Source organism: Benincasa hispida, chromosome 1 (genome assembly GCF_009727055.1).
Source record: "Benincasa hispida cultivar B227 chromosome 1, ASM972705v1, whole genome shotgun sequence".
Classification (NCBI taxonomy): Eukaryota; Viridiplantae; Streptophyta; class Magnoliopsida; order Cucurbitales; family Cucurbitaceae; genus Benincasa; species Benincasa hispida.
Window position 1 is genome coordinate 71,586,928 of NC_052349.1, and position 72,089 is coordinate 71,659,016.

Here is a 72,089-nt window from a genome sequence, read left to right on the forward strand (position 1 = left end):
GGTCCAACCTATAACTGAACCCCTCTCGGGCCAAGAAGAAGGTGGGACTCCTTGTTCAAGACCTGGATTCAGTACTAAAGGGAACAACCTATCTACTATCCCTATAACGGGTAGGAGTGAATTCCGTCTTGCATCTTATGTTCCCAGCTATCCACCTGATCTTACCCCTGAAATGGGAGGCTTATTGGGCTAGCAATAATGAGCTGCCCTCACCTATACAGATCTAAGGATAATTCCGAGTGAACAAGAGTTCATAGTTAGCTCAATATTAAGATTAAGTTACCTAGATCATCAATTAATGAAATAATCAGTTTTATACATAAAACGGTGTTTAGAACGTCAAAAGTGACTATTTCATGGTTCAGTCTTAGTTAACGAATGTTGATTAGCTCCGTCTAAAAGGGTTTAGCCAACTAATCTCGGATCGTTGGAGCCCATGATCTATAGGTTCATTAGGTTTCCCTACTAGCTCATATGGAATAAACTTATAACAGTATGATGGAATGATTCGAATTAGTAGAATTAGGTGAAGAGAGAGAAACCGACAAGTATATGTGATATAGTGGTCGATTTTCAGTTTAGAGATACAGCTTTAATGATTAAATGTGATTTAAATATCAAGAATATGAATACGATCATATTTAGAAGCTCGGAAATAATGGAAATGGTCAAAGATGTAAAAAGTCAAAAAATTGACTTTTGACTTTGAAAAGTCAAGCTTTGACCGGCCTTATATTCAAATGTGACTTGAATTTCGAGAAAATGAATATGGATTCATGCTCGGAGGTCAAAATTAGTCAACTCGAAAAAAATCATAAAAAATCAAAATGTTGAGTTTTCGGTCAAATTTGACTTTGACAAAATGACCATTTTGCCCTTTGACTAAAGTTAGTGGGAAAATCCAAAATTTTTGTTAGATAATTCCACTAACAAGATAGTGGGCAAGGTGTTGGCTTAGAGTGGAGACATCAAGCCTACTTAGATAGTGGATTTTGATGTGTTTGGTTTTTATGAATTTGTTTCATGCAATTTTTGCATGGTTTTTTCTATAAATTTTGGCTTTACATTTGGATAGAGGACTTTTTTGACAATTTTGGCAAAATTAATTTCTAAATTGTGTTGGAAAAAATCACCATTTTTTAGAAATATCAAAACCCAAACCCAACCCAAAAAAAAAAAAAAAAAGAAATCCATCTCCTATTTCCATCTCTTTCTCTCTGTCAATTTCTTCATCCATCGGGTCCCAAGACCCGGTTCTGAGTCCAGAGGATAGTAGGTCAGCTCTAGTGGTTATCCGGTTCATGTTCGGGCGGAGATAGAAGCGTTTCGGGAGCTTCAAAGGTAATATTTCAAAAAATCCTAATTAATTTATTTAGGGTTTTATGTTATTTTTGTGCTATTAGAGTAAAATTGGTCCTCATTTCCGCTGCGCATGCCTATTTTTCCATCAGCATGTTAAATGCATTGACAGTATGTTATAATTGTTATAATATATAGTATGCATGTTAGGGTTATGCTTAATATAATGTTATATTAGATACCTTTGTTGAATGTTGTGGATGTTAAGCATGTCTAAATTTTGTAAGTTGTTATAAACTTGGTTAGATGTTTAAAATCCATAACAAAGAACAGTTGCATGCTCACTTAGGTTAATAACTAATTTTAAACGTTAAAATAGATTGTTGCCTTATAAAATACGGTTACAAACTCATATCGGTTCATAAACCTGTCAAGGCTGGGGGTACTTAGGTGATGGTTTACGGAACATCTCCTACCTGGGGATTATGACCGAACTATTGAGAGTTGTTAACTAATTTCATGAGCTTGCATGAGCAATGTAAGGTAATAAAATGGTTTATCACCTAGAAGTTATAGGTTAAATCCAATTACAAGAGTTATATTTGGATAAACCACTTAGACTTAGGTTGTATGAAATTAGCCGTCATGCCCAAGTAAACTATCCAAACATTTAGAACACTTCATCGGGAGATTAACAATATATTTGATATATAGTTATTAGCTCTCACGTCCTCAAGAGTTCACACCGTGAGATCCATGCTCAACTTCTTGTCGATTTTACCTCGACTGCTCCATACGGAAAGTGTTTACATGGGTCAATAACAAGGTGAATGAGGGAAGTGGTTCATAGTAAGTGAGTGAAGGAAATGTGTCAACATTGTCCTACGGCCTCCTCCATTATTTTGAACTGTGAGATTCCTATGGAAGGTTGTAACATAAGATTTGGAACAACCCAGGCTTCAGTAAAATGAATAGGGTCTTATAGTTCCGTCTTGGATATTGTCTTCTCTCTCAGAGGCATATTCATACCGTTCTATAAGATCTGAAAATGGCGGGTCACACTTACAAGAATTACTAAGTGTTAGTAAAGATCTTGACCGAAAACGATAACCAAAAGAACTATTGGGATATAAGTTATTCTTCTGTAAATGAATTCTTGACTGCCCACGATAGCACTTGTTCTAAATCACTTAAGTATTGTTGCAAATAAATAAAGATTTATTGGGTACTCTATTAGTTTTTCTAAAATGGATTTAGATGTATATTTAATAGAATTTGTTTAAGATGTTTCAGCAATGTCAAACTCGATTATACAACTACTTTCTTCTGACAAATTTAAGGAAGAGGGTTACTCGAATTGGAAATCAAATATCAACACAATATTAGTAGTAGATGACTTGAGGTTTATGTTAACAGAGGAGTGTCCTCCAGTTCCCAGTTCAACGGCGACCCAAAATGTTCGGGATGTTTATGATAGATGGGTAAGGGTAAACGAAGAGGCTCGGGCCTATATCTTGGCGAGTATATCTGATGTGCTCAACAAGAAACATTAGGTCATGCCCACAGCTCGTGAGATCATGGCATCATTCCAGGAGATGTTCGGGCAACCGTTATCGTCTATTAGACATGAAGCCATCGAATATATGTATGTGACACGTATGAAGGATGGGACCAACGTAAGAGAACACGTTCTCGATATGATGGTTCATTTTAACATCGCAGAGGCTCACGGGACTATGATAGACAAAACAAGTCAAGTGAGCATGATATTAGAATATCTTCCTAAGAGCTATCTGTCGTTTAGGACAAATGTTGTCATGAACAAAATCACTTATAACTTAACAACATTGTTGACTAAATTGCAAACTTATCAATCGATGATGAAACTCAAGGAAAAGAAAATAAATGTTATTTCTAAACCGAAAAAGTTTTACAAAGGATCTACGTCTGGTACGAAACTCGTTGATGATAAAAAAGCTGGTCCTTCATCTTCTTCTAAAGATAAAACCGTACAGATGAAAAAAAAAAGGAAAGGGAAAAAGGAAACTGCTGCAAAGAAAAACAAAGACAAAACTCCCAAGAGAAAATATTTCCATTGTGGAAAGGTTGGGCATTGGAAGCGTTGTTGCCCAAAATATCTGGCTGAAAAGAAAGTAGAAAAGAATAAACAAGGTAAATATGATTTACTAGTTGTTGAAACATGTATAGTGGAAAATTCTCATCTTACCTGGATATTAGATTCAGGCGCCACTAATTATGTTTGTACTTTTCAACCTTGTTATTTTTATAAACTTCAATTTTAAAAAAAAAAAATTATATAACGTTGAGATCGGATCCTACTCATAGTTGGATGCCCGCATGACATCTGTGAGGGCAAGCCAAAACGAAGGTGGAAATCTGATCAATGCAGAAACCAAGTGATCGCAACTCCGCTGCCAAATAGAGAGATGGGCAAGAGTTTTGACTGAAAAAGAGTGTCTTGCTCGTAGTTGGATGTCCGCATGACACCTGTGGGGACAAACCAAAACAAAGGTTGGGCATTCGGATCAGCGCAAGATCACAAAATGAATATCTAAATCATGCGATGGTTAAAATCATTTGAACACCCCAATTTCATAAAGTTTGAAATAAATCATGCGATGCCCTAGAAATGAGTAAAGATTTTTTTGAAGATTAAGATCGCGGTCCTAAAGATTAGAAATATTTTAGGAAGAGATTAGGATAGAAATTAAGAAGACATTAGTTCAGCAATTTTAATAAGGCACCTTAGGAAGCCTAGGTCAGGTGAAGGAGATTGAAATTTTAAAGAAAACCTTTAGTATATGCTTGAGGACTAGTATTGTTTTAAATTTGGTGATGTGATAACTGGTAGAAATACAAGTTATTGTAGCTCAAATTACTAAAACAATGAGAGAAAACGATGGTAAAAGAGGTGATATTATGTTTGAAAGCACCAAACTAAAAGGAATTGCGATCGCCGATGCTCATCGCATAAAACCAGTTAATTTGCCTATTCTATGTAGGTACAATGCGATGGCGCATATGAAATTGTGATCCAATGGCATAATATGACAACGCGCTTAAATTTGTGATCGTGAGAAGTTTCTCAAAAGCGATCGCATAAAGACATTGCATCAAGGCGATAGCTATAAATCATGATGGGACGTAAAGTTGATAACGGTCAATTTCGAAATTCAAGTGATAGCCATTAAAAACCTTATTGTTGCAAGTACATTGAACTTTCGGTGACTTTCAGACGGCACAACAGAGTAGGGAAATTAATGCTACCCATCATTGCAATCATTAGTAAGAAGAGCTACTTCACCTTAAAATCTATAAATACCCAATGCTACCAAAGAGACAGAGGGTCAATGAAGAGAGAGAAAGGAGACGAGGCGAAGTCGCAAGATCGAGAGACTGTCAGAAAACAATACAAAGAAGAGAAGTCCAACCCTTGTGAGAGCAATACTCCGCAAATCAAAATAGAGATGAAGTGATAAAGAGCAGTGTAAAAGGCCACGGAAAGAAAGACATTGCTTACCTGGTTTTTTATTTCTCAATCCATTTGTTGTTTCGTACTCAACACTTTATTTGCAAAAATGAAAACTTCATTTTGATTTATGTTCAGTCTCTCCACACCATGCATGAGTAACTAAATTTGTGAATGGGTTGAGAAGTACTTAGCTAGCATGACTTAAGCTATGCATTTTATGCGATCATCTTGTCTTATATATGCGTCATTCATCATTTGGAAGTACTTGAGAAAGTAGTCTAAAGATGGAATCTAGGCTTGAGAGAGTCGGATTAGATCGCATATGCAAGAGTAGAAACTTAGAAAAAAGTTCTATCTACTGCTTTCCATACACATTGCATGCGTCCTAAAAATAGGAAATGTGGCATTATACATTGAGAAATGTAGTGCTAATATTTATGTATATCATGATCGCATGACTTGTACACAATCTTGAGAAATGTTAGCTAAATCTCTTCTCAACCCCTTCATCGCATACTTGTTATAACACTACGCTTTCATCACTCCGCGCTCAACTCCATCGCATAGAAAAGTCTAAATCAAAACACCATCTACTTCTTTATCACCATCGCAATAGAATCAGAGAGTCTGTCGCATATCTATTTAGTAGTCCCTGTGTTCGACCCTGGACTTACCAAGAACCTAAGAAGACTTATACTTGGGCTTTGTTAAGAAAACTTGTACGATCATCACATCCACACATCATCACATCCACACACCATCGCATGATAAATCAACGCATCAAATTTTTGGCGTCGTTGCCGGGGACTACGGTATAGATTGCGCTAACATTTGTAGCTTTCGACTCTTTGTTGCATTGCCATTCCATCTGTAGAGAAAGAAGCTAACATCGCATGAGCGAAGGATATACTCTTGAGCCCAACTACGACCCATCGATCGAAAGAACCTTTCGCAAAAGATAGAAAAACAGACGTAAATGACAAGGAAGAGTTCACAGAATGGTTGAACAACCTGAAGAACGAGTAGCAAATGAAAACAACATAATGGCAAATCCTATCCTACTGGCAAATGATCGCAATAGACCCATCTAGGACTATGAGTCACCAAACTTGTATGATTTCTCCCAGGAATCATGAGATCAATGGATGGATCAAGGTCCAAGATGAAGTCAGTAATGTTATAAATGATACAAACAGCAGGACAGTTTGGAGAACGACGTGGTGAAGATCCGCACGCCCATCTATGAAGCTTCATTGAAATTTGTAACACTTTTGTGTTCCCTAATATTTCCCCAAAAGAGGTTCGACTCACGTTATTTCCAATTTCACTATGCGATAAAGCAAGAAAATGGGCTTACTCTCTTGAACCAGGAGATATAACTTCATTGGAGCAAGTGGTGGAAAAGTTTATGAAGAAGTATTTCCCTCCTACAGAGAATGCCAGAAGGAGGAAATTGATCACCAAAGTTGAACAAGAAGAAGATGAATCGCTCAGTGACACATGGGCAGATTCAAGAAACTAGTACGCGACTGCCCACACAATGGATTGTTAGATTTTCTCCAAATGGAGATTTTCTATCATGGACTCAATTCTGCATCGCAGACAGCTGCCAATGCGGCAGCAACAGGAGGTCTGCTGGACAAAAATATGATGAGGCAAGGAACATTCTTGATCGCATCTTGAAAAACCATGAAGATTGACAAGAAAGTGATCAAAGAGCAAAACCCAAAGAAGGTAATGCAAGTAATGGTGCCATCACATCATTGCAAAATCAGATGAATGTGATGATAAATTTGTTGCAAGGTATCGCAATAAACAATTCAGGAACTCGAAGTGGGCAAGTTAATGTGATAGATCAAACAAGCACCAGTTGTGTTACATGTGAAGAATCGCATTCTGTTGAGGAGTGTCCACGAAATACTCAATCAATCTACTTTGTCAAAACCAATCCTTTTTCAAACACTTACAACTAGGGGTGACGAAATCTCTGGAAAAACAACCAACAACAAGGCAGTCAGCCTATGGCTTAGAGAAAGGGACCACTAGGATTTTTCCTAAGAACTAACGGACAACAGCAACAGCAAGCTAGCAGCTCTCAAACACCACCATCATCATCCCTGGAAAACTTGTTAAAAAAATACATCAATAAGAATGAAACAGCCCTTCAAAACCAAGCTACATCCATCAGCAATTTGAAAATTCAAATAGGACAAATTGTAGGAAAGCTAAAAAACAGACCCCAAGGGACATTGCCCAGCTCAACTAAGCTTCCACACAATCCAGGGAGTACAGGGAAAGAACATTGCCAAGTCGTCACCCTAAGAAGCGAAAAGGCGGCGGTAAAAGTCAGGAAAGAGCCTAGCAAGACCAATTCAAAGGAGCAACCTGCGATTGAATCAAAGAAACTGTTGTCGCAAACTAAGTTAAAGGAGTCCGTGACTATGGAACCTGAAGATGCGATCACCTCTAAGCCTCCAGACCATGGAATAGTGAAAGTACAGCTACCTTCATTTCCTCAAAGACTGAAAAAGAAACAAAATGATGAAGGTCAATATCATCGCTTCTTGAAAATATTAAAACAACTACACATCAATATTCCATTTATGGAAGCGATAGAGCAGATGCCAGTGTATGCCAAATTTTTGAAGGACATTGTTTCGAAGAAGAGAAGCACGGAAAAATTTGCCACGGTGGCATTAACACAAGAATCAAATACTATAATCCCACCAAAGATGCGCAACCAGGCAGTTTCACAATAACTTGCTCAATAGGAGGGATCCACATTGGTCAAGCATTATGCAATCTTAGGGCAAGCATAAACTTAATGCCCTTTCAATCTTCAAACAATTGAATGTAGGACAGCTAACACCCACAACGGTGACTCTCCAACTTGCAGATAGGTCCCTGGTACCCTGAAGGAAAATAAAAGGATGTCTTGGTAACAATAGACAAATTCATTCTAACTGCAGACTTTATTATCCTAGATTATGAGGCGGATAAAGACGTTCCAATCATATTAGGACGACCATTCTTGTCTACTGGTCATGCTCAAATGGATGTGCATAAGGGAGAAATCACAATGAGCATCAATGAAAAGAAGCTCAGGTTTAATATTATCAAGGCAATGAAGTTCCCAGAAGAGGAAGGCTTATCAGATTTCGACGATGAACACACTTGCGTTGAAGATTGGGAGTCCGAGAAAGAAAATGAAGAAAGAGAGTATGCGACAGCATCCTTATAAACCTGCCATGCAATAACAGAGACGGTGAACAATGAAGAAATGATGAATTTGGATGAAGGAGAAAAGCACAGAAGCCCTCCCTAGAGCAACCACCTACACTGGAACTAAAAACTCTACTAACCCACTTGAAGTACGTTTTCCTTGGCCAGAATGAAATCTTACCAGTCATCATATCCTCTGCGTTACCTGAAGAAAAATAAACTGCGCTGCTCAGTATTCTAAAGAAATATATTAGAGCAATCGGATGGACACTCGCAGACATCAGAGGTATTAGCCCGACATATTGCATGCATCGAATTCAGCTTGAAGAAAACCAGAAAGGCTCGATAGAACATCAACGCAGACTGAACATTACGATGAAAGAGGTTGTTAAAAAAGAAATCATCAAATGGTTAGATGTCGGCATTATCTACACTATCGCAGATAGCACGTGGATTAACCCCGTGCAATGTGTTCCCAAGAAGGGTGGGATGACAGTAGTCCCTAATGCAAACAACGAGTTGATCGCCATGAGGACTTCACAGGTTGGCGGATCTGTATAGATCACAGGAAACTCAATGCGGCGACAAAGAAAGATCATTTCCCCTTACCTTTCATTGATCAAATGCTCGACCGACTAGTAGGGAATGACTATTTTTGTTCCCTTGATGGGTACGCAGGCTATAACCCAATTATGATCGCACCAAAGGATCAAGAAAAGACCACATTCACATGTCCATATGGAATGTTCGCCTTTCGTCGCATGCCTTTTGGACTATGAAATGCGCCTAGTACGTTTCAAATGTGTATGATGGCAATCTTTTTCGAGTACCTTGAAGACTCAGTTAAAATCTTTATGGATGATTTCTCAGTTTATGGGAAAACATATGAAATCTGTCTGCAAAACTTGGAGAGAATACTGAAAATATGTGAAGAGACTAATCTGGTGCTAAATGATGACGTAAAACTAGTGAACGCAATATGCGATGCATGTCTTAAGCTATGCATTTATACTCATGTATCGGTGGTCATGCGTTGGAATGGAATGTATGCGTTGATCTCATATGCAATGACCATGCGTTCCTGCCACAAGTTTTCTTGCGCTCTCGCCAAGTATAATGGGAACGCAAGTTTCTCAAGTGATCCGAGGTCGAACTCAGGGACTTGTAGCTAAATAATATGTGGTGATGTGCTTGCGGTGGATAAATAAAAGAATGATGGGGGTTATAAGCTATAAACCACTCCTACTTCTAACTAACAGACAAAGCAGTGGGAATATAAATGAGAGGTAGAGACACGGAAACTGTTAATGCGTAGTACAATGCATGGAAAAACATATGAAAAGGTGAGGATGTCTTCACTGCAACACTAAGCTTGACCGCAAGAGCAACCCCAGCCAGCGCAAGCTATGCGATTATGCTACATACACTTGTGCCTAATTCTAGGGCGCATGCGATGTATATGCGATGGTGTCGAGAGGCCTAATTTCTAAGTCTCTACTCCTGCTCATGTGCTCCCACACATAAACAAGATTACCACATACCACCGTATCCTACTTCTGGACGCATGCAATATCCTATCCGTAAGGTGCATACGATGTATAATAGCAAACGAAACTTATCTCTAAGTTCCCCATTCTTGCTTATGCAATCTAATCCGCTCTCTCGAGTCTTAGATCTAGTTTTTAGACTACTCTCCGAAGTATGCCTAAATGATGAATGATACGCTCATAAGACAAGGTAATCGCATAAACCTAGCTGACGTAAGATTATTCCTATCTCTAGTGAACACTTGCTTACATTGCTTAATGCGACCAACCACTTACCCTCCCGGGCAGTTAGTTGCTGCTAATTCTACTCATAGACAAGCATTGCGTCCGCCTATAGACAAGCGTTGCTATAGCTTCACACTAAGCAAATAAGATTTTCTCACAACACTCATGCAACACACACCTCCCGGCGGTTTGCTACATGCTTCATATCCTTAATCCGCATGATTAAGTATGTGATAAGTCTCACTAAGTGATGCAATGAAAGTTAAGGATGCTAGTAAATGAAGATGGAGATGGAGTCGAAAGAAAATATAGAAATGTATTGATCATAAAATGTATTAATTTCTTAAGCCAACATGTAATACAATACAAGGAAAGAAGAGAAATGGAAGGACCAGCTAGAAGGAATGTCTTGCTTCCAACAGATGTCTGTCAAGGTTGCCGGTGGTGCCATGGATGGGTGGTGGAGCATATTCTCTCAAGCTCTAACTCCGGTGTAGGCTCTGGTCATCACTCAGAATCGATGAAGGAGATGAAGAACTCTCAAGCTATCTTCTCACGCTTTCGTCTGGATCAAAAGGATCTGCCCTAAGCCAGGGAGCCTCAGGCGAAAAACCTTGGATGATCTGAAATTTCACTTAACGGCTTCTATTTATAGAGCTTGATCGCTGACAGCATTTATAGACCTGCTCTGAATCTGACACTCACGACGTGATGGTCCTTTTCTGAATCTCTACTGCTAACAGCGTGGTAGGTGAAATATCAACATCATCTTTTGATACTCCCGAGGTATGTGTTCATGTTTGCATTCCACCAACCTTGCGGTCATCCCTCTATTATGGTTATTATTATGTAGCCACAACCTCTCTGCGATAACCACATTCGCTTGACAGCCGCAACTTCTATGCGATGGACACATTCGCTCGACAGCCACAACACCCATACGACTAACGTATGTGATCACTGCATGCGATTAATGGACGCAATATTCATGCTTCGAACGTATGCGTTCGCCTCTACGATGGAGAGATTCCCCACATGCAGTCGTCTTTGTGATAGCCTGGCTTCCGCGCATGCGATCGCTTTCTGCGATTGCTACAAAATAGACAATTGAACGCATAATGATGCATAATAGTGGGTTAGCCGAGATTCTTAATGTCGATCGACGCAAACTCATTTTCTGATGAATTCTTAACATAATCGCCGCATATTTTACTTAACAGCCCTCATAATTCTAAATAAAAGGCCTATAATGACGTGCATTTCTGGCCGTCATCACACCCACAAACTTAGAATCATGTTTGTCCTCAAGCATGTGTTATACTCAAGAAATTCAATATTCACCCTCTGCCTTTCCTTTGCGATGACCAGCCTCTCAGAATATAATTTACTCATACCTCTAACCATAACAGCAATGCTCTCCTCCACTTTGGTTGCTTTTTCAAAAAGATCTTTTCTAAGCTTAAATTCGGAAAGCCTTTGCTCAAAAACTTTTTATTCATTCCCCGCAACTATGCGTTTAGCTTTTAAGAATGCATTCGTTCAAAAAAATTCAAAGCTTTGCAATTTCTTATTCGAATGCGGCGTTGAACCTGGTTACGCTCTTCGGTTTGGCTTGTCCCCACGTGTGTCATGCGGACAGCCAACTTCGGTTGTGTACCATATTTAACTCCACTCTTGTCTTGGCTTAATTTGGCTTGCACCAGACAGAGGAGTTGCGCTTATGCGTTGATCCTGGCGACTTACTTTCATTTTGGCTTGCCCCCACGTGTGTCATGCAGACATCCAACTTCGGGTAAGTGCCTTTCACAACTTAACTCTTATCAACATGGGTTTTCCCATTGCATTGATAGTGGAGTTGTTGTTCTCAAATTTTTTTTTTTATATAGAAAATGATCACAATGTAGTGAATGCATTTCTCTGGGATCGCTGCCACCCCCAAACTTAGAGGTTAACAGTGCTCTCGCCACAAAGCTAAAGACAAACTTAACAGGAATGCGGTAACAAATGTTTGAACAGAGGTTTGCTGTAAGATAAAAATGGAATGTTGTTATATTTTGTATGTTTTGTATCGCTTATGCACACTACTGATGGATGAATGATACAAGCTCATGTTGCCATAAACTCGTAACCAATATTTAATATCTATCTTTATCTATTGCGCTGTTTATGAATGAAATTGATGATGTGCTATGCGCTCAAGTGCTTTGCGAGAAAGATATTTTGCGATACTACATTCTAAGTGTATGCGTTGATGATAATATGCTCGTAGTATATGGTGATGTAATGCATGTCACAAGTTTCTTTGCGCTGGAACCAAGTATAATTCTAACGCAAGTTTCTCAGAATGACCTGAGGTCGAACACGGGGATTGTTTGTCGTTTAGATGTGATACTAATGTGGTAAATGCGACCGATTTTCATAAAGAATAAAGAATTTGGTTTGACAGAAATGTAAATTGTGTTGAAAGTAAAATGCGTTGCAAATAAATGTCTAAACCTACTATGATACAAAGTGAGGACTGGCTGTGAAGTTGTACAAAAGAATCTAATGAATGCGGTGGCAAGTCTTGTGAATGAAGCAGAAAGAGAATGAGTAGAGAGAAAGGACATCGCAAGTTTGTCGATCTTGTTAAGGACGCAACTAAGGTTCCGCTTTCTCTTGACATACACCTTTCAGTGATTGGTCACGTTTCCATATGTCTATGGTGAAACAGAGATGAACATAATGAACACAAGGTTGTTTCTATCTCTGGAAATACTTCTCGCTTTAGTTAACACATTCTTAAAACCTTCTCTCGATAGGCGAAATAACATCTTCACTTCCGCTCTCACAGGTGAAGATGTCGTCGAGCATGCTAAACTTAGCCGATTACCTTAACAAAGATTAACTCACTTGCTTAATTCTTCCTTTTTACCTAGGGGATTAAGAACACATGATGGAGAAATGGATGATAAATGTATAGAAAGGAACAGAGAGATGATAATGATGACGATAATAGCATTTAAATCTAAAGATAAGCGTTTGATACATGATTTATGAATGAAAGATTAAAGAAGATGAATACAGTAGATGAAATGAAAGATTAAAGAAGATGAATACAGTAGATGAAATGAAAGAATAGAAACAAATACGGAAAGAGTGTCAACATCTTGACACAGATCCCGATCGGAGACTTGTGCTTGCCGATGTATGGATGAACTGGAGAGGAAAGTTTCCCTTTCAGGTTTGCTTTCCTGGTAGAAGTGACCTCTTGCACAGAGCTTCACCTTCAGGAATCGGAAGAATTCCGTGCTCGGAAACTCACTTTTCTGCCTTGTCTCGTCGTTCTCCCAAATTTTCTCTGTAAAGTCTCTTCAGACAAGCCTCCTTTGTAATAAATTTAAGGAAGCTATTTATAGACAAGACCTTGGCTCTTTGAATTGGTGGTCCCACTGTGTAATTCTGATAATTCCTGCTATGATGTAGTGGAAACGTCTGCTCTGCACCACGATCAATCTATCAGAATCGTACAACAGAAAGCTGTACACTTGTCATAATCGCCCGCGAATGCATTGCTCTTCACATCTTCGATCAATTGCCGCATGCGGTGTTGTTGTTTTGAATACCGCATGCGGTTGAAATGCGTTGATCGCTAGAGTCCATGATCGATCATCGCATGCACCGCCATTGCATTGATCATTTCTTTGTTCTTGATCGATTGGCGCATGCAATGTAGATGCATTGTACATTTTGTCCTCGAGTCATTAACGCATACGGCGACCTATTTCCTGCAAAACAGAGACTTGGACATTCTATTTCGCCATCGTAATGGGTTAATGGGTGTGTTTACGACACTTTATAATTTTCGTATTTCTCAGCCAATTCTTATACTATCGACGCAACTTTTTCTTCTTTTTGCCGCATTATCTAAATAAAACAGCATAAATAACTTGTATTTCAACAAGTTATCATTTGCGCATAATAAAGCTTAGACTGTCAAATTTTGAAGAAGCTATTAAAAGTAAGGTGAGCCTTGCGATGCTTAGTTAGCGGATGTAGTGAATTATATGTACCATCATACATGCATCACAAAGGAAAGCAATCGGACAAGGAGAATTTCAAAAGGATAATGCTTAAAAGATGACAAGAAAAGAACCTTAAGTGGAATAACGCATACGACTGTGCCTTGGAATTCTTGCAGTCGAAGCCAAGGAAGGATTCTTCCATTGGAATTTATACGTTGAATGATGGGGAGGATTCTTCCTTTGTAACTGCGCATCGAGGAGAATTATTGTCGCACCTACAAGAAGCAAACACACCGCAACCAAGGAAGCAGCCGCATATCCAAAATAACAATAAAAATAAACTAAACTAGAAAACAAGGTAAAGATAGAGTAGAAGATATCCCTGGAGAAATTGGAGTATTGTCACCACAAGAAGTCTTCCATGCAGAAGATTGCTCTCAACTACTTAGGTCAAGAGGCTCACCCTGACCATTGCAACTTCAGGCAATTGGTGGGCGCATGCCGGCCATCATGCGCCTAGAGCTACCTTCAGCTCATGCAACTGATTGCCCTTCTTTCTTGGGGCCAATATTAGTTTTCAGTACATCGCCTACACATCAATATTGTTTGCAACTTGGTCGCACAAGCTACAATACTCCCAAGGTAAAAAGGTTGCTTGCAGAAACACAAAACTCAACAAACTATTAGCTGCCAAGTCTCCGGCAACAGCACCAAAAACTTGATGACGTAAAATTAGTGAACGCAATATGCGATATATGTCTTAAGCTATGCGTTTATACTCATGCACCGGTGGTCATGCGTTGGAATGGAATGAATGCGTTGATCTCATATGCAATGACCATGCGTTCCTACCACAAGTTTTCCTGCGCTCTCGCAAAGTATAACGAGAATGTAAGTTTCTCGGGTGACCCGAGGTTGAACTCAGGGACTTGTAGCTAAATGGTATGCGGTGATGTGTTTGCGGCGGATAAATAAAAGAATGATGGTGTTATAAGTTATAAACTACTCCTACTCTTAACTAACAGCCAAAGCAGTGGAAATATGAATGAGAGGTAGAGACACGGAAACTGTTAACGCGTGGTAAAATGCATGGAAAAATAGATGAAATGGTGAGGATGTCTTCACTGCAACACTAAGCTTGACCGCAAGGGCAACCCCAGCCAGCGCAAGCTATGCGATTATGCTACGCACACTTGTGCCTAATTCTAGGACGCATGCGATATATATGTGATAGTGTCGAGAGGCCTTATTTCTAAGTCTTTATTCCTGCTCATGTGCTCCCACACATAAACAAGATTACCACATACCACCGTATCCTACTTCAAGACGCATGCAATATCCTATCCGTAGGGTGCATATGCTATGTAATAAAAAACGGAGCTTAACTCTAAGTTCCCCATTCATGCTTATGCGATCCAATCCGCTCTCTCGAGTCTTAGATCTAGTTTTTAGACTACTCTCTCAAGTATGCCTAAATGATGAATGATACGCTCATAAGACAAGGTAATCGCATAAACCTGGCTGACGTAAGATTATTCCTATCTCTAGTGAACACTTGCTTACATTGCTTAATGCGACCAACCACTTACCCTCCCGGGCAGTTAGTTGCTGCTAATTCTACTCATAGACAAGCATTGTGTCCGCCTATAGACAAGCATTGCTACAACTTCACACTAAGCAAATAAGGTTTTCTCACAACACTCACGCAACGCACACCTCTCGGTGGTTTTCTACATGCTTCATATCCCTAATCCACATGATTAAGTATGCGATACTCTAACAGTCTCACTAAGTGATGCAGGATGCTAGTAAATGAAGATGGAGATGGAGTTGAAGGAAAATATAGAAATGTATTGATCACAAAATGTAATAATTTCTTAAGCCAACATATAATACAATACAAGCAAAGAAGATAAATGGAAGGACCAGCTGGAAGGAATGTCTTACTTCCAGCAAATGTGTGTCAAGGCTACCGGTGGTGCCATGGATGGGCGGTGGAGCATACTCTCTCGAGCTCTAACTCCGGCGAAGGCTTCAGTCATCACTCAGAATGGATGAAGGAAATGAAGAACTATCAAGCTATCTTCTCACACTTTCGTCTGGATCACAAGGATCCGCCCTAAGGCAGAGAGCCTCAGGCGAAAAACCTTGGATGATCTGAAATTTCGCTCAACGGCTTCTATTTATAGAGCTTGATCACCGACAGCATTTATGGACCTACTCTAAATCTGACACTTGTGATGCGATGGTCCTTTTCTGAATCTCTACTGTTAACAGCGTGGTAGGTGAAATGTCAACATCATCATTTGATACTCCCGAGGTATGCGTTCATGTTTGCATTCCATCAACCTTGCAATGACCGCATTCTGTTGACGACCGCAACTTCTATGCGATGGACGCATTCGCTCGACAGCTGCAACACCCATACGACTGACGTATGCGATCACCGCATGCGATTAATGGACGCAATATTCATGTGTTGAATGTATGCATTCGCCTCTACGATGTAGAGATTCCCCGAATGCGGTCGTCTTTGTGATAGCTTGGCTTTCGCGCATGCGATCGCTTTTTGCGGTTGCTACAAAAATAAATAATTGAACGTTAATAACGCATAATAGTGGGTTAGCCGAGATTCTTAATGCAGAACAACACAAACTCGTTTTCTCATGAATTCTTAACATGATCGCCGTATATTTTACTTAATAGCCCTCATAATTCTAAATAAAAGGCCTATAATGACGTGCATTTCTGCACATCATCACTAAACTGGGAAAAATGCCATTTCATGGTTAAAGAAGAAATTGTGCTTAGGCACAAGGTCTCAAAGAATGGGCTAGAGGTGGATAAAGCAAAAATTGAAGCTATAGAAAAAATTACACCTCTCGCAAATGTGAAAGCTTTAAGGAGTTTCTTAGGACACGCAGGGTTTTATAGAAGATTTGTGAAGGACTTCTCCAAAATAGCTCGACCGTTGAATGCGTTGTTGGAAGCTGATAGACCTTTTGACTTTGATCTGCACTACCTCACCGCATTCAAAGCACTAAAGGACGCCTTAATTACAGCGCCAATTCTGATCGCACCCGATTGGGCAAAGCCATTTGAGCTAATGTGCGAAGCCAGCGGATATGCGATGGGAGCAGTCTTGGCACAAAAAGTAAAGACAATGTTACACCCCATCGCATATGGTAGCAGAACATTGAACTCCACGTAGACGAATTACACCACCACAGAGAAGGAACTTTTAGCAGTAATCTTTGCGATTGAAAAATTCAGATCTTACTTGTTGGAATCAAAAGTTGTAGTCCACACTGACCACTCGGCGATAAGATATTTAATGACCAAAAAATATGTGAAGCCTAGATTAATCCGATGGGTTCTCTTACACCAAGAATTTAATATGGAGATAATTGACTGAAAGAGAACAGAGAACCAGGTTGCTGACCATTTATCGAGGTTAGAGAATCCTGGAGTGCATCGCATCCAGTCAGAGGTGAACGCATCATTTCCTGATGAGCAGTTGCTTAAGATTGAAGAACTACCCTGGTATGCAGATATTGTCAACTTCTTGGTCTGCAAACAATTTCCTGAAAACTACACATCCAATCAAAAGAAGCGGCTCATTCATGAATGCAAATTTTACTATTAGGACGAGTCAAATCTCTATAAAAGGGGACCAGACCAGATATTGAGACTCAGTGTTCCAGATACTACTTTCCAGTGCATACTTTTTCAATGTCATGAATCAACCTATGGAGGGCATTTCTAGGGACAGCGCAAGGTGGAAAAAGTTTTGCAATGTGGGTATTACTGGCCCACTCTGTTTAAGGACGCACGAGAATATTCCATGAAATTCGATAAGTGCCAACGCACTAGAAGCATTTCAGGAAAAAAATGTGATGCCAATGAACATCAAATTGGAGGTGGAACTATTCGACGTCTGGGGTATAGATTTCATGGGACCATTTCCATCATCAAATGGTCATAAATACATTCTATTGGCCGTCGACTATGTTTCCAAACGAATTGAAGCTGTTTCATGCATTGCAAACAATGCGGCAACAGTCTCTAAGTTCTTATAGAGAAACATCTTCACTCGTTTTGGCACTTCTCGTGCCATAATAAGTGATGAAGGGACCCATTTTGTGATTCGTATTGTTAATAAACTATTAATCAAATACAATGTCAACCATAAGATCGCCACCGCATATCACCCCCAAACAAACGAACAAGCAGAGGTTTCTAACAGAGAAATCAAGTCAATTTTAGAGAAGATGGAGAATCCATCGTGGAAGGATTAAGCCATGAAGCTTGACGATGCCTTGTGGACATATAGAACTGCTTATAAGACACCCATGTCACCATATGCGTTGGTGTTTGGAAAGGCTTGTCATCTGTCGTTGGAACTAGAGTATAAGGCGATATGGGCAGTTAAGAAGCTTAACTTTGATCTTAAGGCTGCAAGGGAAGAGAGAAAATTTCAGCTACTAGAGCTACACGAATGGAGATTACAGGCATAGGAGAATTCCAAAATTTACAAAGAACGCATGAAGCGATGACATGATAAGCATCTTTGTGAAAAAAAATGTCCAAGCAAGTCAGAAGGTATTACTGTTCAGTTCTAAGTTGCGTCTCTTTCCGAAAAAATTGAAATCGCGTTGGTCCGGGCCTTTCATAATTAAGGAAGTATTCCCGCATGGAGTGGTAAAATTGACAAACGAAGATGGGACCAACGCATTTAAGGTAAATGGACAAAGAGTAAAGATGTATCATGGAGGAGATTTCCAACGCGAGAAAACCTCCGTGGACTTGAGGAAACCAGAATAAAGAAGAAACTCTTAGTCCCTACGATGATAAGTGACACACATTCATCAGGGACAAAGTATATCCTTTTTTAGTATCCTTTTTGTTTTTCTTTCAAGAATCTATCTTAATTTTTTCATGGTTACTACTCTTTATAATTGCCAGCTCTTTCTTTCATACTTTTTATCTTCTTGATATTCATCACACTAATCGTAGTAAACGATTGTGATTGAGCAATGTGATAACCTCAAAACACGCAACCGGTTCAATCAGCCTATCGCAATCAAAGAATCAGCCCACCACAGGAAAGGATGCGATCAAAACGATACGGGCGAAAAATTAAATTTGGGGGTTGTGTCCTTCCTTGCCTCATCTTATTTCAATTTTTGTACTTCTCAAATTTCAATTTAATATTGCTGAAGTCTACTATAGCATCCTCTTTCGTTTGACTCAATCCTTAATTTTTTATTGCTTTATTTGGTCGCCACATTCACCCCTACCCATGATGAAATTTATGCATCTTTTCTTACCGCATGTATTAGAGTCAGATTAATTTCAGGACAATCAATTCACAAAACATTTTTTAAATTTAGTGGTCTATCAGCTTTCCGTCGAAACTATTTTTACAAAATTTCCTGAGTCCATCGCATGAATTATTTCGTCTTTCAGCAATGAGGACATTATTGCGTGTTAAATTTGGGGGTAGTAATGTTATTTTCAACCTTGCTATTTTTAGAAACTTTGATTTTAAAAAAATTATATAATGTTAAGATCGGATCTTGCTCGTAGTTGGATATCCACATGACACCTATGGAGGCAAGCCAAAACGAAGGTGGAAATCGTGATCAACGCAGAAACTAAGTGATCACAACTCTGCTGCCAAATAGAGAGATGGGCAAGAGTTTTGACTGAAAAAGAGCGCCTTGCTCATAATTGGATGTCCGCGTGACACCCGTGGGAGCAAGCCAAAATAAAGGTTGGGCACTCGGATCAGCGCAAGATCAAGAAATGAATCTCTGAATCGTGCAAGGGTCAAAATCACTTGAACACCCCGATTTGATAAAGTTTGAAATAAATCATGTGATGTCTTAGAAATGAGTAAACATTTTTTTTTTAAGATTAAGCCCGCGGTCCCTAAAGATTAGAAATATTTTAGGAAGAGATTAGGATAGAAATTAAGAAGGCATTGGTTCGGCAATTTGAATACGGCGCCTTGAGAAGCCTAGGTAGGGTGAAGGCAATTGAAATTTTTTTAAAAAAAAATGGTTTATGCTTGAGGACAAGCATTGTTTTAAATTTGAGGTGTGATAACTGGTAGAAATACAAGTTATTACAGCTCAAATAAGTAAAATAATGAGAGAAATCGATGGTAAAATAGGCAATATTATGTTTGAAAGTGCCAAACTAAAAGGAATTGCGATTGCCAATGCTTATCGCATAAAAGCAGTTAATTTGTCTATTCTGTGCAGGTACAATGCGATGGCGCATATGAAATTGTGATCCAAGGGCACAATGCGACAATGCGCTTAAATTTGTGATCGTGAGAAGTTTCTCAAAAGCGATCGCATAAAAACATCACATCAAGACGACAGCATAATAAATCATGATGGGACATAAAGCTAATAACGATCAATTTCGAAATTCAGTTGATAGCCGTTGAAAACCTTACTGTTGCAAGTACATTGAACTTTCGGTGACTTTTAAACGGCGCAACAGAGTAGGGAAATTAATGCTACCCATCATTGCAATCATTAGTAAGAAGAGTTGCTTCACCTTGAAATCTATAAATACCCAATGCTACCAGAGAGATAGATGGTCGATGGAGAGAGAGAAAGGAGACGAGGCAAAGCTAAGAGAAATCGTTTTCCGGAAAGATCAAGAGATTGTCGGAAAACAATACAAAGGAGAGAAGTCCAACCCTTGCGAGAGTAAGAGTCTGCAAATCAAAATAGAGTTGAAGTGATAAAGAGTAGTGTAAAAGGCCACAGAAAGCAAGACATTGCTTACCTGGCTTATTATTTCTCAATCCATTTTTTGTTTTGTACTCAAACACTTTATTTGCAAAAATGGAAACTTCATTTCGATTTATGTTCAGTCTCTCCACACCATGCATGAGTAACTAAATTTGTGAATGGGTTGAGAAGTACTTAGCTAGCATGACTTAAGCTATGCATTTTATGCAATCATCTTGTCTTATGTATGCGTCATTCATCATTTGAAAGTACTTGAGCGAGTAGTCTAAAGATATAATCTAGGGTTGAGAGAGTCGGATTAGATCGCATAAGCAAGAGTAGAAACTTAGAAATAAGTTCTATCTACTACTTTCCATACACATCGCATGCGTCCTAGAAATAGGAAATGTGGCATTATGCATTGAGAAATGTAATGCGAATATTTGTGTATAACATGATCATATGACTTGTACACAATCTTGAGAAATGTTAGCTAAATCTCTTCTCAACCCCTTCATCGCATACTTGTTATAACACTACGCTTTCATCACTCCGCACTCAACTCCATCGCATAGGAAAGTCTAAATCAAAACACCATCTACTTCTTTATCACCATTGCAATAGAATTATAGAGTCCGCCGCATATCTATTTAGTAGTCCCTGTGTTCGACCCTGGACTTACCAAAAACCTAAGAAGGCTTATTCTTGGGCTTTATTACGAAAACTTGTATGATCATCGCATTCACACATCATCGCATCCACACACCATCGCATGATAAATCAACGCATCATCCATTCCAACTCACATCACCTGGAACACCACAACAAAACGGTGTTGCAAAAAGAAGAAATCGATCTTTGTTGGACATGGTTCGGTCTATGATGAGTTATGCTCAATTACCTCAATCCTTTTAGGGATATGGAGTACAGACTACAGTTTATATTCTGAACGTTGTTCCATCCAAAAGTGTTTCAGAAACACCATATCAATTGTGGAAAGGACGCAAAGCAAGTTTATGTCATATTCGTATTTGGGGTTATCCAGCACACGTGTTGGTACAGAATCCTAAAAAATTGAAAATACGTTCGAAATTATGCCTATTTTTAGGATATCCCATGGAAACAAAAGGAGGATACTTTTATGATCCCCAAGAAGATAAAGTGTTTGTATCGACAAATGGAACTTTCTTGGAAGAGGATCATATTAAAAATCATCTGCCTCGCAGTAAACTAATATTGCAAGAACTGTCTAAAGATACTGCAGAAAAATCAACAAGAGTTGTTGATCAAGCTTGTCCATCAACAACGGTTGTTGTCCTGTCATGTCCATCCCAAGAGTTGGGAATGTCACGTCGTAGTGGGAGGGTTATTCAACAACCTGAATGCTACAGAAACTCAAAACATCATACAAGATGATGGTTTAAAGGATCCATTAACCTTTAAGAAGGCAATAGAAGATGTTGACAAGGAACAATGGATAAAAGCCATGGACGATGAAATAGAGTCTATGTACTTCAACTCAGTCTGGGAACTTGTAGATAAACCACAAGGTATTACACCTATAGGTTGTAAGTCGATCTACAAGAGAAAACGAGACCAAACTGGCAAGGCATAGACCTATAAAGCTAGGCTTGTAGCAAATGGTTTTACCCAAAGAGAAGGAGTTGATTAAGAAGGAACTTTTTCTCCTGTTGCCATGATTAAATCAATAAGAATACTTCTTGTCATTGCCACATATTATGACTATGAAATATGGCAAATGGATGTCAAGACAAATTTTCTGAATGGCTATCTTAATGAAAGTATTTTTATGTCTCAACGAGAGGGCTTCGTCGCAACAAGATAGGAACAGAAAGTCTGTAAGTTTAATCGATCCATTTATGGATTGAAACAAGCATCCAGATCCTGGAATATAAGATTTGACACTGCGATCAAATCTTATGACTTTGAAAAAAACGTTGACGAATCTTGTGTATACAAAAAGATAGTCAACAAAACTGTAGCATTCTTAGTTCTGTACGTTGATGATATCTTGCTCATTGGGAATGAGACAAGCTTTCTTACTGGCGTAAAGAGATGGTTAGCATCAAAGTTCCAAACAAAATATTTAGGTGATGCTCGGTATATTTTAGGAATACAGATTTTTCAAGACCGAAAGAATAGAATATTAGCACTGTCTCAGGCATCTTATATTGATAAGATGTTGTCAAGGTATAATATGCAAAATTCCAAGAAAGGTTTATTACCTTTCAGGCATGGAATTCATTTGTCGAAGGAACAATGTCCTAAGACACCTCAAAAGGTTGAGGAGATAAACAAAATTCCATATGTTTCTGCAGTTGGGAGTTTGATATACGTTATGTTGTGTACACATCCCGACATATGTTTTGCAGTTGGAATCGTCAACAGGTTCCAATCTAATCCTAGACACGGTCATTGGACTGCTGTCAAAAATATCCTCAAGTATCTTAGGAGAACGAGGGACTATATGCTTGTGTATAGACCTAAGGATTTGATCCTTATTAGACACACTGATTCTGATTTTCAGACTGACGTAGATTCCAGGAAATCTACTTCAGGATCATTTTTCACTCTTAACAAAGGAGCTATTGTTTAGAGAACCATCAAGCAAAGTTGTATCGCTGACTCCACCATGGAAACAGAACACGTGGTTGTATGCGAAACTGCTAAGGAAGCAATATGGCTACGCAAATTCTTAGTTGATTTGGAAATCGTTCCAAATATGCATCTGCCTATCACACTGTATTGTGATAACAGTGGTCTAGTTGCTAACTCAAAGGAACCCAGGAGTCACAAGCGTGGAAAACACATTGAACGAAAGTACCATCTCATCCGGGAGATCGTACATAGAAGAGATGTGCTCGTCACAAAGATAGCCTCTGAAGACAACCTTGCTGATCCATTCACCAAGGCCCTCTTGGCTAAAGTTTTCAAGGGCCACCTAGTTAGACTAGGACTCCGAGTAGTGTAATCTAGGGAAAGTGGGAGAATGTCTATGGTATTGTAGATGCCCTAGTTTATTGTATTTCTCCCATTATGTATCTCAACATTATATTGTATATATTTTTTCTCACTAGAGTTGTAGTCCAAGTGGGAGATTGTTGGGAACATCCTAGAACTCGTAGTTCGTGTTAAAATTCAATGACTTGTTGATTTTGCATCTTATTATAAAAATCCAATAAACGCATCCTTGGCTATAGTCTAAATGTTGTAACTTTATGTAGTGACATAAACAGGATCAAGTTGATAGCATATAGCCTAAATGGTCTAATGAGTATATGGATGAAATTGGGTATCTCATCCCGATAACACTATTGGATGCGGCTCACTCTGTTACAAGAAGTTGTAAGGTGCTACAAACAATGTGATCCACAAATCGTTCATGTTAAGACATGAGAGTAAGGGCATCCTATGCAATGTGTTTGCATATAGACTGGACCACAAAAAAAGTCACTTTTCTTTATAACAACCGTTTACTGTTAAAACTGACTATTTCATTTATTATATAACCTAGGTTAACTCGATCTTAATCCTGAGCTAGCTATGAACTCCTGTTTGTTCGGAATTATCCTTTGATCTGCAAATGGTGAGAGTAGTCCAACAACACTGCTCAATAAGCTTACCATTTTGGGGATAAGCCGGATGAATAGCTGGGAATAGCTTTGCAAGATGGAATTCACTCCTACCCTATTTAGGGTTAGCAGATAGGTGGTTCTCTTAAGTACTAACTCTAGGTCTTGAAAAATCGAGATGTCGCCTTCTCATGATAGAGAAAGAATTTGATTCATAAAGATTATGAATCAGAATTGTTCATTAGAGGACCAGTAGGAACTTAAGGAACAAGATGTAGTCACAGGGGTAAAACGGTATTTTTGACCTAGCTGTGACAACGAACAACCTGTGAAGGATCGACTTACTGATTATGGTTATTAAGTGGACATAATATATCTACAGTGAGGGGAGTTTAACTGTCGGCTATAGTGAAGTGTCCCATTAGTTCACGCATAGAGGTTAGATCGGACTAATGAGTTTAGCCCATTAATCTCGAATCGTTAGAGCCCATGATCTGTATGTCCGCGAGGTCCCCTTACTAGCTCGTAAATAGATAAGCTTTAGGGTAGCTTGAAAAATTAATTTGAAACGTTCAAATTAAATGGAACAACAGAATAAATATTTAAATATGATTTAAATATATGAAGATGATTATTATACAAAAATTAATTTAATATTTGATATCAAATTAATTAATATTTTAAATTAATTTATGAAATTAATTTTAGAAAATCATTTTTTGAATTAAAATCATTTAAAATCATTTTTTGTTTTAAAATAAAATGGAAAAACGTTTTGCATAGTTGCAAAATATGGAAAATGAATTTTCTCCATTACCATAATCTTTATGCTCACACAAAAGTCATTATCCTCTCTACTTTGATTCTCCAAGCATGAGCTACAAGCCATGCACTCCATCTCTTTGCATGTTCATCTAATATATATAAAGAAGATTGGAGTTGATTGAAAAGGGAAGATGAATGCAGAATTTTGAGAGAAAAATTTCTGTGAAGAAGAAACTGTCTTCTTCAATCGGCTACTATGAGCTTCTGTTGCTTCTTCATATCTTCAAGCTGTTCTTGAGTCCCACAACTCTGCCTAAAGCTCCAAGAGCATAGTAGGGAAGGCTTTGAGGTGGTTCACGGTGATATCAAGTGAAGACAGCAGCTGTACAAACGTTTTCTTGAAGAGTTCATCAAAGGTATGTTCTGAAAACCCATTTTTTAAGAAGAGCATGCTTTAGTTTTTGCCAAAATTAGTGAATTAGAATGCTTATGGATCCTTGATACTTCCATTTCATGTTGTTTAACTCTTTCAATTGGTATCAGAGCATCTTTTAAGCTTTCAATTCGATCTAATTTTGACAAGAAGGGTGTTTTTTCATGAGATTTATGAAACTGATGCACTGCCATGGTTTTCTCAATTTTGGCATCTTAATTCTCTTTAATTTCTCAATTAAATTTGTAATTGGCACTTGTTTGATGAGCATTTATGTGTTAGCAAGAGTTTGTAATTTATTTGGAGTCATTAGAGTTGAAATTAAGATGTAATTGAAGAAACAAGCGAAGAAGGTCAAACTGTTGTTCCAGATTTTTCAACTTCTGCTTAAATTTGTTGCTGAGGTCCAGTTGCTAAACGATCGTTTAGCTCCAGACGTTACATGATGAGAAGAAAAGCTAGATGATCGTTTAATAATATGCGCTGGTCGTTGTGATGTTGCAATCGTGTACCTGCAAGAGCTAAGCGATAAGTTTATTTGCTATACGATAGCATTATGTGATCGTTTAGTTTTGTCGTGGGAACTAGACGATACGTTGATTTTGCTAAACGATGGCGCTATACGATCTTTTAGCAATGATGTGCGTTAAACGATGCGATGAAGTGTTATGCGATAGCACTAAGCGATCGTTTGGTCGCGAAGTTAAGCGATCATGTAGATAAATGCTATGCGACGCGATGATGATCTATACGATGGAACTATGTGATCGTTTAGCTGTGATGGATACTAAACGATAACTTGAATGTGTTGGGCGATGGTGTTATGCGATCGCTTAGTACTATGCGATGGAGCTAAGTGATTGCACTGCGATGGAACTAAACGATCGTCTAGCTTTCAGCAAACACTATGCGATCATGTACTTCCTCTCAACCCAAGGCGATGACACTAGAAGATTACCTCCAAGAGTTACACGATCGGCCTTAGCAGCATATTGAGGTTGGATCGAAAGCAACCGGTTCGACCGGTTTACTCAAGGTTCAATCTGGTTCAACCTCAAATGGTTGTGATTGGTCCAGTTCAAGCTTTGTTGGTCCAGTTCAAACTCATCTAGCCTGGTTCAAGTTGTTTTGGGTTCGGTTTGGAGCCCTTCGAGCGGTTCAAAGACGGTTATGAAGTTGTTTGTAATAGTTAGCTATCTGTTTGCTTACTTATGCCAAAACGAAAACCATAACAGTTAGTATTTAATTGTTTATGCATGAGATGTATGTGATAATTAAATAAATTCATGTATATGCATACAGTATGCCATGTAGATTTAAAACCCCACCGTAGGAAGCATGTTACATGCATTGACAGTATGTTATAATTGTTATAATATATAGTATGCATGTTAGGTTTATGTTTAATATAATAGTTATATTAGATACATTTGTCGAATGTTGTGGATGTTAAGTATGTCTAAATTTTGTAAGTTGTTATAAAATTGGTTAGATGTTTAAAATCCATAACAAAGAATAGTTGCATGCTCACTTAGGTTAACAATTAATTTTAAACGTTAAAATAGATTGTTGCCTTATAAAATACGGTTACAAACTCATATCGGTTCATAAACCTGCCTAAGGCTGGGGGTACTTAAGTTGACGGTTTACAGAATATCTCCTACCTAGGGATTATGACCGAACTATTGAGAGTTGTTAACTAATTTTATGAGCTTGCATGAGCAATGTGAGATAATGAAATGGTATATCACCTAGACATTGTAGGTTAAATCCAATTATAAGAATTATATTTGGATAAACCACTTAGACTTAGGTTGTATAAAATTAGTCGTCATGCCTAAGTAAACTACCCAAACATTTAGAACACTTTAGTGGGAGATTAACAATATATTTGATATATAGTTATTAGCTCTCACGACCTCAAGAGTTCACACCGTTAGATCCATGTTCGGTTTCTTGTCGATTTTACCTCGACTGCTCCATACGGAAAGTGTTGTCATGGGTTAATAACAAGGTGAATGAGAGAAGCGGCTCATAGTAAGTAGGTGAAGGAAATGTGGCAACATTGTCCTACGGTCTCCTCCATTTGTTTAAACTGTGAGATTTCTATGTTGTGTCTGCTGTCGTTTTTATGCGATACTAGCTAGTCATTAACTGCGGCGATCCCTACGAAGGCATTCACTCCTTTCCCGAAGTAGGGATAAGCAGAGAGATTGCTCCCTTAAGGGCTGATTCCAGGGCTTGAACACAATGGTCACAGCTTCTCTTTGGAAGAGAGAACTCAGTCATAGTAGGACTATGACTTATGTTCATTAGAGGAATCAGTGGTACTTAAAGAGACAGATGTAACTATAGGGGCATAACGGTTATTGACCGAGCTATACTTACGAGCGATTTATGAGGGTTATCGCACTGTTCATTGGTCAAGATGAACATATAATATATCTATAGTAAGAAGAGTTTAACTATCGGTATTTAGTGGAGTGTCTGGCAGTTAACGAATGGTGCATCCCGTGACTAAAGAGTTTAGTCAGTTATTCACGTACCGTTAAAGTTTCGAGCTACAGGTCCATAAGGTCCACTTGATAGCTCAATGGATTCAGTTGCGAATCAGTTCTTGGTATTGATTAGAAATGTTCAAATTGACAAGAGGTTTTTTTTTATTATATATGATATAATCGGTTTGATGTATGAGATACATCTAGTGGAGGATTGATGTAAATGATATTTACATTAAGTACCAAGGAATAGAAAAAGAACTATGATTTATATGTTTCATGAGATAAAATATTAAAACTATAAGTTATAAATATAGTATGATAAGTTGGTTATCGTTTATATTTATAATAATATTAATTATTGGATAATTAATTCTTTTTCTTTAAAATCAATTGAGGGGTGGTTATTGGTGATTCATGGTAACCGTGAGATAAAAGAAAAATGGTTTTCTTAATTTTAGAAAGTTTTCATAAAAAATTTTCATAAAAAGTTTTTTTAGATTTCTCTCTTGCAAAAAGGATCTCAGGGAGTTGTCAAGTAAATACAAATTTACTAAACGACAACTTGGACGAGCTAAACGATCATGCAGTGGCAAGTTAAACGATCGTACAGTATTTATTAAATGATCACATAGCTTTTGCTAGATGATCGTTTGCCCAAAATAAACGATCATGTAGTGTTTGTAGGTGACAAACACCGAGCTAAACGATGAGCTAAACGATCGCATAGCTTTTGCTAGACGATCACATAGCTTTAGCTAAACGATTGGGCATCAACCTATACGATAGGTCTCCCCCATCTCCCACTTGCCCAGTCGTATACACAATCGGTGTTTCCTCCTTCGTCTGCCTCATACCAAGTCAAAACAGAGCCCACTCTTTGGATTCTCACACCAAGAATATCAAGGTAGCCTTCTTGGTGGTGTCTTACTCAACTCAACACCGGCGAGGTTCAGTGGAGGTCGTTCGTGTTGCTGAGGAGTTCGTGACCAAGGCGATCGCTAAGTTCAAGCGCGAAGTGTTCATGCTGTATTGCGATCGTGTAGATCGAGCGTTCGAGGTTGATGTTGTTCGAGTGGTCGTGCGCAAAGAAGCATGGAGACGCAACTTCAAATGTTCGTAGAGTTTTCTCTTTGTTCATTTGAGTTTTCATGCTGTAATTTCTATATTAATTGTATAACCGCATGTTTCTGTACGACTGTAATTTGTATTGTTCATTCATGATTGTAATTTGGAATGTTCTTATTTCCGCTGCTCATGGAAATCTCGAGTTCGATTTCCTTCAATTCTCTTCAGTACTGAATCCAAGTCTTGAACAAGGGGTATGTAATACCCTAACCCTAATTTGGAAGGCATGAGGAAATAGAATATTAAAAACAAGAAATATAATTAAATTATGAGGAATTTAGATGCGGGAAAACCAAGATAAATGAATTATGAAATAACGCAATGGTTTAAGTATTGTCTACGTGTTGCGAAGGGCATGTGGTGATGGAAATGTTGGACCAAACAATTATCCTACGCGTGATGCCAAGCGAGAGTGAAGAGAAAATGGGAGAGAGCGACACCAGCGAGATTGGAGAGAGCGACACCAGCGAGAGAATGGGAGAGAGCGAGATTTATTTGAGCGAGAGAATGGGAGAGAGGTAGATTGGTTTGAGCGAGAGAATGGGAGAGAGGTAGATTGGTTTGAGCGAGAGAATGGGAGAGAGCGAGATTGATTTGAGCGAGAGAATGGAAGAGAGCGAGATTGGTTTAAGCGAGAAAATGGAAGAGAGCGAGATTGGAGAAGAGCAAGAGTTTGAGTGAGAAAGTAGGAGAGAGAGAGAGTGGAGAGAGCGAGATCTGCCAGCGAGAAAGTGGGAGAGAGCAAGAGCCATGAGAGCGAAACTAGCGAGAAAGTGGGAAAGAGTGAGAGCCACGAGAGCAGAACCAGCGAGAAAGACAAAGAGAGCGAGATTGAACAGACGGACGCATTTTAAAGGGGCTAGACGTATTCATTAATAATTTGGATAATTAATTTGAAAATTAAGCGGTTGATGTGGCAAAGGGAGATTTCATGCAGGAAGACTTAAGGAAGTAGTGTACGGCTAAGATTACATGCAAATTAAGGTAATTTTGGTTGGAAAACTCAGAATTAGACAACTCAAAGCTCGATTAGCCCAAGTTAGCGTGGGTAGCTTAAGGAGAAGCCATTTGTATGGTGAGTTGTCGCACAGAAAAGAGCTGGGAACAGCTATAAATAGGAGGCCCCGGCTGAAATTTAAACTCATTCCAAAACAAATTCCAGTAGTAAAAATCCTATAGAGAGAGTGAGTTTTTAGTGAATAGGCTGTCGTTGGTCTGGAAGGAAGGAAATTCGAAGGAGGTGCTGCTCAAATTCCAATTTGGTCTGAGTAGGGAAGATATTTATGAGTAAATTGCATTAGGAGGATTTGTTGATGGTGAATGGTTACTATGTGTTATTTTGATTTATGTATATGTATATATGAACCTTGTACGTGGAGGGTAATGTCAAATGTGCATGAGTAGGGATGCATGAATTTTGTTGTGATTGCCGTGATATTGCAAGTTATATTGTGATGGAAACTAGAATTATACTCGGGATATGGTTAGTATGCTTGAAAAGGGTACTTGGGGGGAAAATATGGTCGGCTTCAGTCGGTGACGACCGGCGGAAAATATGGCCAAGTTACCTAAGCATAACTAGCGGGAAAGAAACGGTCGATGTGCACATTGGTGGAAAAATGGGGTATAGGGAAAGTTTCCACAAAATTGTTGTTGTTATGTATCAGGAAATGATTTCAGTGGCTTAGCTGAGGGAATGAATTTGAGATGATATTAATGTGTTGTTGATTGCATGCTGTTTTCCCCAAAAGTTTATTTTTGATAAGCCAAGGTTTCAATTATAAGAAAATATACCACTCACTGGCTTATTAACTCATGTTTTCCAAATGTTTTCTTATATCCTCCCCCCCCCCCCCCCCCCAGGTAGCAAAGCGGAGCATTCGAAGAGGAGTCCATCACCCACCACCACCAGCTCAGGATTTGGTAAACTCTCGGGGCACGACTCAGACCATGAATAGAAAGAAAATTTAATTATATGTATAGATAGATAGGGGGAATGTTGTAAACTTATTAAAATTTGTAATAAATATGGGGGGGAAATATTGAACATGAGTACTGTCTTAGGATACTATTAGTCACCCTCACGCTCCCTTCCCGATCTTGGGGTTTAAGGCTTGGGAGGGGGTGTGACAGGGCCACACCCTCTCAGTGGTCTAAGAGGGATTCGATTTAGTAATTGGATCACAAACTAATTGTTCATTAGAGAATCAGTGGAACTAAAAGAGCAAGATGTAATTACGGGGTAAAACAACATTTGACTTGGCCATTATTACGAACAACCTATGAATAGTCGACTTACTAATTATGGTTAAATCAAGTGGACAGAAATATACCTACAGTGAGGAGAGTGGAATTATCGACCTATAGTGGTGTGTCTCAGTAGTTAATGAATATTGATTAATTCGGTTTAAAGAGTTTAGCCAATTAATCTCAAATCGTTGGAGCTCTTAATCTGTAGATCCATAAGGTCTCTCTACTAGCTCGTAAAACACGAACACCTTGGATTAGTAAGTTGAGTGATTTTAAAATGTTCAGAATCAAAATTAAGTTTTCAATTTGAAGTGTTCAAATTGAACTTTAATGTGAAATGTTCAAATTAAATTAGGGTTTGAAAAATTATATTTGATATAATTAAACGTTTAATTTATTGAAATTAAACGAAATTAAAGAGTTTAAAATATTTAAATCATATTTAATATAATTTACATGAATAGGATGCATATTTAAAATTAGATGTTTGATTAATTTAATATTTGATATTAAATTATTATTTAATTAGTTAAAATCAAATTAATATTTTCAATTAATCAAATCAATTTCAGAAATTGAATTTTTTAATTGATTTAATTTTAAATTAAATCAAATGAAAAGATAAATTTGGTTTAATGGAGAAATCCACATTTTTTAAGTAGCTTTGTGGCATCTTCTCATTCAAACACTTACTCCACTTTTTTAATCCAAAATGGAGTGGCATTCAGCTTTTTAGATAAAAGCATGCATGTTTGAGATATATAAAACACTTCAATTTTTCAAATTAGAAGAAGAGGAAGAAGTTGAACTCTCACATGGAAAAAATATTGATGCAGAAAAGTGTTTTTTGCTGTAATCCTCTTTATTTCCGTCACAATTCACCTCAAATCTGAGTTCCATCACACAAATTCAAGGCTGAGAATAGTAGATAAGAGCTCCTGGTGGTTCACTGTGGATTTGAAGCTCAAAATTTGTGGAGAGCCACTCGGATTTTAGGATTCTTAAAAGGTATAACTTCTTAAAACCCTTTTATGTAAAAACTGGTTTTTACATATTTTTAGACTCAAATTAAATGTAATTAAAGTACTTATTGATTCTAATTGCTTTTGTTGCATGCTTGTACATTCCGTCACATCTCACATTAACTTCTTTCAACTTGTTAAACCAACAATAAATATCAATCAGTACATAAAGTTTAAACATGGATGTTTTTCTTTTACAACACATCTTTCATAGAACATTCATTGATAGAACATACCTAGCAAGGATGAAAGATACGTGAATGGACCATAAGAGACATACATTCTGGACTTACATCGTAAGTCAGTCTACAAAACCTAAAACTTGAGCTCTGATACCAACTGTAACGATCGACCTTTCGAGATCTCCATCAAGAGTCGTTACTACATAATTACACATTTACATCCAAAACATGTTCACCATTAAAGAAAACTTTATTAAAATAGGGATGACATTCTCAAAACAATTTATTAAATTAATAAATAAAATATTTACTCGGGGTCCCCTAAAAACATTTACAAAGAAATCAGTCAAAATAATAAAATTTTCTGTCCACACTAAGACCTAGTTCAAAACATTCAAATAACCAAAAAAAAAAAAAACATAGACTGAGCGAAAGCGATTTTCTTGTCCAATGTGGCACGATCACGGGTCCTTCCTGTCACTCATCAGCCTATTTCTATCCTTATCTAAAAACATAAAATAAGAAAGGGTGAGTATGAATTAGTCAGTAAGTGACCCACTACTGATCCCTCTAGGTAACAGGTTAACCTTTCTATCTAGGCATCGGTGTACAACCTATAGCATATCAGTCGCGATGATCCCAAAGGAACAGAAATCAGTCGTAGGTATGATCTTGAAAGATCACATTTTAGTCATAAGTGTGAACCCGAAGGAACACAAATCAGACATAGGGGTGATCCCGAAGGATCACATATCAGTCGTAGGTGTGGTCTCAAAGGATCATATATCAGTCATAGGTGTGAACCCGAAGGAATATAAATTAGTTGTAGGTGTGATCCCAAAGTTTCACATATCAATCATGGGTGTGATCCTGAAGGATCACATTTCAGTCATAAAGAGTACACCACCAATAAGAAAGTTAACAATCATCATCAATTCTAGCATGCATCAAGCAACCATTAAACCTCATAATAACATTAAAGTCACATTAACTTAGTCATCATATTCAGTGTGCAGAATGTAAACATAAGGTCTTATTATGTTCACACCAACATAACTCAAGATATATCAGATCGCCCACAGTCATTACATAACCAAATCTAGAAAGAGGTTTGAAGATGCTAAACATCACTTCCCTGATGATATTTAGTATCCGACTAATCAACTCAACCTATACATAAACTTACGATGATTCACCAAAAGGAAAAAAATGAAGACCTGAGAGAATTTGAAGGTAACAAACTTAGTGAAACTCGTAAAGGAGACTCATGGATGAATTAGAATGCTCGGAGTCAAAATCAAAGAAAAAGTCAATGGTCATCGGTCAAAGGTCAAAAGTCAACATTTATAAATTTTGAGAAATGGATGGTTTTGAGGGAAATTTTGGAAAACTCACTAACTACTTATCCCATTAAACCAAAAATTGTAAAAGAATTAGAGAAAAAGAGGGAAAACCAAGAAGGATAAGAAGGAAAAAGGGTTTTGATGAAGTGTGAAACCTGAATGTTTATCTATGTAATTTAGGTTAAATATTGGTTAATTAAGAAACTTGTAGGGGAATATAAGAAGAATGCCTTTAGAATTGGGAAAAAGAAATAAACCTAAAGGACTAAACGTTAAAGTAAAGGTGTTGGGTGATAAAATTTGACTAAGTATTGGAACATACAAACACCTAGTATTAATATGTTACCAAGGTTAATTGAAGTTTAAAATATGCTACTTGACAAGCCCATGTTGGACGCATAAAGGCCTCATGCATTGGTAAGAGGCGCGATCAAGCTAGGAAAAATATGATGTTTGGCAAAGCAAAGTGAGCACCAGGTAGCCATGCAATGACATGAGAGCGCTGGCCAAGTTGCTTATGCATTCGAATGCCGTTGGGCGTGGACAAGGCATGCGACAGCTAAGGGGCTTGCGAGGTTAGTAAGCATGCGGGCAAGGTATGTTGGGCATTGGCGCAAGGCTAGGCACTGAGCCTAGCGCACACGTGCAAGTGCTAAGCAAAGGCTTGGGTGCATGGTATAGGCGTTGTGTGATCGAGCAGCGAGGAAGGACCATCGAGCAACGAGTATAGGTAAGGTGTTGGCGAACGCGCACGAGCAGGACGGTTGACGCAAGGCATAAATGATCGGTCGCACCGTGGAGTCACACGTGAGCGAGGGCACAAGGCACCAAGTGTGGGGGCGTTGCACGGAGAGTAAATGCATGGTTAAGCGCAAAGCGCTCAACAAGCGATGAAGCCATGCGATGGCTAGGTTGTTTTAAGGTTGGGGAAACCTCCGGAGCGCATACAGCAAGAGTGGCCTAAGCGTGAAGGTTGCCTTAGAAGTGTGGTATGCGACAGCTTAGGTGGAGGGGTCATGTGCATGAGTATGTGATGAAGTCCATCGTTCACCAAGTAGAAGTCATCGTGCGTCGAGAAATGGCTATCGTGTAACAAGTAGAGACCATCGTGCATCGAGTAATAACCAGATGCGAGCGAGGAAGCACTTGGTTATTTTAGAAATCTTGAGAAATCCAATGTTTTGGGCTGTTAAATTATGATTTGAGGGGCAAGCGATGGATGAATGCACCAGCTTAAGTGTTGGACGGATTGAAACTAGGAGCCGTTAGTTGGAAATTTAAGGGTGGAATGGAAAAAATTAAGGTATTGCAAACTAACTCTTTTTAAATAATCTGATAACATGATGCAATCTTAAACACAGTGGCTACCACTAAGGCCAAACAAACATTAACTATTAAACACAAACATTTACAGAGTTTACAACACAAGTCTCATAAGTCCCAACTCCCAAACTTAGTCCCTACATGAAACAACTATAACATGTGTACAAATATTTACAATAACCACCTAGTTGACGGGTTACTAGAACTTCTGACATTAAGCAGTAGAGCAGATGTTGAGCTATCTTCGGAGGATTTGATCGCTACCTGAGGAAAGAAAACATTTGAAAAATAGAGTGAGCTACTAGCCCAGTGAGTGACTTAAGAAAGAAAACATGTTCTCATGCATAAGTCTCAATAAAGAGATCATACTGAAACATAAGTCTTTACAGTAACCTTGTACTGAAATGGAAACTTTACAGTAACCTTGTATTGAAATGTAAACTTTACAATCAATAAACATGCAAAGTTGTTTTCATCATAAAACATTAAACTGATCCTTAGTTGAGAGTAACCCTGCTATGGTTAAATCCCAACGTCAATTCCTTAGTCAAGAGAGAACCCTTTTGCTCAATCTCTGACGTCAAACCCTTTTAGACCTTCAAATTACAAACCCCGAGCTCTATTTTCCCTACTTAAGTATGTTTAATAATGTGATTAGATTGATAAATTGGTTAAAATATGAGTTAATTCTAATTTGTAGGGAAATTTTGAAGAATAAAAAGAGTGTTGAAAGAAGGTGCAAAGAATTGCAAAATGTGGGCTTCATGTGGATAGAAGTAGCCTAGCAAGTAAGAAATTCAGCTAAGGGTGGAGCTAGGCATAGGATGCCACGAGCGTTGGTAAGAGGCTTAGTGGGCAATGACCTTGTCATTGGAGGTTAGGTGAGCTTGTCGATGGCTAAGTTGCGGTCAGTGTGATGAGGTTAGGCGATCGTGATGTGCAAAGCAAGGCATGGCTTGAGGTTGTGGCATGGCTAGACAAGGGCGAGTGAAGGCTGCCTAGGTGATGGCCTAAGGATTGGTGATGGGCTTATGCAAGTGACCATGAGTGTGGGCTAGGTGGCAATTTAGTAAATAACAGCAGCTCACAGGCTTAGGTATAAGTAGGTAGGCCAACTTTAAAAGGTCATTTCGAGAAATCTACTCGTGCTATTGAGGTGATTCTAAAGGCATCCAAAATCTGAGTGAGTCTAGTTTATGAGCTAGGGCTACCGGAAGGAAACTCCAAAGGAATTGAGTTGAAAACTTAAAAATTTGTAGAAAGGGCAGATTCGCGGGTGAATCTGGGCCAGTGTCGAGGGTTTGAAGTTCCCGGCAAAACCATGAGAAGTTTTTAGCTGAAATTTTAAGATAAGATTTTTAACTCAATTCTAAACAATGTTGTAGAAGAAACTTTATTAAGATGAGGTCTAGAATTCAAGTTATTTACTCTAGAAGTTGAACCTGGAAATTGTTGAACAAGCACGCAGCTGCTTGGGAAGGACAAGCAAGCAGCTCAACTTAAGAGGCTCGGTTTGGAAAATTCCTCATGCTATCTGAAAGATTCTAGTGCCATTTGAAAGCTAAAGAAGTCTAGTTTGTGGTGTGGGAGTGCTGGAGAAAAACCTCAAAGGAAGAAGGCCAGAGAACGAAGAAATTGTAGAGAGGTTAAGTTCTCGGGTTAATCGAGGCCAGTGGTCAAGATCTGAAGCTCCTGATCAAACGAAGAAGAATTCTGAGCCCAAATTTTGACGTAAGCTTTCTAATACAATTGTAAACAAGTTTGTAGGAGAAAATTTCCTGAGATAAGGTCTATATCATGAGTTATACGAATTATAAATTGAATCTGGAAATTTTTTAACAAGCAGGCAGCTCAAGGAGACCATGCATGCACGGGCTATAGCGAGCTTCAGCGTACCTTGGGCTGGCCGTGGGGCTGTGTAGCAAGCATAGGTGGCCTAGACATCCAAAGGAAGGCTCTTGCAAGGTTGGACAGCATGTAGGACACCTAGGTTGGACGATTGATGCTCGGTTGGTGTGGTTAAAGAAAGGATTGTCACATAAGCCATGTTAACACCTAAAGAAAAATCCTAAGTGTTCAACACATTAGGAAGTTGGAATTGGAAGGATTGATACCATTGCTAGAAGCATATCAACCTTTAAGGAGTAGCCCTAAAGTTGTGAGTGACTAAGTATTTACAATGTTTTTAAAGAAACCATGATTTTAAGAAAGATTATTCTCAGCTAGCTAGTTTACAAAGTGGTTTTTCCAAGCAAACTATGAGTTTATGTTTTCAAACGCATGCCATGTATGAAAGTATGTTGTAAAACTGTTTATGTGTGCTCATATGCACAAAGCATGCGTTAGTACCCTTAAATATATGTTTCTATGTGTTTGGCTTTACATGCTTTAAAGAGTAAGTCTTAGTATGACTAACGTTACTTCAAGCTCGATACCGAAGGACATTAAGAATGTATTTGAGCAGCTCGATACTGAAGGACACTGAGAAGATATCTGAGTAGTAGTACCTAAGGTATAACGGTACTTAGTTATAACCACGTGCACGTAGGTAGTTCGACGTCAAAGATTGAGCAAAAGGATTCTCTCTTAATTAAGGAATTGACGTTGGGATTTAACCATAGCAGGGTTACTCTCAACTAAGGATCAGTTTAATGTTTTATGATGAAAACAGCTTTGCATGTTTAATGCTTGTAAAGTTTACATTTCGGTACAAGGTTACTGTAAAGTTTACATTTCAGTACAAGGTTACTGTAAAAACTTATGTTTTAGTATGATTTCTTTATTGAGACTTATGCATGAGAATCTGTTTTCTTTCTTAAGTCACTCAATGGGCTAGTAGCTCACTCCGTTTTTCAAATGTTTTCTTCCCCCAGGTAGCAGTCAAATCCTCCAGAGATAGCTCAGCATCTTCTCTTCCGCTTAAAGTCAGAAGTTCTAGTAACCCGTCAGCTAGGTGGTTACTGTAAATATTTTTATACATGTTGTAGTTGTTTCATGTAGGGACCAAGTTTGGGAGTAGGGACTTATGAGACTTGTGTTGTAAACTCTATAAATGTTTGTGTTTAATAGTTAATGTTTGTTTGGCCTTAGTGGTAGCCACTGTGTTTGAGATTGCATGTTGTTATAAGATTATTTAAAAAGAGTTAGTAAGCAGTAAGTGTCATACGAGGGTTGATAACTGTTGCAGTCATGTCCTTGCCTGTGCTAAGAGAGTAGTCTGAGAGGGGGTGTGACAAATTGGTATCGATTAAATAATATTTTTAGATTAATTCCCTAAATCTATAAATTAATTTAACTCGATGAAGTCATTTAGAGATGAAAAAGATAGGAAAAATGAGAAGAAGCCACATAAAAAAACAAGCAAGCAATTGGTTGATTCAAAATGATTAAATGAAAAGGCAATTTTTTGCAGCATATGAAGAGCCTGTTTGGAAGGCTAGTTCTTCTAATTTACCCATGATATCTTCATGATTTTTGGACAAAATGAAAGCTTATTAAGTGTAGAAGAAACCTTAGGGTTGCCGAAGTGATTAGAGATCAGAAAGATTGAGAAAACTTGAAGAAAACGGAGTTTGTTTGAAAACCGGGTAAGTCTGAGCTTGCTGTTGATAATGGGCAAAAATGCATGTCATCATAGTACTAAGTTCTTAAACAATGTTGGATTGCATTGATGAAATATGTTAAATTGCATCCATTAAGCATAAATTCTATAATATTGCGATCGCACGCGTCCAATGCATTAAAGCAATTGATCTTTATATTTTTGTGCAGAATATGCGTTAACGCAATGCAGAGATTGCGATCATAGGAATACATTGGTCAAGCGCAACTTCACCGTAAGACTTTGCGTTGATCGTGCTCGCAAACATTCACCCAAGAAGAATCACCACAACTTGGTCGGCGCAACATGGTGGGCGCATCTGGGTGAAAGGATAATTAAGATCGATGGGACAGAAAGCTGACGGCAGTCGGATCCAAATTAAGTTAACAGTCGATAACGGTCACAAAGTACATTCAGCTTTATCAGTGACAATTATCTGACGCATCAGTCAGGAATTAAAGTTATCCCATCTGTACAACCGAGAGAGAGAAGTCGCCTTTCACCATGGAAACTCTATAAATACCAAGTGCATTCTTCAGAGAAGAGGTTAAGCAGTCGATTACTTCATCACGTTACAAGTTCACGCCTCTGTCTATAGTTTTCTTCCATTTTAAGGCGGACGCGAGGAAGAAGGTGTGCCGATAGATCGTTCCGGAAATCTTGGTAAGGCAACGGAAGCTCCAAGACAGAGAGAGGGCCGACGTCTGCGGAAGCAGGAACATTTGTAGATCAGAATAGAGATTCAATGTGAAAAGCCTCGGTTAGCAAGGAATTGTTACCAGGCTCTCTACCTTTATTTTCCATTATCATTTTGTACTCAATTCAGTTATAAGAATGAAATGTCTTTCTTTATATCTGTTCACTATCTGTTATTTAAGCATGAGTAGCTAAATTAGTTGAATGGGTTGAGAAGTAGTTAACAAGCATAACGAGGGAATCTTCATCTTTGCGACTATCTTGTTTATGTATGCTTCATTCGTCTATTAGAGATACTCGGGAGGGTAGTCTAAAGACAGGATCTAGACTTAGGAAGGTCGGGTCAGAATCTAGGTTTGGAAGAACCAAATTAGAACGCATAAACAGGAGATAAGCGCTTAGGAATGAGCACTATTTGTTATTAACGCATCGCATGCATCTTAGCAATAAGGTATGATTGTATGCGGTCACCTTGCTTTCATGCATTTTGCATCAACGCATAGGACAAGAGTAGAGACTTAAGGATAAGCTCTATGGACATTCTGCATTCAACACATTCGTCCTAAACTTAAGAGCGTTGCATTTACATTGGGAAATGACTTGCTATGCATGGTTGTAACATGATCACAAGGTTTGATGCATTCTCGAGTAACACTAGCTAAAGATCTTCTCAACCCGTTCATCGCATACCCATTGCATCTATCAACACAACTATCTTTCTCAAATCCGCTGCCTTTATTTACTTCTTTTTCATCAACGCAACAACACACCCATACTTTATTTATTTGCTTGGTTACCACAAAGCTTTCATAAACATTACCAATGCAACTATTTTCACAAGTCCCTGTGTTCGACCCTGGACTTACCAGAAAACTCAGGGGAATTTACACTTGAATTCCGCAAAATTCCCCTGAGGAAACTTGAGTGCACAACTCATATCATCCATACTTCCACTTAATAAAATTAACGCATCAGCTGTTTTAGAGGAGTTTTCAAGGCACTTAGAGGAGGATTTTGGTGCCCAAAATTTTTTGCATAGTTAAAAGGTCCCTCTTAAGTTCCATAAAATTTATTTGAAGTTTATTTTATTAGAAATGGTGTTTCAAAGCTCTAAAAAATGGGGTTGAAACAGGAAAATTACTAGCTGAAGACAGCACACTGTCCACCCCACCCTAGGCGCTCAGTGTCGCCCATGCATGCCCAACTCCGCACGGGGCTGTCGCGTATGCATGTCTCCCGCCCACTAGCCACACCCACACATGCCTCTTGATGCGGCAGCGTCCCTCAGCACGTGTCCCACACCCACACCCACGCTCAACTAGGCCCACCCATGCCCCCTGTTGTGTGCACACACTTATTTTTTGTGCCCATTTGCTTGTTTTTTAGCATTTTGGATATTGGTGAGCATTTTTGAAGCGCAATTAGGATTTTCTTGATATTTTTACTCTAAAATGACGAGTTTTTTAAAGTGACTTTTAGGTATTTTGGATAATTTCAAAAAGATGGGCTTAATGAGTAAAATGTGAGGGTTTAGGAGTTAAATTGAGTTCAATTAGTCTCATTAAATCACTAAGGGTTGATTATGGTTAATCAACCTCTTGTAAGTGTCTAATAAGCCTGAAATTTTGTTTCACGGAACTTGTGTCCGTGATTGTGAGTGGTTTGTTTTTTAGTATTTTGATATGAAAATTATATGTGTATGATAGTATACTATGATTTGTGAAATGTAATAGCATGATCTATTTTACTTGATTATTATTTTTAAAAAATGCTTGAATCTTTATTTCTGAATTCCCATTGATTTGATATGAGCTGGATTTATAAAATATAGTTTATAACCTGATTTTATGTTATTGTGATTTGTATGGTTTTGTAAGAAAACCTCTTGATGGTGGATTTAAAGAATGTTGAATGGTTTGTGAAAGTGATTTTAAATTACTAATTCTTGCACCCGAGAAATGGTTCTTTCTCATGCTACTTGAATGTGTTTCAGTAGCACGACTCAGGCGATCAAGAGGCTATCGGGGTAAGATGTAGCCAGAATATATTGGGAAGTCCAGAGGAACCTACACCTGTCGCACCACCCATGCTATCAGGGGGCTACCAGGATCCGATGTGGCCAAAGCATACCGAGAAGTCTAGAGTAATCTGGGACTGTGGTATGTATTTATATTTAGCCTTTAGGCAGCTGTATGTGCACATATGACCTTGTTATTTGGTTTACACCACGGAGGCATTCCTTGTCCAGAGTAACCCGCGATGGTAAATAAGTATTTGGGTATAAGTATGCTTTTCTAATAACTCCTGAATGTTTTATAATGTGTTTTCTATGAGATGATCATGTCACTGTTTTACTAGCACGTGTATGAGATGTTACTCAATCTTTTTACTTCGCTGATGATTTACTAAATGATTTGACCAACTTTACTGATGATTTAGGAAGAGAAAACCTATATTCATATTAAACTACCACTCACTGGGTTTTAGCTCATGCTTTTCAGTGTTCCCCCAAGGTAGTGTTAAAATTCCAAATTCAAGCTGAGTTGTTAACTGTCACATGACGAGGGTCTCCTACTACATTGTATGTCTATATGTTTTGAAATTTTGTTGTAAATAGTTTGCATATCACAAACCATATGTTTTCGAGTTTTGAAAGCATGGGACAAAAGTAGTTGTTTGGTTGTATAGTTATAAAAATTGTTTCTATGGTACCTAAACTTTGTTGATGGTTTGTATATAACAAGAGATGTAAAAGCTATGAAATGTGTTGTGAATGTAATGAAATGGAATATGTTGAATGGAAAATAAAGGTATTAAATAATCATTGTGTAATTGTTTAGGTTCATGTACAAGTTGAGTTGGTTAGTCGAATGCTACTTTTTTCAAGATTAGGTGAGTAATCTGGGAGGGGGTGTGACACACATTCTTATCATCATCATTTTGATTAGGACGACTGGTTTGATAGCAAACCAGTAGTAAGACACTTACCTTAATTAAGTGCAAATAGGTCCAAACAAGCTTATTTTTTATTGGATAAATAAGATCACGAATCAAGTCTTATGACATAAGCCAAACTTAGAATTAACAATTAAACCAAAATTCCAAAGCACCCAGTTATCCAAATATTCCAAATAATCTTACTCGAAGTGTGGTTCGATTCGAATTCACCTCCAATCCTCCAACTTCAGTCGAAATATTTATCCAAACCAAAACCAAAATCTTTTCTATCTTAAATAAAAACGTCTTGAATCAACTCCTAAATACAATTTGAAATTAGCTTTAGACAATTAAGGCTTAAGCCAAATATAAAATTCACTCCTAACCTTCCCAAACAAGGTTACCCAAATGTTGCTTGATCCAAAATCCTTCCATGCTACACAAACAAATTCCCATCTAAGTACAAGCCATAATTAAGGGGTTCAAAATCAAATTACAACAACATTAACCAAATTCAAAAGGGGTCCAAAATCCAATACTGACCAAAAATCACCCAACGCGATCAATACTCTTGCTAGACAACACATTGAAAACCTTCAAACTTCGAATCTAACATCCACCATCAAGATTACAGCAGCAATTAAACACCTCATTTTGGCATCCAAAATCTTGAAGAACTCGAGAAGGAATTTACCCACCTAAAACTTCGGCGACCGGCTGCGATCCGCGGTGGTGGAGGACAAAGCCAACGGCCGAATGTGGCGCACGTTGGATTAAAAAATAAAAAAAATAAAAAAAAAAAAGTGCACGCTTCCCAAGAAAGCCTTTAATATAAATTAACTTTTCCCTTTTCTTCATCTAACCCTAACCATTTGATAAATATATTTATATTAAAAAACTTGTTTTCTTTCTTTTATTAAAATAAATAAATAAAACCCTTAAATCCAAATTCTATTTGGATTTCAATCAAACATATACGCATAAATTCATATTTCTTTCCAAAATTTCAATTTCTCAAACTTCTACCAAAATAAATTCAAACTCTAAAATAATTTATCTAAGTTTCCTCAAATTAAATTCGAATTTTCAAATCTTTACAAATATCACTTAAATTAATCACATATCTCACAAATTTAATTTTAGCATCAAATTAACAAAATAACACCCAAATAATTGGGGATAGTTAAATAAAAATTAACTAAAAATTAGAGATGTCACATTTCTAAGAAAGATATTCATATATAAATAAAAATTAATATTTATTTGATAAAAAAACGTATTTTTTTAAGAAAAAAATATATAAAATATAATTTATATTGATTCGAAAGAAATTCAAATTAATAAAGACAAATATTTTAGAGTTGTTTTCAAATAAAGAAAAATGAGCTAACTTATTTACAAATATAGAAAAATTCACTATCAATCAATAGACAGTGATATTTTGGTGTACATGAAAATATTCCCAACCATTTTACCATTTAAAACAATTACCTAATATTTTATATAAATTTAAATTATACTAATTACTTACAAATTATACTAATTACTTACAAATTAATGGATAGTTTTTTTTAAGACTGATTAATGAATAACTAAGGACACAACATCTTTTAGTTATAATCCTAAAAAACAAAGACGATTATTCACGTATTCTTTGTTATTTGAAAAAAAATATTCCTACAAAACAAATATAGTTATTTAAACATGTCGGACATTTATTTTTTAAGAAAAACAAACATCCCTCTACAGCATTTGAGAGGGAGAGTAAAGTTGTAAATTTATGGTCCACGATGAAAAAGTTAATAAGACATAAAATTAATATTTTTATTTTTAATATGTACACAAAACTCCATGACCAAAGGACACCTGCACTCCCTCTAACACGACCCTCCCAACTCCATAGGCCAACCCATCCCCTAAAGTAATATGGGATGATGTATGGGGTTGAGATGGCAGCCCAAATGCATAAACTAGTGAGACCCATTGGAGTAGTGGGTTTTAGGCCCATGGCCATTTTCAAATGTCCAAAATTTGTAGAGCATATCATTTACCATCCACCAAAAACAAATAACGAGAAGACATAAACTGGGAGAATAGTATAGAACAACCAAGAAGTGAAAAGAAACCTGGAGGATGGGATTCTAAAGTTCTGAATCTGGTTGTTGTTGTTGTTGTATTTGAAGCGTTTCAGCGGCAGCTTTGGCTGAATCCTCCACCATTTCCTTCGTCTTTTGGAAGCTCTTAGTAACAGCTTCCTTCACATTCCCATTCCCATTCACACTCACTCCGCCATCTTCCACGGGCTTTCCTGGTCGAAAACTGAAACCCAAACCCAAACTCCTTAGTAAACTAAACTGACAAATTAAACAAATTAGAAACCAAATGAATGGTGAATACTGACTCTATTTTGGGAGGGAAGAGATAGGCGTAGGCTTTATTGACTAGCTTTCGCACTTTCTTCCAGTAAGAGTTAGGATTAGGAGGCGCAGACGATGCCGCTTCTGCTGATTTGACTGTTTCTGAAACTATCTTATTTGGTGCTTCTCCATCAGCCTTCCCAACACCAATAATGATAATCAGCATCATCATTATCCATAATACCAAAACAAAAACACCCATATTCTCCTTTCTCTCCATTATTGAGAGATGTTGCTAATTATGTCATGGTTTTATGGGTAAATAAGGGCGGGGGGATTGGGTTTGTGAAGTGGAAGATGGGGTTTTTAGCTTCTGGGAAGTTCCCCAAAGGATTGCAAGGTGGACACTATATCTTCCAGTTTCCCTACACGTATCATCTATTTGCTTTACATCTTGTCTTCTTCACGTTATCGACAACAGTACTCTTCTTACTGAAACCCATAACCCATTTTTTTCTTTATTCTAACCATGAGAGCCTATTCGAATTGTGCAGTAAAAGAAATGGTTTTTAAGACTACATTTTCATTTCAACATTTTTCTATTTTAAAAAAAAATAATTGTAAACACTTTGATTGTACCATTACACTTCTTTTTCAAAAATATAGTTTACCCTATATTAAAAATAAAAATGTTTCTACAAGTGTCCAATTACTATACATTATGAAGAATACCTCAAATCAAATTTAAGTGGTTGACAAAGTTGGTTGTCAGTCGTTTGTATCATTGATCTCTACTAGCAACTAGAGCTAGAGATCATTGACCTACAACCGAAACTATGATTGGTGATTGGAATCAAATATCAGAGACTCCTGTGTTAACTATTGACCATCGACGATAGTCACTAGTCCCAATACTCCATTATTGTACCATAAGATAACCACTTAAGAGGTGTTCAACTCCCCACCTTTGATCAAAGGAATTTGAAGGCTCCACAATAAAAATTAAAAAATAAAAAATAAAAGTGCCAATTTTATGCTTGATTACTCTTTTATACAACAAATTTTACAACTCAACTTCTAGCCAAAACACCCCCTTAATAACTAATAAGAAAAAACCAAGTCCATACAAAATTCCATTCTAATTCATAGATAAAGTGGGGAGTAGGTCGAATTCAAGCCAATCTTAGGAATCAGGATTCCAAATTAGAAAGTGTGTGGTGGTATGTCACATCTTACTTGCCTCTGATACACCAAACAGACCAGTACAAGCGAAATCCCATATTCGCTCATTCAACTTTCAAGCCGTTCCCTTGCACAATGAAAATATGCGTGAAATCAAAGCCGTGAAGAAATGGAAAAAAAGGGAACTTTCAATTTCCATATCAATCAAGCTCAACTTCAAGATACCTGCCCGTTCTCCAACTACATTATTATTTTGGGTTATTTCCCCCATCCATCCACACCTGAAGGTGAAGATTCACGTGGAAGCAAAACTAGAGAAGGTAGTTTTCATTTTGGATTGTCTATTTCGCATATCTTCCACCTGTCCAGTAAGTAAAGATATTTCCTAATAGCAGGCACTTGATCAAATATCAAATGCAACTTCGATTCAAGAAGTTGAAGAGCATACATTAAGTATATAAAATTCACACACAACATTTTCAACCAACCCATCAACAGCTTAATTAAGAAATCCCAATATTTCTCCATGCCAATATGGGTACAGCCAGAATCCACCTGTAATATAATAATAATCAAATACCAGATGCGTTCAAAGGGGGAATAATAGTTGTACTGGCATCCACACAAACAAGATTTGCGACTGTACTTTTAGTTTTGAGTCTTTGACCATCTCACCATCTAAAAATGATGCCAAAATATATCTGCACAGCCATACAAGGACTAGTCCATTCAAATAAATCATAAAATTAAACAATATCACTTACTTTATTCAATCACGCCATATCCCACGTCTATACATGTCTTTCTGGAAGAAACCAGTCAACCCTTTCCCCGGGAGAAAAAAACAGGAAGACTTTGAATGCCGTATATGATTTGGATCAAATTAAAAACTCTTATCAATTCACTGTGCACGGATACTAGCAGGCAAACGCACTTCTGAGTTCTGTGACTAATCATACCCCATTGTGAGAGAACCAGAGACGGGAAAGTATTAGACTTGTACTGGCATCCATACCCCACACCCCATTGTGAGAGAACCCGAGACGGGAAAGTATTAGACTTGTACTGGCATCCATAATTTCATTCATGAAAATAAAACAGGACCATCCATGGGAAATAGAGAGAGAAATTTTACTTAGTAATTCTGTTAGTAGTTGTGCCAGTACCTTCAGCTTGAGATACAAATCAATTTGAGAATTTGTGTTCCAGCTTCTAATACAAGGGCATCAGTGTTCGTTTGATTCGCTTTCTAAGGGCTTAAAAAATGTTTGTATTCAGAAAGTCAATCCAATCATGTTCTAAGTAAGCTACATTCACCACTAAGGGTTTTTAAATGACTTTCTAAGTACAAAAGTGTTTAAAAGTATTAAAAGGTCCACCTTCTAACGGACTCTAACTTCATTACAACCCTTGTATTCTTGACTCATATGATTGATATAACATCAACATTAACAAACATAGTAATCGGGCCAACTTCTAAATCATTCCACAAGCTATAAGTAAAAGTTGGGTAGGAAAACTGGTGAAAAGTACTACAGCAGATGACAATTTACAGATAACAAACAAATTCAAATATATCAGCCCTTTCTATGTATGAAATGGAAACTAACATAAACATGAACGATCACCTCATCGAACAAATGCTTTCATTAAAAGCTGTCAAAATTCAAATATTTTAACTAAAATTTACAATCATGTCTCGCAAATTCAAAGCCCCTGAAGAAAAAAAAAACAACTTACGGCATTAAAATACAAAGTATCCAAAAACCTAAACTCAAATCCAACTTTCCATGAATTGAATTATACCTTACTCGTCGTAAATTCCGCCACTAACCAATCAGCCAACCAAATCCACTCATCGCCTCCTTCAATGAATGCCCCTGCTATTGTTCAGAACTGACCCTAATGTGCCCAGAACCGCAAAAGCCAAAAGTGGGCTAACATCCAAGGTATCGAATATTGGAGGAATTATATTCCGAAACAGGTTCAAGTACGGATCACAAAGATCCCGAATTGCAGAGAGTGGCTGCCGGTCCCAAGGGATGTTGGGGAACCAACTCAGCAAAACCCTAACCATCAAAACCCCACTGTAAATATCCAGCCATTTGGCCAACCCTGCAGCCACCACCGTCAAAGGCGTATTGAGATATCCACCGGGGCGATCACGTAAAGCGGCGAAGAACAAGGAGCCGGCCGGCTGGAGGGCACCGAGCCCAGCACAGGGATTTACGAGACATTGAGGAATCAAAATCGGCCAAACATTCTGAACCAGTTTGACAATTAAGGTCGAAAATGCAAGGGAAACAGAGAGAATAGTTGCAAGTATCCGGGTCGGGCCGGTAAGGAGTGATGCAATCGGGATTTCTTGCGATTGATGGGAAAGTTTTGATGAATAAGTGGAAGGCGATGAAGAAGCTAAAACCCTAAGGCCAAGATTTGGAGACTTGACGGTGGAGAAACGGAGGAGGGGCGGGGAAGGTAGTGGGCGGTGGGGCTTCGGAGGGAGGAGGGGCCGTCGAAGCGGGAGAGCTTGAGAAGCGATTAGCGAAGATGCCATAGTTGGGTGTTGTTTCTTTATCGGGAAAATTGTGGCCGCGGATATGTGAGGGAAAGATAATGTGGGGTGTTTTGTTTATGCATATGAACTTAGAAACGCACGGACGCAAAAATTTCCGCTACAAATTAAATTCAGTTCCCGAAAGAAAAAAACATTTCCAAAGCCAAAATAGCATCCACTAGAGATGTCCAATTTCTCCAACTCTCCACGAGGTCCATCCCAAACGGGATTCTCCAATTAGATAGGAATGGAGAAAAAGTGGGAGAAAAAGTGGGAGAAAAAAAAAATTTGTGAGCTAAACGGGGACGGAGACGAATAATATATTCCTCGTCACTGTCCCCGCCCCGATTAGCTTTTACATGTTTATTTAGTATAGTTATCTAATATTATGTTATTATTATTATATAAATATTACCAAAAGATTTTAAATTTGATTATTCATCAAAAAGATTGAATATGTTTAAATTAAATGTTTAAATTTAGATTATATATATGTGAATAATTTGATTTATATTTAATTTTTTCTACTAACAAATTAATTAGCTTTTTTAGGCCAAAATTTGAATAATTTATCTTTAAATTTAAATTGTCATATAAAACTAATCATAATAAATAATTTAATGATAAAGTTAATTATTTAATTAAAATTTGATTAAAAAAAGTAACGGAGAATAGGACTTTGGAAAATTCGAAGTGTATAATAATAATAATAATAACAACAAAAACGATGATATTATACTAAAATGAGTTTAGTTCAACGATGGTTAAAATGTATTCATCTATTGAGGTAGGAGGTTTGTTTGATCTCCATTACTATAATTCCGTTAATAATACAAATATTCTAAACACATCATATACCTTTTCAATTTTGTTATATCTATCTTACATCAAAATGGTCTAGCAAATATTTCTTTGTAGTTAATGATTTAACAAATAAATATTTCTTTGTAGTTAATGATTTAACAACTATTTTTTACTTATTTTATCATTCAAACAGTTAATTATAAATATATTTTTTTTCTTTTGTTTATAGTATATGTATATCTAGATTCTAAATTCGAAAAGGACAATCGTAAAACAAAATAGTCAAATGAAAAATGTCTAATTTTTCTTTTTAGTAGAGAGTGAATAAATTTATGGGGCTATTTGGGAGTTCATGAGATGGTAATCCTATATCACCTATATCATCTCATTATTTTGAAGCTCATTATCCTATCTCACCGATTTTAATTGTTTGTAGATCCATTTTTTAATCGTGTTTCATATATCACCATCATTTTCCTTTCGTGTATCGTATATCATCTTAGTGCTTGAACATTCTCGATTAGAACTCCTCAGACATCAGAACTCTACAGACATCATAACTCCAACGCCGCAAACAGCCCCTATGTTTCATTTATGCCACCTTAGTATATCCTCATATCCCTCTCTAACTACAATCGGCTATTTTTTATTTAAAAAAAAAAAACAAATAATAACAATCTCCCACCAAATTTTGCTCACCTCCATAGAACTTTGGATCTTGAAATTAGTTGGAGTTCAGTTAGCTTTTAAATCTATTAATTTTCAATGTTTCATCATGTAGAAGACACAATCAACCTTTAAGGAAAGAAAAAATAAGGTAGACAATAAACAGTGAGGAAGAAGAAATCCAATGCATTTTTTTGAAGCAGAATTGGCAGTAGGTGTAAGTACAGATACTTATGAAGGTGATAGGAAATAATGATAGAGCAGTGATTATCGACTCGGTTTGGAGCATTCAACAATGTAAGATTGGAAGTTGAGAAAGACGAAAAGATGAAGTTGAAAATTGAAGATACTCAAACGCACAATGAGATCTTAAACCAAGTGAGTTCTTTTTTAAAAGATGGTAGGTTATGATTCGAATGACTCAAATCCTGCAATAAAGGAGTTAGCAAAATTTGTGGACCTTATATATCAAATAAGTTATTCTTTTGTATAAGAAGTCGTTCACCTTAAACACGTTTTTAATATAAATTTATGAACCTACTATACACCAAATTGGAAGCTTAAGTCCTCTTAGATATATAAGACAACCTTTTTACGATCATATAATATTCAATTTGATATTTAATACCTTAGTCTTCTACGCTAATAGAGTTTAAGAAGTTTATGGATATCTGCGATTATTCACTTTTTAAGTTTAAAAAACTATTTTGAACTAAGGTCACATTTACTCACCTATAAAGTGTGGCCCAGTTAATTATATTTGTTGTTGTTTACTAATATTCTATAATCGTAATGAATGGTGGGACGCATAATGAAACTAGTAATCCCGATCTATAATCGAATTGTAGAGGAGAGGGTGACCAATTTGGTTACACCATGAAAAATTACATGGGATTCATTACTTTTTCTTTTCTTTTCTTTTCTTTTTTTTTTTTTTTTTTTTTTTTGGTGTGTGTGAACATTTGATGATTGTCAAGATTTCCTCCCATGAATCATTACTTATTGATGTGAGTTCAGGCCACCACAAGTGCACGGGTCAAGTTATAGTAAAATGGTTAAAGGATCGAGTATCGTCATCTAGAGATCAAATGCATAAATTATAATTAGCTATTCTAAAATTATCTCGATTTTATCAAAGGAGCAAAATTGTGATTATATTTTAATTTTGAAAATAAAGAAAATAAACATAAAAATAATGGTGAAATTTAAGAGATAGAGAGGTTCAAAGGTGTTGGTTTCCTTAATTACTTCATTAAGTCGTGCATAGTGTTTATATGAATTATTATGCTAAAGACATATTTAAGTCTAGAAACTAGTGTTCGGTTATCTTCTAATAACAATATTTTCCCATGCTAACCTAATTGATAACTAATTTTTTTAAAAAATAAAATTAAGAAGTATGGCATTAGAGTTAGTCATAATTAACTTTCATTAGCAACCTAACTATTCATATGATAGATTAACTGATGATCTAATATTCTAGATCCAATTAAACATGCAGTCTTTCTAATTGAACATTCAGCCTAACATACATCTACAATCAATCGATGTAATAAGCACAATAATATTAAAAACAATCCATAACATACATTCATAGAAAATACACTTGCAATTAACTTAAATCTATAAATAAGTCCATCAACACCCTAGAACTAAAGCTTTGGCCACGCATCATTACTACAAACATATTCTCATACATTGCTACAATCATAATCAGTAAAGAAAAACAAAGGAAACGAAGAGAAAACCACTTTCAAAGCTATTTGCACCGTTAAAGTCCATCAATCTCACCTCGATTCGCACATCAAAATCTCAAATGGCCTCCAAACAAACCTCTAATTTTACTCACTTTCTCTACACCAACAATTCTCTCTAAGACTCTGATTTTCGTGATGTGGTGTAATCTTCTCGGTAGCCAAAAACCTTGGATAATATATATATATATAATAATATTACTACTATATATATATATAAAACTTTCCAAAAAAACTTTATTTTTTCATAAATGGATTGGTGCCGCGGTGTCGTTCCCCTGCCACGCACATATGCCTTTTCTGTTGCAACACTGGGTGTTGTGCTGCATTGATGCCCCCTTTTCTTTGCTTTTGGGTTAGAGTGTCGAAGTGCAATGCCAAACCAACGTTTTGGCATTGCCCTATTTTTAGACAACTTGACTTTTTCTCGTCTCTTCCCGATATATAGCCCGGGATTGATTTTCTTGGACATATTTTGGTTTTTTTTTTTTTCTTTTTGCTCATTTTAACATTGAATTGCTATCTCGAACATAACTTTGAAATTCACTAGCAAACACATCAAATCTAACTAAATCATATTAGAAACTATCATAAATCAAGGTTGTAAATGCACATTTTAGGTGTATTTCACTTACCATCCAAACAGTTTTGGATGCACCTAAAATTAGTAATGGTAGCCGTAACTAAATGGCCATATACCGTTATTGGTAAAATGATATTAAACATCAATGTCGACGATACCGATATGTACGAGCGATAACATTACACTTGTGTTGTCCCTTACTTTCTGTTTCCTTACTTTTTTCCTACTATCTAGTTCGTATATCAAGTATTGATATCGATATCCATGAACATTACTTTGTTTACATGGAAGTATTGTTTTGATTTGGTCAGTATGCGTTAAGGTATCGTTTTGTTAGTTGACAGTTAAACAGTCATGAAGCATACGTTGAACATGTACTATAAAAGGAAAATTTTCATTTCTTAGAAAAATATTGCATAATTTTTTTATTCATCAAGTTGGGAGACAACAAACAAGAAGGAAGAAAAACATGGATCCTACTCATAGTCCTCCGAGTCAATAGAGATGATGACCTGTGGAATGTATCCGTGTTTTTTTTCTTTCCCTCCCAACCACTTATTCCATCATCGGCATGACACTTTTTTGTCTCTCCTTCCTTCTCCTTACTCTTTCATAGTGGAAGGAAGTTGACAGTACTGAGAGATTTTTGTTTGAGAGATGATTGATTCACACTTTGTTGTGACCCCAAAGGAGCTAACACCTCGATGGTTGGCAAGGGAAATGGATGAGGATGATCAGACTAAAAAAGAGTTGAGCAAAAGGAGTTGAGCTTCCTTGTGGAAACTAGTGGACGATGAATCCTCCCTTTAAATGGAGGATTCAGGAGTCATTGGCAGTGTTGAAGGGCTCAACAGGTTGAAGCTGTTTGTGAACAGGGCGAAGGAGTATGTAAAGAACCTTTCATCCTCAAAAATCTAGGTTAATGTCTAACCATATTTTGTTTGAAAAATGATCTATATCTTTTATCTATAGTATCACACCCCTTTCCGAGCTTGACATTTTCCACTCAAAAGGAGGCGTGAAGATAGTAGATCCTACCGTTTTGTAATATCTACTATCCATCATGCCCTATTTCCACTTAATAAATCCTAGAGTCAGAAGCATTTAATTCAAAGATAATTTGATTACCACTACTTAATGTTTGTAAAAAAAAAAAAAATGTTAACATCCAACTATCTTAATACAATTCTAATTCCCAACAATTCTCTAAAGATAAATGAATCTAGACGTCGTTCTGTTGACGTGACATACCCTAACCTTTGGTAGCACTCTGGAACGTTCTGCTCCTGCTACCTAGGAAAAAATAAAATATTTAAAAAGTATGAGCTGGGGAGCCCAATAAGTGGTATCCTTTATATGAACATAAGTTTTGCTTTTGAAATTATTTTTCAAAACGATTGGAAATCAAATCAAAATATTGAAATACTTAATAAAATGTCACTACACGAGCATCAACCAATAAAACATATCAAGTAATCAAATGGCATGATCACAAGAAATTCCAAAACCGAATCTATAGAAAACTAGTTCCCAATATCCAAAACAAACTCAAATCAATTTACGAGGAAATAATATCAGTACCCAATACAACCTATCTAATGTGCACATATCAACAATATCCCATTAGAGGTGCTTGAGATATGCTAACATTTTCCATGGTACAACCCCAATTTCCTGTGATTGAAATCACATTCTCTCAACCACATTTCAGAACCCAAGTATCCAATCAAATTCAAATAGCAAATTCAGCATAAAACATGCTTTTAAAACAAATCATTGATAAAATATTTGGAAACACAAATCCATGGAACTCAGTGATTTCTGATTTAAATTTCAAGAAACCAAATTCAATGATCATGCCAAATTTTCTAAATCATACATATAAATAGTACTATACATGTATATTAATTCAATAAAAACATTGAAAATGAAACCATTTACAGTTCACTAGCAAGTATTTCCCTTTGCTATGAGTTCTATGGTTTCCTCCGATTTCCTCCTAGATCCCGAGCATGTATTATTTCAATAATCAACTTAGAATATCATGTTTAGGGTTAAAATAACCTTAGAATATCTTTTTAACCCTAAACTTATCTTACCAACCCTGATGGGTACAAAACTAAACCTTTTAATTGGCAAAGAAAATTGTGGATGCAAGGTTTGGTCTCCTAAGCATGGTTGGACGCAAGGTTGCCTGAAATAGCCAAGTTGGACGTTTGATTCCTTTCTCCTCAATGCATGGACAACTTGTTGGACGCTTGGTTGCTCGACCTCAATGAATGAATCCTAATTTCAACCTTTATTTTCCCTCTAACACTTCCCTCTTGAGATTCTCTTGAGAAAATTGTGAATAGGGAGGTGAAATGAGATCCTCCAGGGTATTTATAGGCCTCAGCAACCTATCCTTACCATCCTCTCATACTTTCAACGCATGACACCTCTTCCTTGCCTGAAATCTAAGTGTCTTCTTCATGTTGAGCCAACACTTACTCTTTGCCACCACCTACTTGCATGTAGACTTGATGTGTCTTCTCCTAACAATGTCCAATATATGCTTCCTTTTGAAGTGATCATCCCATGTTTTGTATGCTCAACTTTGCTCTTCAGCCATCCACCACCTACTTAGCTTTCTAAGGTTTCATTTGGTTGAGCCACATATCCCATGTTGTTGTCATTCATCCTTGCTTCCCACGTAACACTACAAGAAAATATCTCTTTCCCGACACTTGAAATCGCTGAGAAATTGTGAAAATGTGCGGGAATTCATATAGTCGTAAGTTTGGTCAGTATATATCTATCGGAAGATCATCTTCTGGCGCTCATATACATATTGTTAGGAGTTAATGATAACTCTTGATGCCTTGTGTATTGCGTCGGGAATTATCTACTCCCAACAGATGTATATTTGTCGTTAAGAGTTCCTTGATTTCTCAAGGATTTTTCTATCGTTAGAAGTTTGATTCGGAAACCCAATTTCCTGAAATCAAACTCCCGACGATTTACCAGTTGTCGGGAGATAGTGGAACACCCGATGCCGTCCTCAGGAGATCAAACTCTTACCCCTTTTCCCCTTTTTTGTTATTGTTTAAAATTTTGATATGAATAACTTAATATTTAGAACATTATTAAGCAAATCAAACGTACTCACATAAAACAAATAAATAAACAAAGTCGATGGTATTTTTTATAACACAATAGAGAGAAAAGTTAGCAAAGATGGTCTACAAAACAAATGTCTTGACGAATACATAGAAGAGAGTTTGATGACATCTCTAACAACATCTCCAACATCTCTAAACAACATCTCCAAAATAGTAGTTTACCTACAATTACATTAATTAGAGGACATTATTATATATATCAATATTAAATATAAAAAAATTATAAGACATAGTGAGTGAATACAAAAAAGGTAGTGTTAATAAAGTCTGAAGAGAAACTCAAAATCTAAGAGAGAAGTTAACAAGAGTTAAATTGACACATCGATCTGCTCCATGCTTTTAAATGGTCTAGGTTATATAGATCTCTCCCATGACCAATAGGTTATCTCAAAGTCACCACCTAAAATCAAATCGTTGGGAAAGATACAAATCTTCGACAAAGGTGCTTGTTGCTTCCAAGCAAACGGATGAGCAAGAAAGAACCTTCAATAACATCAACGACTAGATAACCAAATCTTTCCAAAGAACATGACTGTATAAAGAGCTAATTTGAGAGAGGTTCAACAACAATGGTTCAACTACAGTAACAACAACCAAAGCACAAATAATGAAGTAGACGTAAAATTTCCTTTAAACAATTCTAAAATGATCAAGCATGAACATCTTCTCATGGAAACTGAATCCAAATCCATCACTAGATTCTCCAGCCTTCATTAGTAGACTTAGACTCATGTCATTTTGGTTAACAAGGACAAGGAAGTCTAAGTAATACCAAAGGAGATGAATCGTCCCAAAACGAGTATAACTAATCTCAATCCACCCCACACAACATTCAAATTTCATAATCTCCTCAGACACACAAAAACTCCACAAACACATAAAAATTTCGCAAAACACATGAAAAATCCAGTTGTTCTCTACCACAAACCTCCACAAATACACAAAACCCATAAGTTGAACTCCAAAACTAGTTTAACTAATATCAATCCATCCCACACAACATTCAAACATCATAAACCTCCATAAACATACAAAAACTTCACAAAACAAGAGAAAATCCAATTGTTTGGCTACCATAACTACAGTTTTTTTTTTTTTTTTTTTTTTAAAGTGCAAAGTTAATATATTTTGAAGTTTGAAAAAGGGAAAATGTGACTCCAAACATAAATGTTTACAAAATAAGAAAAAAAAATCTTTTAAGTTTTAAAAAATTTTCAAAAAAAGGAAATAAAACAAAAAGAATAAATCTACAAGTCAAGAAAAGCCATTTTCAAATGTGCTCAAAATGTGAAGCCAATCACGTGTGCAAAATGCTCTCATCTTCACAACCAAAAACCTGTTTTTGGCCCCTATCTTCCTCTATAGATTTCCACTTCTTATTGCCACTCTTCAAATAATTCTTCATACTCTTCATCAAATTTATCTTCTCATATTCTTTTTTAAAGTTAAATATAAGAAAAGAGCAATCTTCATCCTCTTCAAAAACCTTCCAAAGGTTGGTCATCTTGGTGCTGAAATTACGTCTACAAAGTCGAACTCAAGAAAGAGAAGATAATTCTCCAATTTTTGTATCTTTTTTAATTTTCTTTAGAGTACTATAATTCATGCCGAGAGCGCGTAGAGATTCGAAGGCGCCCTGGAGATTTAAAAAAGATTGCTAATATATTAATTAATTTTGATTAGTGTAATAATATTTAGCTTTAAGAAAGTAACATTTTTTTGTGTGTATTTTTCATAGACAAGTCCACCACAAGATGGGTCAAAAACCAAAGATGTCATAAACCCATGAGAAGATCAGTTATGGACATAGTTTTCCATTTGCAAAAGCTCAAAGAAATTATCCTAAACAGAATCCATCAAACACATCCATGTAAAAAGAACAAACAAACTCTGATTTCACCATCAAAATCCCTAAACAAACCCTGATTTCACCATCAAAATACCTTAAACACAACCATGAAAGAGAGAGATTACCTGACATTGATCGATGGTGGTGTGACATTCAACGACCTGACATTGATCGACGTTCGAGCGAGGGGAGAGACAGAAGAAGAAAGGGGATTTCGGAGAAGAAAAAGACGATTTTAGATATGATATTAGAGTTACTAACTCCTGATGGGTATCATGTAACCGTCGGGAGTCAGTACTAACTCTTGATGCTTAAAATTACTTGTCAGGAGATATGCATAATTCCCGACACTAATTTTACGTTGTCGAGAGATACACTTCACGAGACATTGAGTTTGAAGATAAGTATCTTCCTATGCGGACGATTAAATAAAGTTGTCTAGATTCTAGTTATGCTAGAAATCCTTGACACCAAAGGTATAGTAAGGTGGTCAGGGCCCAATTCAGCTTTACGTACACGTATGACCTTGTTATTGAGGTTGGTGAGATCGAGCAAAAGGGCTCTCACTTTAGCCTAGGCAAAAGTTTTAGGGATTGTGTAAAAGGACTCTCCCCCATGTTCTGACAGTGGAGTAGTGATATTTTACAACATGATAACGATGAGCTTTATTTCAGGGATTTTCAGTTAATATGATTCCACGTTTTCAGTTTTATTTTCCAACCCTGATTGGGAACACGAAGATGCTTTATGTGAAAGCATGCTTATGATATTTATGAATCTTAAATGTTTTTCATGATAGTCACTCACTGAGCATATTTAAACTCACGCTTTTTAAAAATGTTTTCTTTCAGGTAGTGGTCAACGTCCCAGAATCGAGTAGATCTGCCAGTTAGTCACTTAACAGGATCTTCCTAAGGCGTTAAAGTGTAGGTGGTCCATTAAGTTATTAGAACCCTGATTGTATATGTACATGTTAAGGGCTCAAAGTAGAGGCTTGATTCTAAGATCGTGAAATATTAATGTAGATTCCCAATATGATTGTTTATGTAAATGATTGTGAATGTCGAATGTTGGTACCTGTGATGTTAAGTAGTTATAAAGGTGGAGCATATCTGGTACAAGTTTTACACTGTCTATCAGGTTAACAGGTGCTTAGGAAATAGGTTGCAGAAGTTAGTAGAACAATAATTATCAAAAAAAGGTAGGCAATTGTTATTTCACATCTCTTCTTGGATTAATGGGTAATTCTGAGAAAGGATGTGTCATATATAATAAAGAGAGAGAAGAGAAGAAGAAGAAGAAGAAGAAGAAGAAGAAGAAGAAGAAGAAGAAGAAGAAGAAGAAGAAGAAGAAGAAGAAGAAGAAGAAGAAGGTTGGAAGATTGAGCAATAATATCCAAAGTGACAGTGAAGACCGGAGAGGAAGCAACCTTCTTATACGCCGAAGCTTTGGTTTTAATAATTGTTTATTCCCCCTTTAATTACTTAGTTAGCACTTTAATGAAATGATAAATCTAGAGCTTCATTTGTTATAAAGTTTTGATTATCTTACCTGGCTGTTATACATTAATACATCCGTTCCTTACAGCTATAGATACCATGTAAAGTTCATTACTATTTGTCTACATGTGATGATGTAGACACTGCTTGCCCTTCCATTCTCCTTCTTCTCCCCCGTCTCTCACACCCTATTTTCCCTTCCTTTTATAATAAATATTAAAAAAGATTCAATTCAAAAAATAAACAAAATAGAAAATAATAAGAGAAATTTTCACTGACAAACAAATGTCAAATCATTTACAAAAATAGTGAAAAAAATAGATATGAATAAACTTCTATCAGTTTCTGTCATTGATAAATATTGATAGACTTCTATTGATCTTTATTTAAAAAAAATTAAAATTTTATTATTTTGTATAAATAATTTTATTTATTTTTATTTTTAAAAACCTCTCTAATAATAATAAATAATACCGTTTCATGAAATTAGGTTTAAATTGTTGCTATAATTATTGTGACTTCAGGGAGGTTTGGTAATTTTTCGACTTCTTCACCAAGAAAATCCCATCTTTGGGTGAAAATGAAGACAAAAAAGGAAAAAGGAAAGAGTTTTCTTTGGACCGACTCTTGAGATTAAAATAAATAAATTACAATTTTTTAATATTAATTTATACCTCTGAAACTATTAAAATTTATACCAATGATTGTATTAATTTAAACATTAAACTTTTATAAATTCATTTAGAAATCTATGCTAGAATTTTATTTTAAAAGTCGATGCATAGTTTTCACTGCGTATAAAACTTCAAATAAAGAGAAGAAACTTTCCATAAATACAAATAAAATTTTAATCCTCTCTTATCTATCTATTTTTTTTGTACTCGATTAGAAAAAAAAGTGAGATTTTCTTGCTATTTTGATAGGTTTTGAGAGGAAAGCAAGTTTCTTTGAATTTTTTTTTTTAATTCAACGATTGGTGGAAGAAAATCAAACAGTCGATCTTTAGAATGATAATTGGTGTCCTCTGGACTATGTTCAGATTGAGTTTATTTTATAATTTGAATTGCTACAACTGCTAAATTGACATAATCTCTAAATTTCAATAAAAATTAACGGTAAATAAGTTTAGGTCAATTATAATTGACATAACATTTCTCTACAAGATATTGTTTAGAGCGTTAGGTTAAGTTTTGAAGTCTGGAGTTATAATGTTGGAGTTAGAAAGTATATATTAAGGTACAAAATTATGTAGTTTGTAGGTGAAAAATATTATAGGAAAAGAGTGTGTAAGAGAGAGATGAAATTAATCGATTAATGTGTAATTTTTAATAGTGAACATGTGGAAGAGATTCATAAAATTTAGTTATTTAATACAATTTATGAAATCGGTAGACGAAACAAATTCTGGAAAAAGATTCCATCTCCAAAATAGTAGATTGTTGTACTAAAAAAGATCACAAAATTAACCATGGACAAAATAAAAATAAACTGAAAATTGAGGGGAGAGAGAGAGAGAGTGAGAGAGGTGGGATGTCTCCTCCCAGGTGAATAGTTAAATGGGATTGTTGTTTTGCTTGACCTTTATACTCCGTTTGGTGGTTTTTGCCGGGCCAGACAACCTACCAGTTGTTGCGGCTCTTTGAAGAGAGAGAAATTCTTTTTATACACACTCAAAACTCAAACTCACGCACAGAGAGAAAGATAGAGAGAGATGACCCTCTGCTATGGAATTGGGATCTCAGTCTCGTCTTCCCAGCTGAATCAGTAGCGCCATTACTTCCACCGATACCTTTGATTCACTCACTCACTTCTCTGTCTCAAGCCTTACAGGTAACTTTCTACTCTTAATCAATCATCCACCCCTTATCCGCATTCCTATTTCTGCTTCTCTTTTTAGATCTTTCCCATTTCCCATCACTTTCATACCACTACCTGACGATTTTCTGATCTGGGTTTTCGATTTTTATCGTTTTGAGTTGAGTTCTGACTGTAAATGGGTTTATCCTGAAAAGGGTTACTTTTGAATTTTCTGTTCAATTGCCATCCGCTATGGAATCCACCATTTTCACATTCCTGTACAGTTGGATACCTTGGTTTTACTGCGTTTCTTTGATTCGAACTCTCTGGATTTCTTCAATTTGACAAAATGTGGTCTGTCTTTATTTCATTCCTTTTTTTTGGATTTTCTCTTTGAGCTATGGATCTGCTACCTCCTTACACTTTTAGATTTGAAGTCGTCGGAGAGTTGTCATTATGGAAGATGTTCAGTAAAGAAAATTTGTAATTTTAGAAATCTGCCTTCACTGTGAATAACCTCATGAGAGATGAATTTTTTCCTCACTCGATCCAGGAGAATGTATTTGAAGCTGAGTTTTCTTTTATCCCTGGACTTTTTCAACTACTCAAGTCCTGCTACAAACTTTTCTTTTCGGGTGTAAAAAGTTCAAACAAGTGATAACTAGATCTCCTAGCAATTCACAGTCTTTATCTAGTACTTAATTCTTAGTTGTAATTCCACCCCCCCAATTCTTGATGTACGTACCATGCTTGCCTTGGATTGGAGCAATTTATTGCCAGAGACTATCATATTGACTCATTCACTCTGAAGAATTGGGTAAAACGATAATCATCTAAAGTGTCCCTTTCTGTTTTGTTTTTGTGATGTAGAAAACTTTCTTTTTGTTGCTTTCATTGTTAGAAGAAAAATGTTTAGAAAAATCCTTCTTTCTGTTGTTATCACTGCTGAAATAGAATTTTGGAGCGTTTCACCAATGGTTATATACTTTTTATTTTATCTAGCATGTATAACACATCTATAAATATTGGAGTTTGTACAATTCTATTTTACTTTATTTTTGAAAAAAATATGGGTAAATAGTTTATGCACCATTATTCTGGTAATCCTAATGAATTGAACTTCTCTCGCATGTTGGAATTCCACCTGCTTATGGCATTTATGGCTCCCTGCTTTGCTTTTTGTAAATTGAAATGGTTCTCCTAGTCTTCTCTCTCTCTCTCTTATGCTATTGGTTTATTCTTGTAGGACAGCGGACTTCTAGTTTGACATTTTGCTTTGGTCCACCTGAGTTTCTTTGAACTAATTGATGGGTTCCAGATTCCCATCTCATCAACTCAGCAATGGCCTCTTTGTCTCGGGGAGGCCAGAGCAACACAAGGAAAAGGCTCCAACGATGAGTTCAGTGGCAATGCCCTATACCGGTGGCGATATTAAGAAGTCTGGAGAACTGGGAAAGATGTTTGATATTCCTATGGAGGGCTCTAAGTCTAGGAAATCTGGGCCTCTCAATGTTGCTCCTACAAGGACTGGATCCTTTGGAGGGGCTGCGACTCATTCAGGACCCATCATGCCAAATGCAGCTCCTCGGGCGGGTTATACCACCTCTGGTCCTATTTCTTCTGGCATGATGACTAGTTCAACCTCATTCAAGAAGTCCACTTCTGGGCCACTAAACAAACATGGAGAGCCTGTAAAGAAGGTATCTGGCCCTCAATCTGGTGGAGTGACACGCCAAAATTCTGGACCTATTCCTCCAGTTCTTCCTGCTACTGGACTCATCACATCTGGCCCCATTTCTTCTGGTCCATTGAACTCATCTGGGGCACCTAAAAAAACGTCTGGTCCTTTGGAATCAATGGGTTCGATGAAAATAAATGGCCCTTCAATAGCACAAAATCCCGCAGTGACTACCCTTAGCCCAGATGATGAATATTCTTTTGGAAAGAGCTTCCCAAAATTAATATTGTGGTCTGTTATTCTCATATTTGTCATGGGGCTCATTGCTGGTAGTTTTATTCTTGCTGCAGTCCACAATCCTGTTCTTCTCATTGTTATTGTTCTACTCTTTGGAGTAGTTGCTGCAATATTTACTTGGAACAGCTGTTATGGAAAGAGAGCTCTTATTGGTTTCATTTCTCAGTATCCAGATGCTGAACTCCGAACTGCAAAAAATGGGCAATATGTCAAAGTTTCTGGGGTATGTAGCCTAACTAAGTGTGTTTTTATAGTGGTGATAATTGCTAATTACTATTCTTGATAGCAACAGCTATTTCCTAAGACATTGAATGAAATGAAATGCATTTAAGTATTTTTCTTGCTTTTAATTAATTTAACTATCAATAAATATGGTCAGTAAACTATGAAGTAGGCGTACTTCCCGTTGAGATGTGAATTTTGGGTGACAGTCTATTATAAATATTACTTGAACTTCCAAGGTTAATCTGTTTTTTCTTTTTTCTTTTTCTTCATATTTTATTTTATGATAAGTTTTTTAAACTTTGCAAGAGGGAATTCCTTATTGAAGTCACAGTACTTCTTAAACTCTGCAGGTTGTTACATGTGGCAATGTGCCTCTTGAGTCATCCTTCCGTAAGGTTCCTAGATGCGTCTATACATCCACAAGTCTATACGAGTATCGAGGGTGGGGTTCAAAACCAGCCAATCCTGGACATCGCCGATTTACATGGGGACTGAGATCATCAGAGGTAATATGCCCACTACTTGATTTCATATAATGCTAGTCCTTTGTTGTGATCAAGTAAAAAAATTGTAGGGTGTTTTATATTTCTTTTTGGCGAGATTCTAAAATATATTGAGGATAGTTAATACTGCTTACAATGCACAATCATACACACATTGGTGGTGGGGCTTTTAAGATGATTTGGACTTTGAAATTCTGATGATCCATGGCTGATGAATCCGGTTTTCAAATATTCCAATTGAAGGTGTTAAAAATCAATCAGAACCAGTCTTTTGGAATTATCAAATCCACGTGGGGTAAAACTGCAAGTTGTAACACATGTTTTTCTTTAACTAGTTTATTTGATGGAAAATCAACTTTCATCCAGCTGAAGTAAGTCACACAAGTAAGGGCCATACAAAAGAGAGCCGTAAAATCAGAACAAACTGAGGCTCCAATTGCTTAGATTTAGAATAAGAAAACAAAGGACAAGGACAAGTACTCTTTTCCCTTTTCCTTTAATGAGAATCTGATTTTGATCTAGACAAATAAAAGTGCAGCAGATTCAATTATGTTATGGGCTTGTAACTGAGGAGGAAGGTACGGATGATTAGAGCAAGGGAGTCTTCATAAAATCTCCATGGAGGATTATGGCAATGGCAAGTTAAGGAATTCCTGCCATGATTGGATTTTGCTTTTCTGGAGCACGGCAGTACTGACTTGCCTTGATATGAGGACATACTCTTTTAACACATTTATTAAATCTTAGTGTGAGAAATGTATTTCTCCCTACATTTCAGATGTTATTTTGGATCTGTTTTCTTGGTATGTAAATGATTGATCAATGATTTGGTTGATAATTACACTCTCTCCTTCTCAAACTGTATTTCCATCTTGGAAAGACTTGGAACGATCTTTTTTGGGAAGGTTAGCAGGAAGGCAGTTTTATCTGATTAATTAGGAAAGACAAGAAAACCCTGGAAAGGTGAAAATCTTTCTTTGGGAGCTCCTGCAAGGGGACATTAACACCCAGGACATGATCCAAGCTAATTTTACACATACTATAATTATTATGAATGATAATATCCTAATTTTGTAAATCTGTTCTATAATTGAACTCCAAGATCAATATCAATAAATTTATTTTGTGCTCATGTTTTTCTTCCATAGAGACACGTGGTCGACTTTTACATCTCTGATTTCCAGTCCGGATTGAGAGCATTGGTTAAGACAGGCTATGGTGCTAGGGTGACCCCATATGTTGATGACTCTTTTGTTGTTGATGTTAATCCATCAAACAAAGACTTATCGCCAGAGTTTGTTCGATGGCTAGGAAGGAGGAATCTTTCAAGTGATGATCGTGTAATGCGATTAAAAGAAGGGTAAACTACTTTTTTTCTTCTCTTACAATTCGACGTCTCTGATGTTACTAAATACTTCTATATTATGAATTTTATTCAATTCATTTAGGCCCTGTCTGGTAACCATTTGGTTTTTGGTTTCGAAAATTAAGCCGATAGATACTATTTCCATTTCCAATTTTCTTCCTTTGTTATCTACTTCTTACCAATGGTTTAAAAAACCAAGTCAAATTTTGAAAAAAAAAAAAAAGGTAGCTTTTAAAATTTTGTTCTTGTTTTTTAAATTTGGCTAAGAATTCAACCATTGTAGTTAAGAAAGATGTATATCATTGTAATCTAAGAAATTAGGTGAAAACAGGCTTAATTTTCAAAAATAAAAAACAAAAAACGAAATGGTTACCAAATGGGATCTTAGTTTTTACCCAATATTTGATTTTCAAAGAGGAAAATTACATGTAGACTCCCTGAATTGCCTGAGTTCAGTAAACTCATGGTTATGCCCTGCTTTTTTCTTTCCCTACCACCGTAGTTCAATAGTTTGTTTTTGTTCTCTTCTATAAGTTTGCCCCTTGCTGTTCCTCTATCTCTTGTTTCTATTCCAACTGAGATATATTGCATCAGCATCAACTGGCTGACTCAGTTTTGCTTCACCCAATTATTACATCATCCCCCTGCTAAAAGAGTTTTCCCAACATCAGCTGGTCAGTCCAACAATTCTAATAGCTGGCAATAATATTCAACACCCACTTTGGCTCTTTCCTCTTTGAATCACAGAGATATTGTCTCATGCTCCTGTCAACCCATTACTTTAGCTTCTTATTCCACTCACTTAAAATAAATTGGTTAAAATACCATTTTGGTCCCTATATTTTGAGGTTTGTTCAATTTCAGTCCCTATTACTTTCAACTGTCTAATTTTAGTCCTCCCACTTTTAATAAAACTTAAATTTAATCTCTCAAATTTAATTTTTATCGCAATTGGCTAAATAATAACAATATTTTTCATGCAAGGAAATATAATGTGTGAATTTGTTATCAAACTTTAGGTGAATGCTAATAAGTGACAAATAGTTCTTTTACAAAATCAACAGTAAACAACCAATTAGACTAAATTTAAGATTTTTTTAAAATACAGGGACTAACTTTGAACAAACCTCAAAATACAGGGACTAAAATGATATTTTAACTAAATAAATTTATTTTGAACCTGAGGCTTGCCCAGGGAGAAAAACTGTTGCCTTCATTTCACTTCACTTTCTCAAACCTTATTCATCCTTTGTAGATTATTAGAGGATTGTTAAACACCCTAACCAGCAAATGTCTTAAACATTGATGGTATTTTCTGAACTTTAGATGAATTGTCAGTGATTGGAACATCCAGGCCGTCCAATAACCATGTTGTATTTGTTTTTCTTGTTTTGAAAATTAAGCTTACAACATAATTTTCTTGCTTTACTATCTATTTTTTAAGCATGTTTTAGAAAACCACCAAATTTAGAAAGAAAAAAACTGCTTTTTTAAGGGTTTTCTATTTTTTTTAAATCATTTTTTAATTTAAAAAACGTAGAATTCAAATGTGTTAATAAAGGTGAAAAACTTACTAAAAGAATGGTGTGGAAACAAGCACAATTTTCTAAAGCAGAAAATAAAAAACAAAATGGTTATCAAACGGGGTCGTAGTTATTAATAAGTAAGCATTGTTCCAATAACTATTGATGTGGAAATCAGAAATGAGTATTGCTGACTAGTTTCACATCTCCTGTACATGGCATTCACTAACAGATTATAAGGTCCATTCGATGATAGAATAGGAAAATTAAGTTCCAGTTTGATAGTTTCAAGTATTTTTGTGAAATGATATTGATTATTTAGTGAGTGTGTTACTGTAAAATCAAATGCAGGTACATAAAGGAGGGTAGCACGGTTAGTGTGATGGGAGTTGTTCAGAGAAATGACAACGTACTTATGATCGTCCCCCCGTCCGAACCATTAACCACAGGATGCCAGTGGGGCAAATTCATTTTTCCAGCTAGCCTTGATGGTATCGTCCTCAGATGCGAGGACTCATCAAAAATCGATGTCATCCCTGTGTAGTTATATGTGCGTAAGAAACTTGTTGAGGTATTACGGTTTTTTGAACGATATTTTGATGGTCATGGTGCATCCACTGGACAACCAAAGAAGACATAAGGCATTTTTTCTGCTCCCCACTTCTCTTCTCCTGGCTTGATGTATAGTTTGTATTCATATTCCCTTTATATCTTTTTAGAGCTTGAAATTATATTGTTGGGTTTGTTTTGGTATGATATGGAAAAGAAAAACATTAAATCTTGAGCTGACTGGTAGAATTATGTGAAGTAATGCAAGTATTTTTGGTGTCAGATATGGTGTTTTTCCTTCTATTTTGCAAGTCCTGCTAAGGATTTTTCTGCTATTCTCATTGGAAAATGTTGTGTTTGGTACTGTGCTGACTTTTACGTGTTTGCAAAGTTAGAAACTACTAGCAGGATATGAAGAATGATCGAGAGAATATTGAGAAATGGAAAGTATAGAGCATAGCTTTGTTGAATCTGTGCGGTACATACAGTGGAAGGAAGGGTGTTGTTAAATCAATCGTTCAGTTGAAGAAACCAAAAGCGGTCTATATTAAAGGGATAGAATTATCCTCGATTGGGTTTACCAAGGCACCATCACATATCAAAGTAAATNATAATAATAATAATAATAATAATAATAATAGTAATAATAATAATAATAATAATAAAATAATAAAATAATAAAATAATAAAAAATAAATAAGGATCATAATTTATCTGTGTTGGGGAAATCATTGCTTTCCTCTTCATTATACTATTTTCTTTTAATCAACTTTCTCATACTTCCATTGACAAAAATATGGGTAGCATTTGAAATAATTCAAAAACCCTTTTTTTTCTTTAGTTCAATTTCACGTGGTTGGTATTTGAATATATAACATTTTGATTGAGAATAGTCAATTGAGCTAGGTTGAAGTTGATTTAAAATTTTTTGTTAACCTGATTTAATTGTATGATATCATGTTGACATTTTGACACTACATTATTGATCATGTTATTTTCTTTTTCTTTAGTTTATTTATTTCCATCATTAATTTGGTAGGATTACATAGAATAAAAAATGATAATAAAGAAAATAATGAAGTCGAAAAAACACATCATTGTTAAATTCGTTTAATTTTTATCGTTGAAAATAATATAGAAAGCAAGTATAGGACTACTAATTGAATGAGCTATTCATCCTTGAACTATTCATCTTCCTAATCTCGAGGACAAATATTGAAGGAAAAAAAAAAGGGAAAAAAGGTTAAAAAAAAATGAAGGGATAATTTAATAGATTGAGGAACTCAATTAGTTAAAACTTAACTTCAACTAAAAGCTGTAACTCAATTGGTTAAAACTTAACTTCAACTAAAAGCTAGAAGGTACGAGTCTTCCCACTCCTCTACAATGAAAAAAATTTGATAAATAGAGATGAAGTGGAACAATCTGTAATATGTGGATGTTAAAAACCTTGGAAAAAATATTATAGAGAAATATCACTTTACACACTCTAAACCTGAACTAATAATTATTTCAATTTAAATCTTGAATTTTTGTAAGATTATGTGGGATTTATAATTTTATCCATTAAAACTTTAAACTTTCACAAACTTATAATTTTATCAATTAAATTTTTGGACTTTTGTAAGCAAATCAATTTAAACTACCAATAAAGATTTTATTACAATTATTCATGTATTATAATAGTTCATTTATTAATTCATATTTGAAAAAATTTACACTTGTAAAAATTGAATACATGAATGACTTTTAGATGTAATATTAATAAATAACGTGTTAAATAATGAGTGAATTGATACAATCGACGTAAAATGAAAAGTTCCCTCAAAATTCTCCCATGTCATTATGATTTTTTAATGAAAAACTTTAGTTAAAATGTTTGAATTTCGAGAAAGATGAAAATTGAAAATTGAAAGTAACCTATTTATGAGGTCATAAATAGGAAAAAGGAAGAAAAAAAAAAAAAAAAGAAAAGCCCTAGCCGATCTTCTTCCTCTCCCTCTTCCTCATAGCCGCCAGCGCCCCCACCTTGTGAGCTCAGTTCTCCTTCTCCGGTGACTCTACGAACCAATGTCGACGACCACGTACCTCCGGCGATTGACGCGAGCAGACACCCACGCGAACGCCCAGCTCTGTCGTCGAAGACGTTCTACATTCATCCACGAATCTGACTAGTGACGTGATCGCCACTTCGAGCGGCTGTGTCTCTTCTTCGTTCGATAATTCCCGCGCGTACAGCAGCTGTTCAACACGTTTCTGACGACTGTGTTTTGCAGCGGCGTTTTTGGCTTGGGGGCAAGCTTTCGACTGCTCTCTACAGTCCGATTAGCTTTAAATTAGTGTACCTATAACGTTTAAGGTCCAGATCTGCAAGTTCGGTCATTTTCAAACACCAACCAGCTAGGTTCGGGGACTTTTTGTAAGATTCGGTAAGAACCGTTTCTTTAATTTCCTTTTCAAATTGGATTTAAGTGTTCGAATGTTATGCTGAACTCTTGAAACTCATCCATTGTTGTGTTTGGGTCAGTTTTGAAGTATTTGATTCAGGTTCTATATGTATTAGCATGTCTTGAACTGTTCTGGACTCGATTAGAGTGTGTTTCATCAGTTTTTAACCTGTGAAGGCTTGCTGTTTGTCGTTTTAGACTAACTCGAACTGAATGATTAAGGTCTATGATCTTTTTCTTGTTGATTTTGGGTAAGGCTATTCTCTCTATATAGTCACTCATCGTTGATTAAGGTTTTTGAACCGAGTTCTAACACCTAAATGTATCTTTATTGTTTAAGCTTTTAGTAACTTGATATTTGTTCTAGGAAGTTGATTTTGGATTGAGAATTGTAGGATTGTAGGATTGTTGATCAAGGTATCTAGTTTCCACATCTCTTCCAAAATATATAGTTTGATAAAGATATGTTTTGACTATCGTGATATGATAAATGTTTGAAAATATGTTTTATATGATTTAAGGATCGACGTAAAGTGTTTTATATATGTTTGGTTGATTTTGTCAAATGAAAGTATTCGAATGTTTTGAATGATAGTTGGAAGTAGTTCAACTTATTTCAAATTGAGAGTGTTTCTATTTTAGTTTTGTTACTTCTGATAATTATCGAAGAGTTCAAATGGTTTGATTTGATGAATTCTTATGCTGAAATTGCTTTTTGAAATTGTAAGTTTTGTCCAAATGTTTATGTAAGAATTTTGACTAATTCGATAAGGGTTGGATAAGCCAATTTTGTTTTGGGATTTTATGTTTATTGTAGTAGCCAAATGTGGAATTAAGGCTATATGATATGTTTGAAACTTATTTGTTGGAAGGCACTTATTTGTGGTTTGGCATTCCATTGAAATGAAGATTCATTTGTGTGTTATACTCATATGGCCTCCACACATAAGTAATTAACTTCTGCTTTGGTTGATTGCTAATCAACATCTCTTATAAATGAACGAATGACCGGTGTTATTGACAAGTAACCACATATGTTGTGCTACTTCAACTATGCATCTTCTTTCATATTCTGCAACTGAAAGTATTGATTGATTGAAAGCTCTATTGAATGGATTTATTGAAAGCTCTGTTAAATGAAAGTATCGATTAATAGTTCTGTTTGATTGAAAGTATGGACCAATTGAAGGTTATGTTTTTGTTAAAAGTATGAGAGGTTTTAGTTTATTGCAAGACTATTTTAAAGTTATTAGCTTAAAACTTGTAGTTTCTGAAAGCTTATTTGTTTGAAAGATTTTGATTGTGAAAGAATCTCGTTGAAAAGTTTTAGTTGAAAGTTTTTTCAATGATTTGTATTTTTGTTTACGCAAGTTTTGAAAGAAAATGAATTTCAAAGCTTGATATGGGAATTGCTTATTGAGTACTTTTGTACTCATTTTTGCTTTTCCAAAATGTTTTTAGATGAAGGATCAAGTGATAGTTCTGAAAAAGTGAAGTTTGACGTTTTGAGACAAAACATCAAAGGATGTTTATCTTAGGATCTGATAGTTTGACTTAGAAATTGTTTTTAATAAGCTGCTTCTACTGAATTGTGTAAGTTGTAAAAGTTTATAATGGTTATTGTTTGCATTTTTTTGTTTAATAGTTGTATTGGGACATATGGGCTGTTATAGATGGTATCAAAGCAATGGTTATAAGGTTATGTAGAGTCTGGTAACATAAGGTTAACTTATACCATAATATAAGTTTGGAAAATGCAAAAGGACATGGAGAGACATTATGGAACACATGCATCTTATCAAAGGAAAAGTCAAAATTCAAGTGGGCAACAGGAAGAATACCTCTTTTTTGGTGTGACAGATGGATCAGAACATCTCTCAAAGATGCTTATCCCAAATTATACCGCATTTCTACACAAAAAGGGTCATCCATCTTTGATCTGTGGAATCCGGATAGGGATGGTCTTCACTATAGAAGAAATATGAAGGATGATGAGATTGATGATGATTGACTTGATCTTATGATTTGCCTACATGGTGTTCACCCATCCTCTAACAAGTATACATGGATATGATTTCCCTTCGCATCAGGCTCCCAAATTATACCGCATTTGATCTTTGGAATCCAGACAGGGATGGTCTTCACTATAGAAGAAATATGAAGGATGATGAGATTGATGATTGACTTGATCTTATTATTTGCCTACATGGTGTTCACCCATCCTCTAACAAGTATAAATGGATATGGGAGCCTGATGCGAAGGGAACTTTCTCCATTAAATCTCTATCTAATGATCTGGGGATAGATTTGAGTTCGTTGGTCCACCCCTTCCATGATGCTAAATGGAAGGACTCTACCCTAAAAAGATCAAATTCTTCGTCTGGGAAGTTAGTCACAATGCCATCAATACCGCTCTCCCTACATGGCCATCTCTCCTTGTTGCTATCATATTTGTAAGTCTGGTCCTGATACATCTAGCCACCTCTTCATACATGGCCATTTCGCGGTGAGATTTTGGAAGGAACTCTTACTTTCACTTGGTTGGCTCACTGCCCTCCCAAATGACACTATCGGTTTCCTCACATTCACTCTCATCGGTCATCCTTTCACCAAGCAAAAGAAAATTATGTGGATACATCTAATTTGTGCTTTCTTATGGATTACATGGAATGAGAGAACAAACGCCTCTTCACTAACAAGGGAAATAGCTATTTTGATCTTATTATCTTTCATGCTATGACTTGGTGCAAATGTACTTCTTTCTCTAATTCACACACCCTTTCTTCCCTTTTGACCAAGCCTTTTTTTGAAAATTTCATACATCAATGAACTCTGTTTCCTATTAAAAAAAAAAAGAAAGAAAAGGAAAGAAAAGAAAAGAAAATGCAAAAGGACATTGATATCTTTCTAAGTAACACATTCTGTGGTATACCCTTCAATCATAATTAAGCCATGCTGTCTTTTCTAGTAAGTGCTTGG

The 72,089-nt window shown here is 36.5% G+C and overlaps 3 protein-coding genes across 8 annotated transcripts in view; 2 read left to right on the plus strand and 1 right to left on the minus strand.

Moving 5' to 3' along the window:
- Nucleotides 1-42,585: 42,585 nt before the first annotated feature.
- LOC120084062 (ylmG homolog protein 1-2, chloroplastic-like) lies at nt 42,586-48,535 on the minus strand. Of its 5 annotated transcripts, XM_039039975.1 has the most exons (4): nt 47,659-48,535; nt 44,715-46,213; nt 44,440-44,632; nt 42,586-42,749 (listed from the first exon to the last, which is right to left on the minus strand). In XM_039039975.1, the coding sequence occupies exon 1, from the start codon at nt 48,407-48,409 to the stop codon at nt 47,720-47,722; it is 690 nt and encodes a 229-aa protein (XP_038895903.1). In that variant the 5' UTR covers nt 48,410-48,535; the 3' UTR covers nt 42,586-42,749; nt 44,440-44,632; nt 44,715-46,213; nt 47,659-47,719. The 5 variants fall into 5 exon arrangements, with proteins under 5 accessions (XP_038895903.1, XP_038895898.1, XP_038895912.1 ...); XM_039039970.1 differs by lacking the exon at nt 42,586-42,749 and having other exon boundaries at nt 44,107-44,632; XM_039039984.1 differs by lacking the exons at nt 42,586-42,749; nt 44,440-44,632; nt 44,715-46,213 and adding an exon at nt 46,237-46,407.
- An 11,690-nt stretch (nt 48,536-60,225) lies between these two features.
- LOC120085501 (uncharacterized membrane protein At1g16860-like) lies at nt 60,226-66,945 on the plus strand. 2 transcript variants are annotated; one of them, XM_039041515.1, is made up of 5 exons: nt 60,226-60,555; nt 61,774-62,720; nt 63,073-63,228; nt 64,374-64,585; nt 66,466-66,945. In XM_039041515.1, exons 2-5 carry the CDS (start codon nt 61,830-61,832, stop codon nt 66,656-66,658), a joined length of 1,452 nt encoding a protein of 483 aa, XP_038897443.1. In that variant the 5' UTR covers nt 60,226-60,555; nt 61,774-61,829; the 3' UTR covers nt 66,659-66,945. The 2 variants fall into 2 exon arrangements, with proteins under 2 accessions (XP_038897443.1, XP_038897433.1); XM_039041505.1 differs by having other exon boundaries at nt 60,227-60,555; nt 61,769-62,720.
- A 1,655-nt stretch (nt 66,946-68,600) lies between these two features.
- The window catches only part of LOC120083044 (uncharacterized membrane protein At1g16860-like), a 13,217-nt gene continuing 9,728 nt past the window's right edge, over nt 68,601-72,089 (plus strand). The window contains exon 1 of the mRNA XM_039038554.1: nt 68,601-69,092. The gene's annotated coding sequence lies outside the window, so the exon portion shown is untranslated. The remainder of the gene's footprint in view (nt 69,093-72,089) is intronic.

Excerpts from the sequence above, each read along its gene's own strand:
- LOC120084062 (XM_039039975.1), bottom strand. The coding sequence starts at position 48,409 with ATGGCATCTTCGCTAATCGCTTCTCAAGCTCTCCCGCTTCGACGGCCC.
- LOC120085501 (XM_039041515.1), top strand. The coding sequence starts at position 61,830 with ATGGGTTCCAGATTCCCATCTCATCAACTCAGCAATGGCCTCTTTGTC. Across the intron at positions 63,229-64,373 it reads GGGGACTGAGATCATCAGAG|AGACACGTGGTCGACTTTTA; the intron begins GTAATATGCCCA and ends TTTCTTCCATAG. Across the intron at positions 64,586-66,465 it reads GTAATGCGATTAAAAGAAGG|GTACATAAAGGAGGGTAGCA; the intron begins GTAAACTACTTT and ends AATCAAATGCAG.